Here is a 62,907-nt window from a genome sequence, read left to right as displayed (position 1 = left end):
ATTGCTAAGTTTCTAATAGCCAAGGACCTTATTTAAGGTCTTTGTGATTTTTAAACCCTGCTGTAGTGTGGGGAAATACATTTTTTTAAAAATCATGAAAACACTCCCCATCATGGCTAGGACCGGGCCGTGAGCAGAAGTCTAAGGTGTTAACACATCTGTGCTGATTGTTCACCAGCCCTGAACCCACCTCAGATGCAGGGCTGAAGCTGCAATGTGGATGGGGAAGCCACAGTTTGGCCTCCCTGCTCTCAGCCTGTCTGTGGCAGCAACTCGGTACAATGTGTGTGACAGAGGATTGCAGGAGCCTTCCGATGTCGGGCCCGGCACAGGGCCCTTCAGGGCCGTTCATTCACTATCACGGGATGCACTGTGATTCCCTGCCTCTAGGCCTTTGCTCCGGTCACTTTCTGTGCCTAACGGTAAAAGCTCTGTGATAGAAGCGGGACGCTCACAGTGGGTTTGAAAAGCAGTGTGCTGAGGAGTTTGGATTTACTACGGGCACAGGGAGTCACTGATGGCTTAGAGGGGTGGTTAATTTGTATTTTATGTATATGAGTATTTTACCTGCCTGCACGGATATGCTCCACATGTGTGCCCAGAACCCAGGGAGTCCAGAAGGCGGCTTCAGAGCCCATGGAAATGGAGTTACAGAGGTCATGTGAGTCTGCCAGGCCCTCTGAGAAAGCAGCAAGTGCTCTTAGTGGCTGTGCCTTCCAGCCCCAGGTTGTTGATGGTCTCTGAGCAGAAGACATTGGCATGGCTTGAAATAGACTCTGGCTACTGCCTTCATAGACCTCAGAATGCAGGGAAGGGTCCTACGAAAGCCCTGTCTTACCAACTTCAAAATAAGAACAGCATCGAACTGCGGGGAACACAAAATAATAGGTACTGATTCTCGATATTCTGGGGGAAAACAATTCCGACTGTAAACAAAGGCTTCTCCTTAGCACTCAAGGCTGGGTTGGTCCCCTTTACCGTAGAGTGTCTACCCATAAATCCATAAGGTTTTAATCCATACGGATTTATCAAAATGGTGTGGCCATTGCCCAACCATCAGATAGCATATTCATTTCTGAATAAATCCTCCCGGGTTTTCGATAAGCATGGGCCACGCATGCTGCTGTCTGTCCTAAGGCTCCACCCCACCCCCTAGCTGTCCTGGTGAGGTTTTAAGGGAGCCAGTCTCACGTGTGTGCATTTAGTCTATTAGCGTGCACGCTTGCTGAGTTCAGTGGACAATCCCGAAAGTTGCTTGGAAGCCACACCAACCTTTTCCAGAATTCAATTCCAGCTGAAGCGAGAGGCTGCCAAGCACTGGGCATCACACACGACCTCTTACGTCCTTCATTTTTCTCACCAATTCTAGATTAAAAGTTTTAAAAAAAGAAAAAAAGAATTGACTTTGCAAGGGGCCTCCAGGCCTAAGCTCGTTTTAGCAATTAAATACAGAAAAAAGAGCTGCCTTAAGCAGTCATTGATAAGAAACATAATCAAAAGTAAATCCATAACCCATCTCGATCTGATCTCATTAAGACAGAAATTCGATTCCACGCAAAGGCTCTTTTTCTTCTTGACTGAGCGCTTTCATGAAATACAGCGGCCGCCATGTAGCTGCTTCAAACCCCGTGTTAGACAAAGGGAGGGCGCTGCGTTCTCGTCCGGGGCCTGAACAATCTCAGATACGAGGTACCTGCTCCTCTTCACCGGCGTTGGAAATTAAACCTTTGTCGCTGACAGGAATAAAACTTAGCTGGGCAGAGCAGCAGAATGATCTCTTTCCTCAGACAATAGAATGAGATGACAATGGCAAACGATGTTTCTTTTTGAATCTGCCTTTCCCGATCAGTTCATGCTCCAAGAAAGCCATTTTTAGTTGCTCACCAAGGGGACCACAGTGTCATGTCTCTATTTTTTTTTTCAACTCGGAGGCCTCTGCAGGAAGAAGTCATTTGCCATGCATAGACCAGGGTCAGTACCATAGGAAGGCCTTCACCGTCAGTGCTCCTAGGGGCTACTGTCAGTCAGTGCCAAGCCCCCCCCTGGGTGGCCACACTTGAAGGCTATCAGTGTCCCAGGGGTCGGAATGGAAAGAAGAAAGAACAAACCACTTTGCCCTGAGCAGACAGACTTCTCCGGGTAGCTTCACGCTTTGGCCCCGTGTGCCTTCTGTGGAAAAATACTTGTTGTGGAATTTTATGAAATTATTAAAAGAAAAAAAAAGTGTAAAGAGGGATCTTACCTACCTCACAAGACTGCTGGGAAAATTAAAATTAGATCATTGTGAAATTGCTCCTAAGTGTCCTAGGAAAGGCTAGAGCAAAGCTCTGTGGATAAAAATGTCGTCCTAACCTTAGTTCTACTGACTCCGTCTCAGCCATTAAACGGTCTTGGTTCGACTGACTGGGAAGCTCTTTCCCTGGTCTTTGGATAGTTCTTTAAGACAATCCCATCCACAGCCCAAAAGAATTTAAATGCATGACTGACAGCAAGTGGGGAAGAGGGTCACGCCATCTCTCCAGCCCCTTCCTGGGTTAGTCAGAAGAGCAACTCCAAAAACCTCAGGTTGACTGGGAGGGAATTAGTTCCTTTCACCCCTTCATTCTTATTCTTAAAATTCATGTCCCCTTGTCTCCTCAATTATAAGAACCAGCAAATGCATTGCCCACCATTCACTCATACCCCCTCTCTCCATCGCCTAAGGCTTAGCCAGGGATGGTGTGGCCGACCTTCAGCTAAACCGCTTCCATCCACCTCCATGTTCCAAGCACCATCACCCTTGGCAACAAATGCTTCTAGGTCCAGCAGACGCTCCATACATGTGGGTTTCCCCTTTTACCCTGAAGTCCTTCTCACTGCCAAGTTCACACTTTCAAGGGCAACCACCCTCTGAAACCTGCAACATATTCAGGGGAAGTCGTAAGTGGCCAGTGTCTCTTTCTGGCCACGTCTTCCAAAATATGCTGAGAAGTCAGTCCATGGTGGTAGCGGGGAGTGGGGCGGGGTGCGTTGCATTTCAGTCAAGCTGATTGGAAGGGTGGGACTTCTTCAGGTGAAACTCGAGGACAGTAAAGTCACCAATGGAGAGCATTTCAAGCTTAGAAGTCACTGGACTTGGGTGCTGCCTGGTCTACGGGCAAGCTAGCCCCTGCAACCCGGAACGAGGCCCTGAGAGTTAACTAGGGAAATTGGGTTGATAGATTCTTAAACAACTGGCGTGAGGGGTACCCATTATAGGCAACAGAAGTTGTATTAGATTTCAGTCAATCCAATGATAGTAGTTGTTTAATAGTCCGTGGCTTACTAAATCATAGAAAGATGAATGCCAAGGGCCAAGTCCTTGATGCCTCTGCCCCCGCTGGGAAAGCCCTTTCCGGTCTTAAGGATGCAGCAGAACCAGGAAGCGTCTGACGTTGCGCAGTGGTCCCCGGTCCTCTTCTGCATGAGTGGAAGCAGATGCTTCTAGCTCTGCCTCTCTCCGTACTCACCTAGGTTCCAAATACCAGCTTGGGGCTAAGGCATCAGTCCTACAGAACCTAAGTGGTAAACGGAGTCCCAGTGAAGCTTTAGAGATGATTTCAGTCTTCAGACTCCACAGAAGATGCCCACGATACGGAGTCTGAAATGATCCCTGCACAGTCCGCAGGGTCTCCTATGCGGTATTTCTAATTGGCAAAGTTTCAACGAAATGGAAAGACCAAGCGAAATATTAAACGCTGTAACTGTGAACAGCTTCAAGTTCTGTCACTTCTTCCAGATTCGTTTAAGAAAGCAAAGACGGCATAATGTATTCTTCCTTGATACCCCAATTCATATCCACAAACATCGGTTATTTCCCGGTGCTGTGAAGTTGCCATGCCCTTGATAAACTGAAGTACGGAGGGAAGCAATTCTCCCCCGACCGCCCCTGCAGTGCTGTATTGGTCTCCTCTCTTCCCTCACAGCTTGTTAGCTACCCGGTATTTCCCTAAAGACTGTGGGTCAGCTGTCTATCAAACTCTTCTCATTAAAATGAAACAAAGGTTGGCTGGGGGTGTAGCTAGATCACAGAGCACCTGCCTAGTGTTTGGTCCTCAGCAGGAGGGGGGAGGGGAGCAGAAGGCGCAGTGGTCTAATTGGTTTTCTCTCCCTCCTTCTCTCCATCCCTCCTTCTCTCCCTTTCTCGTCTCCCTCACCCCCACCTTGCTTTCCTACCTCTCCTGATCCCTCTTCTGGGGCTTCCAGATGTCCCTGATATTTACCTCTGAGTGCCAAGCGACTCAGATCTCTCTGTGTTTGTGTTTCCTTGGTGTCGTCGTTTTAATAACCTGTTGTTTTTAGTATCACTAACAGAAAAGTAACGGTGAAAGTAATGTTTTAGTCAGGCCTCTCCAGAGCAGTGGTTCTTAACCTTCCGTGCGCTAAGACCCTTTAATACCGTCCGTCAGGTTGTGGTGACCCTCAACCATAAAATTATTTTCTGTTGCTACTTCATAACTGTAAGTTTACTACTGTCATAAGTTATACTGTAAATGTCTGATAGGCAGGGTATCTGACACTCGACCCCCAAAGGGATTGGGACCCGCAGGTTGAGAACCACTGTTTTAGGTGAGAGAGAGAGAGAGAGAGAGAGAGAGAGAGAGAGAGAGAGAGAGGGAGAGGGCAGAAGAGGAAGGGAGGGAGAGAAAGGGAAGGAGAGGGAGAGGGAGGGAGAGAGAGAGTCATTAGAGTGGCTTACAGGCTGTGGTCCAGCTAGTGCAACAATGGCTGTCTTCCAATTGAAAGTCCGAGAGTCCAGTTCATCCCATGATGCTGGATGTCTCAGGTTGCCTTCAGTGTACGTCAGGATCCTGAAGAAGCAGAAGCAGGCTCTAGTGCCAGTGAAGACTTGTCTGAGCCCCAGGAGGGATGAACTCGCCCATGAGAACGAGGACAAGAAGACAAAAGCCCCTTCCCTCCCTGTCCTTCATGTAGGCTGCCATGAGAAGGTGTAACCCAGAGTTAGTGTGCCTTCTGACCGCAAACGATCCAGTGAACGAAAATTCCTCCACGGGCGTGCCCAGCCGCTTGAGTTTTTAGTTGGTTTCAGATGTACTCGAGCTGACAACCAAGAATGGGCATTGCAAGTAAGATCTTAAAAGCTAAAGACTTTCTCAACCTAGAGAAATCCCAATCTAGTGCCAAGGGATAAACATCTGCCCCCATTTTCCTCCTTCTCTCCCAGCTGAATAGTTCTTCCTCAGTCATTAGTGTGTGGCTACTAGATCATCCCTCACCTGCCAGAAACTGGCACCAGATCTCCTGGCAAACACAGAAGACTTCTCTTGATAAAACAACAAATGATCTCCTCATTCCAAATTCCAGCACACAGATCCCACTTGTATTTTGTTGCACAGTGGCAAGAGCTTGAGCCCCAGGGGGCTCAAGCCACATCAGGTGTCACACAGATAGCTAGCTCCTGCATATGTCCTCCTCGTAAACAGGAAGTAGTGTCCCAAATGCATAGCGGTAAAAGGCTCACAGCGATATGCTCCGGAGTCACACTCTACAACTCTTAGTCACTTACAGTCCTAACAAGTCAGAGAGCTGAGACAGAATGGTCCTGGGTTTAAGGCTGGCCTGACTACACTGAGACCCAGTTCAAGATAAAGAGCAGGCTGGGGAGAGGCTCAGTGGTGGAGCTCCTGCCTAAAATGTGTGGGGTCCTGAGTTCAAATTCCAGTGCTAGTACGAAGAAGGAGGAAGTGAAAAGGAGAAGGAGGGGGAGGAAGAGAAAGAAGTTACGCTTTTGCTCTCTTCATCCATTATCTCTTACTCTCCTGCCTCCCCAACCCCATTTTAGTCAGGCATATTGTATTCCTATCCTTCTGTCTTATCCAGCTCCTGTTCATGAATAATCAAAAATGTCAAAGGGACATCAGATGAGATCTGTAGAAGCTGAGACGAGAGATTGCAAAAACTGGATTCTCGGGGGGCGGAGGGAATCAGAAAACTCTGGGAGATTTTAGTATGTTTAGTATATTTAGATGCTTCCCCTGGAAATGAGATTTTAGTATGTTTAGCATGTCTAGCATGTTTAGTATGTCTTTGTATGTTTAGTATGTTTTGGTTTGTTTAGTATATTTAGCATGTTTTAGTGTGGTTAGTATGTTTGGCATGTTTAGTATGTTTTTCTATGTTTAGTGTGTTCAGAATGTTTAGTGTGTTTAGTATGTTTTAGTATGTCTAGATGTTTCCCCTGGAAGCATCTGTCAATTTGTTGTGTGGGTCAAGACAGGGGGTTAAGTGACATTTCCAGGGATCCTGATGGAAACAATTGATGTAGGCCCCAGGAGGGGCTGGTTTCCACCGCAAGGCACTTGCTGTGTGCTGTAGTTGTGTCCAGGAGGCTGGGCAGAGGGCTACAAAGCAATGTGAACTGTCTGTAATCCTGGCCCCTGGAAGCAAAGGCCTAGAGCTAGACTATAGCTTGAGTGTCCTTTCTTCCTCCCAAGACATTTGCCATGATGTTAACCTGTGGGAGAATGAAGACAAATGTGTAAGGCCCAAACTTCCCAACCCTCCAATACCAACAGCCCCACTCGACAGAATATGGCAGAGGCCACTGGGCCTTGATCCACTAAGTCCCTCAAAACTCCAGGGCTTAATCCCCCATTGTATTCATCCTACGGACCATCAGCCATGAAGTGACCTTGTATCACTCCACATTCTTTATGTCCCCCACTGTCACAGATGGGGTTCTATTGCTGTGAAGAGACACCATGACCAAGGCAACTCTTATAAAGAAAAGACATTTAATTGGGGTCGGCTTACAGTTCCAGAGGTTTAGTCTATTACCATCATGGTGGGGAGCATGGCAGCATGCAGGCAGACATGGTACTGGAGAAAGAGACTGGGTGCCACACTGGGTGTAGGTTAAGTAGAGGAGACCTCAAAGTCCCGCCCCCACAGTGACACACTTCCTCCAACAAGGTCACACTTCCTAATAGTGCCACTGCCTCTGGCCCACGCATTCAAACATAGGAGTGTACGGGGGGTGGGCAAAACTATTCAACCCATACACAACAGCTCACTGGCTCTCTGAGCTTTTCTTCATCTCTGTCCCTGGTCATCATGAAGCCCCTTTAGGACTCGTCTCCCTCTTGGTATTTGTACTTCCTCTCTCCTTGCTGTCTCGTAAGCCCACTCCCGTCAGAGACAGAGTCCTTACCAGTGATTTCCCACCAAAGCCCAAGGCCTCACTTTCCAATGGTGTCCCACACAGGTGACCACATCCTCCTCCTCCACTCAGCTCCTGAGGCCCCACACTGCCAGGTTCTCTTCTTCCATGGAAAAGTTTTATTCTGTTTTCTATTCTGCTACTTCCTTCTCACCCCACCATCTAAGTGCTGCCTGGCCAGGGCTGCTTGTCCAGCATCTTCTTCTCTCTTTTTATTACACTTCCCAGGTGGCCCCATAAAAATCTCATAGCCTCAAATATCCCGACAACTCCAAAATTTATACCTCTATGCTAGCCCTGAGCTCAGAACCATCTGTTGACCCATACGGTCTACATATCCACACAGCTCTCAAATGCCCCAAACTCCAGATTAGCCATTACTCCTGTCTTGCAACTGAATGTTCTCTTCTCTCTCTTCTCTACCTGAGAACACAGTGGTTTCATCAATGCAGCTGTTCAGACAAAACTTTGCTGAGTCAGCATTCTCTCTGTTTTTAAACTACACACCCCAATGTCCAACTCATAGCAAATCCTGTACAACCTTCAAAATGGATGCAGAATGCCTCCACTCCTTACTGGAATCATTGCAATGGGTTTCTTGCCCTGCCTTCCTGTTTGCTTTCTTGCCCCTTCTTCAGTTTACTTTCTATGGTGGTTTGAATATGCTTGGTCCATGGGAACTGGCACTATTAGGAGGTGTGGCCTTGTTGGAATAGGTGTGGCCTGGTTGGAATAGGTGTGGCCTTGTTGGAGGTGTGGCCTTGTTGGAAGTGTGTCACTGTATAGATGGGTTTTGAGGTCTTCTATGTGCAAGTTACACCCAGTGTGGAAGGGAACCTCCTCCTGGTTGTCTGCAGACGACACTCTCTCCTAGCTACCTTCAGATCGAGACAGAAAACTCTCGGTTCCTCCAGCACCATGTCTGCCTGGATGCTGCTGTGGTTCTTGCTGTGATGATCACAGACTGAACCTCTGACACTGTAAGCCAGCCCCAATTAAAGGTTTTCTTTTATAAGAGTTGGTTTGGTCATGGTGTTCCTTCACAGCGATAAAACCCTAAGACAACTCTCCAAATGTAAACCAGATTAACGTAAATCACGCCGTCACGATCTTTAGCTTCCACTGCACTTAACATATGAGGCCCCCACAGCTCCAATCCCACCTGATCTCAACCAGATCTGGATCGCGGCTCAGCCTTCTCCCGCCTCCTTACCCCACTGGCCTCCTTGCTTCTCCTTGTGTGTTCCAAGCACGTTCCACTCTCTCTTGGGGACTCTGCGCTTGTGTTCCTCTCTGCCTGAAATGCCCTCCATTCAGTTCCTCACACGGAGTACTGTTCCCTACTTCAGGCAGCGTCTACTCAAGGACAAACCCAACCTAAGTGCGACAATAGAACGACAGCTCTTTTAAGTGGTGATCCCCCACTTGAAAGAAAATTGGCTTTTCCTCACAGCACAGACTGTATAACATTAGACTGCAGTGGGCTAATGAATCACGTATCCTCCGATTGTGTGTAAGCTCCGATTGTGTGAAGACAGCTTTCTTTCAGCACTCCTTTGTTTGAGACCTCACCAGGTATACTGTTAGAATTTAATGAATGTGGCTCGTTAGTTAATTAATTAATTAGTTTGCAGAGTCAAGGCATTGACTTTAGGATCATTAACCTCCAAGCATCACATGAACAATGGCATGTGCCCATAGTCAGAGTGTGTTGTTTGCTTTAACAAGTTGACACATTCTGGAATCCCCTGGGATGAGAGTCTCAACAGTTGTCTAGATTAGGTTGTCCTGTGGGCGTGTCTGTTGGGGACTGAGTATCTTTGATGGCTTTAGTTGAGGTGGAAAGACCCACCTGCTGTGGGCGGCGCCATTCCCTAGGCCCGAGATGCCGAACTGCTTAAGATCGAAAAGAACTATTTGAGCACAGACATGCAGGCGATCACGGCTCTCTTCTGGCTGTGACCAGCTATTTCAAACTCCTGCCGCTGTGATTTCCCCCACCATGGGACTGTGAGCGAATAAACCTTCCTCTTTTGAGTTGCTTTTTCTCAGACTTTTTTTTTTTCACAGCACCAGAAACAAACTAGAACAGAGCTCTCTGGGGTCTCTCCATACCGATGCTACAATTTCTCACTCATTAACAGCAAAAGATTTGTTTCCCACTGTACAGGGAACAGTCGAAGGCATCAGGTAGTAAGCCCAGCGGACTATTATCCATGCCTGCAGTTGGCTGTCTCAGCACAATACTTCTCTCTACCATTCTCCCCTGCTTCTCAGTTTACCAGAATTGTTAGGGTCGGAACTTGAGCGCCAACAGCAGACCTAACAAGCTGGACTAGGCCACCTGTCCTAAATGGACCAGCTGAACAGACAAGTAATAGTCAAACGCAGAAAGCAGATAGTTACTCAGTGTGGCTGCATTGGGAAGAGGTCCTGGGATCATCCACCTTCATGGTCCTGATGTGAGGCGAAGGTTTCAACAGAGGGTCAGAAGTTCGGAGAGCTACAAAGTCCTGATCAAGATGTGGCCCCACCTGTCATTGTCTGGGCTCATCTCTCCTGCAAGGTGGCTTACAGGTTGTCAGACTGTAGAAACTCTTCCTGAGAGACAAGTGCCACCCCTGGCTAGCACAAGGCTGCAGCTTCCCCTTCTCTCAGCATTAGAATCCGGGGGACATTCCAGTCTCCCAGGGACCAGTTTTCACATTACAACAATCACAAGGAAAGACACAAGCTTCTCTTTAGAACAACTCCATTCTGCCAGGAAGGTTGCATGGGTGACGGGTGATGTGTACACCAGTTAACACTTGGGCTTGGCTTTTCAGAACCCTAAGGACTATTTCCTTCAGCATCTGACCTCTCTCATCCTTAAGTAACGGATGAGCTTCTCTTCCCAGAAGGCTTAAGTTCACCTGCTGTGTTCATGTCCATACAACACTCTCACAGCTCAGTCCTCTGCTTCATGCTTTGCTCATACTAAATCTATCCTAAAATTGCTCTTCATGAAGACCCGCAATGTTGAGGTTTTGCCTTTCACTGTCTATTGTAATGCTAAGCGTGGGCCCCCAAGACCTGAGTCTGCACATAATCCCCTGGGACCCTGCCCCAAAATAATTCTGATTGGTGAATAAAGGTGCCACCAGTCAAATAGCTGGGCAGAAGAGACAGAGGTGGGGTTTAGGTTTCTCAGGATAGTGGTCACAGGAGAACCTTAAGAGGAAGAGGGTGGAGGAGAAGAGGAAAAAAGCTGCCATGGGTTAAGGGTCAAGAGAGCATGGCCCTGAGGGCTGCCCAATTGGAGCTAAGAGCAGCCCAGATGGAACACAGTAAGTAGTAATAACTCGGGGTTATCCATAGGAAAGTAGATTCTAACAGCATGGTGGGGAGGCAGCTGCCTGGCTACTGTGCTGTTTAGGGCTTACTGTACAAATAAAGGCTGTGTGTGTCCTTCATCTGGGAAATAAATGGTCTAAGGCGGGGTAAAAACCTCGGGCCAGGATTTTAAATATTTACTCTAACACTCCAGTGTCCTCTAACTACTCAGAGCAGTTAGTCCTCTTCTTTTCCATGTTACCATTTTTATTTTGAGAAATACGCAGTCAAGATACCTTCACAACGTAAGACGATTGTAGATTTGTCCAGAGGAGAAAACAAGCACGCACCAACTCTCCCCTAATATGATTAAACAGTTCGTGAATATCTCCCCAATGAGAAAACAAACAGGATGGAGAAAGACGTTTCTGAGATTTCCCCAGATTAATAGAGACATTAAAACCTCGTGTGGATGGATCAGGAGGAGGAAACATGAAGCTGTGTGGAGTGCAGTATTCACAACAAGCTGCAACATGAGGAAAACCAGAAAAGACAGTTACCCCAAAATGTCAACACATAGACCTGTATCACATCTCCCTATGCCAACAATTGGGGCCAGAAGATAAGGCGATAGTGTCTTCAAGATACTGAGAGAAGAACCTCAAACCTAGAATTCACCGCAGATCTAATCTGCCGTCAGGAATGGGATGAAGACTATGTCCCCTCTGCCTGTCCTAGCCATGTTCCCAGCCCTGAGGGGGTCATCCAAAAAATCCTTGAGCTCTCGCAGAGACACAGCCCGGTTCCCACACGCTGTGAGAGCTGGAATAGAGTGTAAACATCCATGCATCCATTAAAGCAAACACACCAGTGGTTCTCCCCAGGACTAGAAACCTAGATCTGTGGCTGTCCATCCTCCATGCACATTCAGATCATCTAGAAGTGGAAAATGTTGCTGCCCACCATCACCAATGGAGAGGTTCTAGTCTTGTTGGTTGGGTGGACCAGGAATCTCTTGGTTTTGTTATAGCAACCTGCATGATACTTACACAAACTCAGTGGATGAGTCGGCCTGTGATCAGTGCCCGTGATGGTGCCAAGAGGGCAGCAGGACTCAGGGGTCAGTGCAAAGAAGGGCTGAGCTTAGGCACCAAAGCAGTCTTACCAGGTCAAGGAAGCTTCCTGGCCTAGGTTTGATGTTTCCATATTGTTCATCTTGTGAAAGGAACTCCATCCTTAGCTAAGAGCACAGGCTCGGGGAAAAGACCCAGCCAGAAAGCACCTCATACACCGTAGCCTCAGCTTAGTAGACTCACGCCAGGGATGCATGTAGAAATGACCGAAGCACAGAGATGGTGGGTCTCCTCCCAAGAAGGTCTTTGCTGGCCTAGCCCTAGAAGATGCTTAGCGAATTCAGCTACCCAAGAATTCTGGCCATGATTGTAGTATTCTCTGTAGATTGTTACAGTTCTTAAGGAAAATCAATGAGAAAGCTAACAAGAAATCTTGATAAATGGGTCTTACTACATCCTTCGTTTTAAGTCGGGAAATCGGTCCAGTGATAATTTGCTCAACCAGTCATACAACAAATGTTGCTGTATACCAGGCTTGGTACCTCAGTTAGATGTAAAAGTGTCAAACAAATCAGACGTTTCCCTGGTCCTATGTAACTTAAAGACTGAATTGACAAAACAATATCCTTCAGGCTGATGCTAGACTTCTTCCTGCTTTGCGAATAAAACTTTATTGAAACACAATGTGGCCATATGTTTACACATCATTTACGACCCCTCTCAGGCTACAATGGCAACATTGAAGAATCAAGTAGTTACAATAGAGCCTTTGTAGCCAACATGGCCTTGATCGGCTGCCATCAGGACCTCTATGAAGGCAGTTTGTCAACCCAGTCGTAGGGGATGGTTGAACTATTTCTGTGTCACCGCAATCCACTCACTTTTATAAAACTTTTTATTGATTCTTCATGAATATCACATCATTCACCCCAGTCCCATTCATCTCCCTGCCCCACCCTCTGCCCTTGCAACCTCCCCTCAAAATAAACACACACACACACACACACACACACACACACGAAACAAAAATCTCGCTGCAGTATGTCACAATGTGTCATGCAGCACACCCCTTTGTCCACATAGCTTTATTTGCAAATGTTCATTGCTGTGAGTCATTGGTCTTTTCGAGGCCCTGGCTTTTGAGACACTATACTGCATCCTCACAGGGATTCCTCTCAGATATCTTGTTGTTGCCCTGTGTCATGGAGATCCTGCAGTTTTGACTCTGGCCCCTTCATATGCCCTAGCAGTTCACCGATGAGGTAGACATTGGGGTGGACCACCTCAAAGCCCTGGATCTGGAACTAGATGGTAGCTGAGTAGGTCAGCCTGCCAGCTCTCCCACACCCATGTCACCAGAGCCAGCTCTCCAGCACTGCCCTGGCTAGCTCACCCAGTGTTATGGTCAGCAAGGAGCAGGGCCAACTCTCCTGCTTTCCTGCCTTAAGGGGCAGCTCAACCACTCCCACACCACCTCAAGACGGATGAGGGGCAGGGCTGCCTCACTCCCACTCCCACTAACTGGGCCTACTCTCTTGAGCGCTATGGCCAGTGAGAAGTACAGCCAGCATTGCACAGCCCTGGGACATCAACATAGTCCAAGGCAGCAGCCCAGACCAGGAATGTCCACACAGCCTTTGGTGGTAACACGGGTCACAGGCATTGACACAGACCCTTGCTGCTGCATGGCTTTGGACCCAGACATGGCCGTCAGCAGCAGCACAGACTGGGACATCACCATGGCCTCAGGTGGCAGTGCAGGATGCTCACATCAGGTTGTTTCTCTCCGCCCTCGAGTGTCTAACTCGAGTCACAGTACGCAGACTGTCCTGCTTCTCTTTCTCCCCTATTTCTCCTCCACATGCTGCAGGCAAGCCTCTGGGTGTCTTCCACCTCTAATCCCTCGTTTTTAATAAACCATGTTTACCGCGTTGCTATGTAAAAGAGAGAAAATAACGAGAAGCCAAAACGCAAACCAGGTCCCCTAAACATTTCTGGAATTCTGACCTCCTGGCCAGGACAAATGTCATAAACCAAAGACATTTCCTGCTTCTGGACAAGACAGAACCACTCGCCAAGGACAAGAAGCAGATCTCCTCGTTTTCTAGATCCCAGCCTTACACTGCCTAGCAGGTTTCTTTGATTTTCATCACCTGCAGAGGCTAAGCGAGCCCCCTACCACTGAACTCTATTCCCTGTCCAAGAGCAGAACATGTTCTCAACCACTGAGTTATCCCTCTCCAGCCAGACACTCCTTACAGGATCTGAACATCCTCTCCTCTCCCTCTCCCTCTCCCTCTCCCTCTCCCTCTCCCCTCCCTCCCTCTCCCTCTCCCTCTCCCTCTCCTCTCCCTCTCCCTCTCCTCTCCCTCTCCCTCCCCCTCCCCCCCCTCCCCCTCCCCCCTCCCTCTCCCTCTCCCTCTCCCTCTCCCTCTCCCTCTCCTTCTCCTTCTCCCTCTCCCTCTTCTTCTCCCTCCCCCTCCCCCTCCCCCTCCCCTTCTCTCTTCCTCTCTCTCTGTCTCCCCCTCTCCTTTCCTCTTCTTCCTCCTCATCCTCTCCCTCCTCTTCCTCCTCATCTTCCTCCCTTCCTCCTCTTCTTCCTCCTCTCCCTCCCCTCCTCCTCCCTCTTCCTCCTCCTCCTCCTCTTCCTCCTCCTCCTCTTCCTCCTCCTCTTCCCCCCTCTCCCTTCCTCCTCCTCTTCCCCCCCTCCCCCTTCCTCCTCTTTCTCTCCTCTACCCCTCTTTCCTTTGTTTTCTGAAATGTAAAGTTGCCGAGGAGCGTAGACCTGACTGTGCACGTTCAGACTTCACAAGGGGTCAGGATCTGAAGCCATTCTTGACGCATCCTCAGACCTCCACTGCCCCCTGTCAAGCTTCCTTCTCTGCCGTCTTGGTTTCTTCTCTCTTGTCTGATTTCCCACCACATCAGTCTGAATAATCTGACTGTCAGCTAGAGTCTACGTGTGTCTAGAACTCGAGGTCACTTGGGAATCATTGCAAAATCCCTCGGTGCACATTTTTGTTATTGTTTTATGTGTGTGGATGTTTTGCCTACGTGTGTGTCTGTGCACCACCTATATGCCCGATGTCCATCGGGGCCAGAAGAGGATGTTCGGTTCCCTGTAACTGAGTTGCAGATGGTGAGCACCTTGTGGGTGCTGTGAATCTAACCCTGGGCCTCCAGAAGAGCAGCCAGTGCTCTTAACTTCTGAGCCATCTCTCCAGCCCACTTAGAACAAATTCTTACTCCAGCTGGTGAAACTCGATGTATAGTTTAATATTTTAAGCAGAGGTGAGGACTTGGCCTTTTCTTGCCACCAAGTTGGCAGACTACATTCTCATCATTCGAATCTCCTCAGAATCCTGGGATGAAATCCCACACAAAAACATGGAAGCAAAGTGTCATGTGAGTCTTCTGGGACATTTCCTTGAGGGAAGACAAAATGATTCACCAGCTGGACTTTCTCCTATCATGAGCACAGGGAGCTTGGGAGTCCTCACACCAGCCCTAAACTGCCTACCTCCTGGCTTCCTTTATGCTAATTTATGCAAATATTTAGGGGCTTTCTATTCCTTGCAACTGGTCCTATGTCTAATGTTCTTGTTCTCACTAAAAAGCTCGGGACGCAGGCGAGGAGGCAGAGATGAGTCCCCGCAGGGATCCAGAAGGGGCCTACACAGTCAGAAGATGCACCCGATGGCCAGACGACCCGGGTCTGAGTGAAGAGAAATACTAAGGAAAACTTGGAGAGGATTGATGTCATAGACACATGCCGAGGTAACTTAAATTCCAGGGCTGAGAGAGGTTGTGAGCAGCATGGCTACAGGCTAGGTCATCAGGTGCCCTGAGCTGAGGAAGTCAATTGCTCCACTAACAACTGAGAAAGCCTCTGTTATATTTCGAAGGGATCTGGTTAATGTGTTCCCTTTGGCTACTTGGGGCTGTGATTTATAGACAGCAAAGTCACTTAGGATAATAAAACCCCCAGGCCTGGCGGCAAACTGCTGAGATTTTTCAAGAAGAAAGGTACCATTTAAACATCTCAATCAGCTTTCCTCCGATGAGTGATATCCTGAGGAAACCGGCTTCAAAAGTGTCTCCATCCCTCACCCATTCAAGAAGAAAGATGAGAGGAAATTGAAGGGGGAAAAAAATACTAGGAGGGCTGCGTTCGTTTCAAATACTTGACATTAGTTGAGTCTTGTAGCAGGTTTGTAAGAACTACGACTCCCAGCAGGCAAGCTTGTAGCAGGTTTGTAAGAACTACAACTCCCAGCAGGCAAGGCTCTACCAGTCTGTCTTATTTCTAACAACTACTAACTGACTGAGAAAATTTGACTTAAATATCAATTAATGTTTCAGGCCAGCCTGGACAGTGCAGCAGACCCTGCTTCAAAAAAAGGAAAAGGAAGGGCTGGGTGTGGTGGTCCACGCCTTGAATCCCTGCACTCGGGAGGCAGAGGCAGAGGCAGGACGATCTCTGTGAGTGCAAGGCCAGCTTGGTCTACATGGTGACATCCAGGACAACCAGAACTACATAGTGAGATCCTGTCTCAATAAAAACAAGGTGGTGGTGGTGGTGGTGGTGGTGGTGGTGGAGGAGAAAGGGGAGGGGAAGGAGGGGAGGGGAAGGAGGGGGAAGGAGAGGGAGGGGAAGGAGGGGGAGGAGAGGGAGGAGGGGGAGGAGGGGGAAAGGACAAGGAAAAGAGAGGGAAGAGGAGGAAGAAGAAGAAGAGAAAAGGAGAATGAGGAGAAGGTAAAGGAGAAAGAGAAGGGAGGGGAAGAGGAGAGAAGTTGAGGTCAGGAGAAAAAGAAAAGGGTAGAGGAAAGAAGGAAGAGAGGGAGGAGGAGGAAGGAGAGAAAAGGGGAAGAAGCAAAGAGAAAGGAGAGGGGAAGAGGAGAGAGGGAGAAAAGAGGGCTCATTTGAAAGTGTCTATTCTGTAACAGGAATATGTGCCATTTTAAAAATAGCTTATATTCTATACATTACACCCAGCTGGGCTGTGTCCTTTCTGTTCAACATCTTTTCTTTCCAAGTGAATAAAATCCCAAACTCTGAACATAACCTTTGTCCACAGAAGCGCCACGCTGACAATGACGGTCTCAAAGTAGCCTTGAGCCCCAGGTCACAGCACAGCAGGCGCTCACTCAGCCACAAAGCCACTTGAAAGCAGGGATTTAAGAGAGAAACCAGTTGTCCTCCACATCTACAAAGCACCAAAAAAATCATAAACGAGGGTCTGAAATTGGAAACAAAGAAATAAAACAGGTGGCCCATTCTCAGACGGTAGCACTCCCTAATAAAACATTCTGCTTACATAAACGTGAAATTTTAGCAATCGGGACTAGTTGTAGATGGTTTATTTCCAGTGCTGACTTGCCTGGGTTACGGGTACACATGTGAACATGGGTCTGTGGAAATGGGAATGTCTCCAGGAGAGTTGAGAATCTGAATCAGTTTCCTTTCTTCCGTGGGTTCTGCTATGGATTCTGGGAGATGAACTTAGGTTGTCAGGTGCCCAACGCTGTCTGCTTCTCCTGCTCAGGGTAGCCAGGCCTGTGGTGCACCAGGCTGAACGGGAGGAAGAGGCTCTCAGCAGAATGCGGTGTGTGCAGACAGGATCCTGACCGACCGTGAGTGTGCAGACGAAAAACGCACACTTGGAAACAGCTTCAGAGAACTGATTCTGTTTATTGGGGGAACAAAGACTATTTAAACCTCTGGGGGATTAGAGGTTATACGGGTGAGTATATGTCATTGGCCAGGGCTAGGGTGTTGGGGATACCGACGTGAAGAGGAATTCCAGGTGCTGCTGGACATGACCTTGTAAGGAGACAGGAAGTTTAACCTGGCTGCCCGTCTATGTGGCCTCCTCTGGTGGGGAAAAGATGGACGACACAGGCTTTGACCCCACTCCTGCTCCTGACCTGCTCCTCCCGGGCCCCGGTTCCCTGGCCCACAGTCAGGTTTAAGTGGCAAGTGCTTTTACCCACTGAGCCATCTTGCTGGCTGGAGTTGATGAAATGACTCCGAAGACAGACTTCAGACTGAATTCTGAAATGCGGCATGAGCCAGACAGTGCGGGCCTGAACGGCTGGAAGGAAAGTAAGGAAGGATGAATCTCTTCTCTACCGGAACTGGGCTATCACCTGGCCTCAGACAGCAGCACTCCCGACCCTCGCACCCAGACTGGAGCTGCCCTGGGTCTCAGGCTTCGGGCCTGGACTGGAAGTGGATGGAGGTGGTGCGTTGCGTCATCAGCAGAACAGAGATCTTACAGACATCCTGTACGATCACGTGATCTGACATGCCCCCCCCTTGTGATAAATCTTTTGGCTTTATTTCTTTGAAGAATGCTGACTAACATACCAGCCAAAAGAGAAGTGAGGGCTAGTTCTTTAGTGCGTGTGTGGGAGTCGGCCCGAATCCCTTGCGTTTGGCGGCTGTCTAAGGAGGCAGAGGAGTTAGGAATAGAAAAGAGGGAGGCATCAGTAACGTCATGACCGGAGACCTTCCACGTGGGAAACAGCAAGAGGTTCGTCCACGAAGGCAAGGCATCCACCGTCACTGGATAGCGGCGCAGAGTTTGATTTCTTGGGTTGATCCAAAGTTAGAAGGAGAGACAACATTAAGAAAGATCTTGGTTATCAACCATGCTCTGGGCATTTTGTGTCCGTCCTTACAGACGTGATTGTTCAGGCTTCCGGATTGGAGCCCCGCACGTCTAACCCTCTGCAGGCTGCTTTCTGTGCTGCCTCTTGTAGATAAGGGGGGTGGTTTCCTGCACAGAAGGCTCAGGTCATGTCTCAGAGCTCTGTTGTCTCTCGTCTCTCCGACAGGCAGCTGTCTCTCAGCAGCTAACGTCGAGCCGACGAGGAGATTTCCAGCGTTTCTGGAGAGCCATGCTAATTCTCACCTTGTCCAGAGGGCATGAGGGTGTACTGCTGAAGCCAGCACACTCTCCTAGTTGTGCAATATGGCGGCAAGGGAGAGAGGGAAGGAAAGGATTATAGCCGCAGCAGGAGCTCTAAATGAAAAAGAGACAGTGCCCTGATTCCGCAGCCAAGCCCGGCGGACAGCGCTAAACACACACTAATGCCACACACAGCACCTCCCCCTCCCCCACCCAGCCCCTTGTCTTAAGGATGCTTCTGTAACAGAGCAAGGCGCCCCCACCCCCGTCTCCCCATGTAATCTTAAGATGCAGCCCAGACTGGCAGCTCATGACCAACATGAGTAATACGGTTTGAGAAACGCCAAGGAAGCCTTTAGCAATTAGTGACAATGAAACCGGGGCAGGTAGCCAGGAAGCCTCTGATCTTTCAATCCTAGAGTGTGGAGCTTTAGAGATATAAAAAGGGTGTGCAGCTCTACACCGGAATAGCAAGCAGGGAGAGGTCATGGAGTGTGGGAGACTCGAGATGCAAAACGCGGAAGCTGCGGCCTTGACAAAGCGCAAGGAGCGGTAGAGGACGCTTAAGGCCTGTTCAAGCCACGTGGGGTCCCAGCACTGAGAGGGGCGGTAGCCCCAGGTCCTGAGCCCTTCCCAAGATGCCATTTACAACTGAGACCTGATGGGGAAGGGGAAGTCAGTTTTCTCCGTTGTTGTGGCCCTGGGCGTGTCAGCCCTGCGCCACAGCAGGCCAAAGCAGGCCAAAGCAAAATTAATTCGTGGCTTGGAGTTTTGCTTGGGTCCCTTTAAAAAAAAAACAAAAAACAAAAAACAAAAACTGGGTCTTTTGCTTTTGTCCGTTTCTTTCAGTATTATTATTATTATTTTTTTTTTGTCTTGTTAAGGTTGGGGGGTTACATTTTTTTTCAGTTTTGAGTTCTTGTGTGTGTTTTGTGAGAGAAAACGCAAAGGTGTGTGGGGTAGGGAAGTGAGGAGAGCCTGTGGTTGCCTGGGGGAGGGGAAACATGATCAAATACATTGTATGAGAACAACGTTAATGGCCCCGTGAAGGACAAGACGCCCGCTGTGCCCAGCAGCACCCGTTGGTATTTTTTTAATTTTTTTATTTTTAACCATGAAAAAGGTTACCTTGTCATGTTAAAATGCCGGTTTTCATGCTACATTTCCCACGCAATGCACACGTTCTCCATGTAAACACATGCATTTCTTGCCTACTTTAAATATAATTCAGAATAGTTGAATTTTGGCCATAGAAACTCTGAAGTCTCCACACCAAAAAGCAGGAAGAGGAGGATAGGGAGGAGGAGGAGGAAGAAGACAGGAAGGAGGGAGAGAAGGAGGAGGGCGGAGAGGAGGAAGAGGAGGAAGAAGAGGAGGAGAAGGACTAACGAAAAAACCTCACACACGCCACACACTTTCTTATCCACTTTTTATTGTCATTTCTAAATTTTCAGATGCTCTGGTTTATTTGAGATTGATACAACATCGCCCCCTGGTGGAGATCAGTAGGAATGAGCCTGCTTGGTTAGCGAGAATTTTAGTAGCCCATTAAACAGTGTTTTGTCTGAAGCCCCAGCCCAGTATTCTCTTCAAACAAAATCACACACAAAACCTCAACAACAAAAACAAAAAGCAAAAATAAAATTCTCACCCATACATTTTAAAATACTTTTAAAGACTTGGTGTGTGTGTGTGTGTGTGTGTGTGTGTGTGTGTGTGTGTGTGTCTACAAAGGCCAGAAGAGAGTGTTGGAAACCCTGAAGCTATAGTTATAGGAAACTGTAGCCACCTCATGGGCTCTAGAAAACAAACTGTTGTCCTCTGGGAGAGCAACAAGAAATCTTAACTGTAGAGCCGTCTCTCCAGCCCTGTCCCTGTATTTATGGCCAATCCTATATCTTCTAGGAGGTTCAAAACAGACTTTATTATCCACACACAAAAAGCACCTCTCAGGGTTGGGGATTTAGCTCAGTGGTAGAGCGCTTGCCTATGGCCTGCAAGGCCCTGGGTTCGGTCCTCAGCTCGGAAAAAAAAAAAAGGGAAAAAAAAAAAAAAAAAAAAAAAAAGCGCACCTCTCTCCAAAATGTAATGGCGTCCCTGACCAGGACTGCTTACCTCAATGAATGATACATATTCTCCCAGGCCAAAAACCCTCCCAAAGATCCACGGGGGAGGTTAAAGGCTCTGAATAGATCTAAGTTAGGGAGGAGCTAAGCTAAATTACTCAACTCAGCAATTCTCCCACTTAACATTATCACAAGACACAGTCCCTTCTCCTCAGTACTTTTTGTCAGAAGGAACACTTTGTGCCATTTGTCATTTAAAATGATTGTTCTGTCTCCATTAGCAAATTAGCTCCTTGGTTCCGTAGACGATTCCATCTTCAACAGTGCTCATCCCGTGCGCAGCCAGCCAGCTCTTGATCATTTGTGGTAATGAAGTCCGCAGTCTCCGCGATTGCTACAGTAAACCGCCATTGGCAGCTTGAAAAGACAGGGGCTTGCTGGGGGAGAGTCCTAAAGCACCCCTTTGGGTGGGGCTAAGGTGCTTCTAGATACGGATGACCTAATTGACTTAGTCCACTGACAGATTGGAGAATTAAATGAGCTATTGGGAGAAGGCAGAGGTATGGGAGGAGAGTTGGGGTGAGGAGCAGATATCTGGGAACGAGTGCTTAGACGCCACTTCTCACCCATCTGCCCTGCTACCTCTTCACGCTGCTTTCTTACAGAGGTGGAGTAGAACGGCTCTGTTCTGGCTCTGTTCTACAGGGCCCTCCCTGGCGCGATAGGTCGCAACTAGGAGCAAACTAATTCTTTAGGTTGTTTCTGTTCGGTGTTTGGTCCCAGAGACAACAAAACACACAGGGACAGACGCGAAGCTGCTCCGCCTTTGTCGGCTACCACCATTACCAGCTGACTGCAGGAAGCGGAAGCCACCTACGCTGACGCTGACGCTGACGGTAGCCATGCTCTGCCTGGGGTTAAATACAGGAGGTCTGCGTCTGTGATCCCATCTAGTGAGAGGACAACACTTCCTTGGTTGGCTCTGTGGCCTGAGAGGATCACGCATAGTTCTGACAGGGAGCCAAGTATTCCCCATACATTAATCTCCTCCTGTGTGCTTATGAGCCAAAGACACAAAAATCCCCGTCGCTTACATTATCCTTATAAATTAGCATTCGATCCTCCCCAAATCTTACTCTTTAAAACAGGTATTTTTTAAAAAAAGATTTATTTATTATATATAAGTACACTGTAGCTGTCTTCAGACACACCAGAGGAGGGCATCGGATCTCATTACAGATGGTTGTGAGCTACCATGTGGTTGCTGGGATTTGAACTCAGGACCTCTGGAAGAGCAGTCAGTGCTCTTAACCCCCGAGCCATCTCTCCAGCCCTAGAACAGGTATTTCTAAATAATACGTATTTTGACCAAAAAAAAGGAGCTCTGCGCCCCCACTGTCCTGACTGGCTTTCTATGTCTACTGATATATGTTGCGCAGTTTCTAATTCGGAAACAAAGGTCTGACTTAACTTTCGAGCAGCCGGAAAGCTACGAGGCCGGGTATGGACCTCGAATTGTGCTTCGACCCATATCGCCTGGATTCGCTGCTGTTATCTGGTGTCAGCTACAGCTTTGATAGGGAAGCTGGGGTCCTGAGAGTATGGACGCATTCCATCACCAGCCTGGTGGCTTCCAGAGCAGAGCCCCAGTGCACTGAGATGCCCCCACTCCCATGGCCGTAGTTGTGGACCACAGGCAGCCTCTGCTCGCCCCGGACTAGGATCTCCTTCTGCAGACGCACACCCGGCCGGCTGGGCCTCAGGCCCACTTTCTCTTTTATGTCGCAGGCTCTGTGGAGGGAAGGCTCAAGAGCGCAGCATCGAGAGAAAATCTCTCTGCTAAGTTCTGCATCCGGGGAGAGATTCCAGTCTCCTGTCTGTCTACTCCCTCCCAGGGTTACATAAGAGGTCCCAGGGTAAACGTAAGTCAGCCCGCCCCCGTCGCGGATGAAATGCTTCACCCAAGGGGCCTGTGCCTGGAGCACTTGGCCCCTAACCGGGGAAACCGTGGCGTCTCCCACAAGTCGTCGGCTTCCCAGGCCTGAGCAATTGACCACGATATCAAAAGATGGCTGCAGCTCCCACAGGTCTTCTATTCTCCTGGTGAGTAGCAGACCTCCACTTCCCTTTATCCTGGGAAAGAGAGACTGGGGTGAGCTTTGGCAGACACCGCTCACCCACTTCCCAGAAATGAAGAACGACTGGAACAACAGGCTTCCAGGCACTCTGAGGGTTCTCCTCTTCGCACCGCAGTCTGGCTCTGCGCTTGGCCAGCGGAGACCCCTACGGTTAATCTTTGGAAATCCAAAACAAAGAAAATCAACCGTGTCGTGCTCCTGTAACGTTCCACAGAGTTCCTCTATCTTGATGCAAAACAAGTACCGAATTGGTCTGTGCTTTAAACCCCAAACATTCCCTGTTCAGAGACTGCTTCCCCCCTCTGCTGCCACCCGCTGTTAACTCCTGCACGTGCCTTGGTATTCCTCAGCTCTCTCTAGTAGATGGTTGCACCGTGTTCTCTGTCTCTCTCTGTCTGTCTCTCGGTCTCGGTCTTTCTGTCTCTCGGTCTCGGTGGTCTCGGTCTCGGTCTTTCTGTCTCTCGGTCTCTCGGTCTCTCGGTCTCTCTCTCTCTCTCGGTCTCTCTCTCTCTCTCTCTCTCTCTCTCTCACACACACACACACACACACACATAAACACATGCTTGCTCACAGGGTAGGAGGGATGTTCACGAAAGGAACCGTATAGAAAGCTGACGGAGTAAACAGCAGCTTGTTGTTGGACCAAATGCTTTAATAATGAGAAGGGATGGCTTAGCCAAGTCTTGTAATCGTGGTTGAATCGTAGGATAATACACAGTGTAAAACCTCACCACAGGGGCCATTTTTAAGTATACAGCTCAGTGGCCTAAGCTCACTTGTGTTGCTGTATGACCCTTACCACCACCCATCCCAGCAACTCTTTTCATACTGAATGTAGAAATTCTGTAGCCATTTTATATATAAAAAGTAACCCCGGTAATCTTGTCATCATAATCTTAATCCCTTGTAATCCTGTAATCTTATTCCTAGGTTCCTTATAGGATACAGGGGGATTTAGTATAAGAAATTCTTGGCAGTTTCTGTTCGGCAGATGCAGGTTGGTGATCTAGAAGCAAAACATTGCTAAGAGGGACAAAAATGTTATAAGATGTGGTGCCCTAGACATGGGAGAGAGTGAAAGAGTGAAGTTCTAGCATACAGATATGTGAACACACACACACACACATGTGCATGCACACATGCATACACGCACACACATACACACAAACACACGATCGGTTCCATCTCTGGATAACTCCAACAAATAGACTGGCACCACAGAGACATCTGTCTCCCTGTCTGCTGTCACTCAAGACAGAACGTGGGGACAGCATGACTGGCAGCACAAACAGAGGTTTGGTGGCTGTACCCTGCCTCTGAGAGAGCAGAAGTACACGTGCCAGTTCTCAGCATATCCTTCTGCCATTCCAGATGAACAAAGGTTTCACAAGAAAGAAAACACGAGAAAAGTCAGAACCTCCCGGACATAGCATATAGATGTGGCTAGAAATGGTAGTACAGGTTCATTGCTGATTTTAACTCAACAAGAAAAGACTCTGACTTTCTGTGCCCACCTGCTAACTGGGAAGTTCAAATGGGGTCTACGAGGAACTGGCCTTCTGACACTCGTCCCATTTCTCAAAATCGCCTGCCACAAGTAGAGGAGGGACCCGAGAGCACTGGCGCTCCCCAGTGTCACAGACCGGACAGCTGCCTTCTCCACAGCTCTCCCGAGGGTGGTTGATGATCCCATAAACCGCCACATTCCTCCCACTTCGGGGACCACTTCACCACTGAGCAATTTGAAGGGCAGCTGGAAACCTCTGGATTTGATTCATGTATTATATTCTAAATATTTATAGGAGGCCCAGTTATGCTAAGCCCTGCGTAATTCGAACCTGGAGTGTGCGTTCCATTCAGCCGGAGAGGCCGTTTCAGGCACTAATTTTCACCCTACGCATCCTTGCCTGTTATTCAGAAAATCAGTGGACGGCCTTGGCATTACCTGGGACCCTGGCAAGCATCCATGAATAACCATGAAAAGGCTTAGTGTGGTGCAGTGATTTCAATGAGTGAGAACAGGACATGCATTTCTGCTCTCTCCATGGGACAATTTGGAAGCCGAGATCATGTTCGTTGGGTGTATAAGGTGGGGAGGAGTGCTGTGGGGGAGGCCTTCTGGACATTATCTGGCTGCTGTAACCATGGACTGGCAGCAGCTGTGGTGACCTGCAGGCGACCTGCACACAGGGCCCATCGACGTTTCCTCATGGATGGGGAGGGGGTCATGAAGCCCTGTCCTTCCCCGGTAGTTTCTGGAGGAGGAGGTAATGTTCATTTCAGTGGGGTAGCCACCGATAATTTGCCCATGTTCTAGTAATAACACACACACACACACACACACACACACACACACACACACACACACACACACGTTTTAATTAAACTCAGTAGGTCACAAAAAGGGGGAAAAAATTACACAAAAGTAGGCCAGAAGCTGTCTGGAAGAAAGGTGAACTGCTTGGTCTTGTCTTGTCTTGTCTTGTCTTGTTTTGTTTTGTCAGCTTGATAAAAGTTACTGAAACAAGGAACCTGAGAAAATGCTGCCATCACATTGGCCGGTGAGCAAGCCTGCTGGGCGTTTTCTTGAGTGGAGATTGATGTGGGCGGGGCCATCCCTGGGCAGGTGGTCCTGGGTTATGTAAGAATGCAGACTAAGCATGGTGGCTTGAATAAAACTGTCCCCCTTGGGCTCACAGGGAGCGGCAGGATTAGGGGGCGTGGCCTCACTGGAGTAGGTGTGGCTTTGTGTGTCACTAGGGAGGTGGGATTTGAGGTCTCAGAAGCCCAAGCCTGACCAGTATCTCATTGTCACTTCTTGCCACCTGTAGATTCAGATATAGAGCTCTCCAGCTCCTTCTCCAGCACCAGGCCTACCTGCATGCCATCATGCTTCCCGCCGTCAGGGTGAGGAACTAAACCCCTGGACTGTAAGCCAGCCCTAGTGAAGTGTTTTCCTTTCTAAGAGTTGCTGTGGTCCTGGTGTCCCTTCAAGCCATGCAGAGCAATCCAGTAAGCAGCACCCATCCATGGCGTCTGCATCAGCTCCCTGCTTTGGGTCCTGACTTTCCTTCATGATACAGACTGTGATCAGAACATAAAAGCCAAAGAAACCCTTTCCCACCCGAGTTGCTTTGACCGCGTTTTCTCACAGCAGCAGAAAGCAAACCAGGACAAAGGGTTTCGACAGAGGAGGGAGAGGCACGAGAGAGGGTAATGAGAATCGAAAACAACTAAAAGTCCTTATGTGCATGAAACTGTCGAAAAAGCAGACAAGCACCGAGGAAAGACTTGGGGAGCAAGCATCTACTCCTCACTGTCCCTGTAAGCTTGTTAACCCAGCAGCCTCGCTAAGCTCCTCCGCCATATTGCTGCGCGGCCACCCGAGTCAGCTCATTGTGAAACTGAAAGCAGACATCTGGAGCGGGACTGATGCGGATGCCGTCGACCGAATGCCGTCGACGCACCACAGCTGCTGCAGCTGCTTTCCTAGAAAAACAAGGTTTATCGCCATAAAGCACAAGCGAGGCCCTGTGACCTGTGGGTAGACCTGCTCCACGCCCGCGAGATATGCTCCACACCCACTGGTCGCTTATATTTAATACAACCATGCAGACTCTTTAATGGCCTTACCTGGTTGCTCCTTTTAAATGCTATCTTGGCTTTGTCTTTCTTTCAATAGGCTCTGGGTTCTGTGGGCTAGTCTTTGAACATTCTGCCCTGTGCTCCATCGTTCAAATCTGAGCTCAGGGTTATTTTTCTAATTCGGGGAAATGAGTGGACTTCCCAGCCTTAGGGTTCATGTAATTTTCTGCAATTCACTGAACTCGTTTCCTTAACTGTAGCTCAGGGACATGGGAGTGCTCTGCTCAAACAGTAGTTAGGTCTATGAAAGAATTCAATATATGCAAATGTTCCTTTCCATTTCAACAGCCCTTGCCAGGAGCTAGGATAAGAGTCCAACGTGTCACAGGAGAGGAGCCAAGAGGCAGACAGATGGCTGGGCTTTTGGAAGGCCTGGCCAGGCTTGTTGTGCTGGGTCCCTTTGGGATCTGGTGGAAGAAACTTGCTGTGCACGTCCAGAGACAGGTCAGAATGTGAGTACATGGTGCTGCCCACCCATATGTGTGTGTGTGTGTGTGTGTGTGTGTGTGTGTATGTATGTGTATATGTATATATGTGTATGTATATATGTGTATATCATTATATATATTTATGTATGTATATACATATATATGTAATAGCATATATATATATATATATGCTATTATAGAAGCTGGGGTCCATCACTTTCCTCTGGACGTCTGGCAACTGAGGAGACCCCATCCTGTAGAGGGAGCACAGCACAGCCTGAGAATCCCTAAAGGGAAGGGAGCTGTATTGACTCAGAGCACTGAGGCAGAACGGGGTGCTCTGTTGGAGAAATATTGCAGTGAGAACTGGCAGGAGGGAGCAGAGAGCTTTGGGTGGGAGGGCAGGGCAGGGAGGAGGGGGCAGCTCAGTGCAGAGGCGAGCCCACCCCACGGAGCTGCCCAACCGTGCCCTGGGACCCACCTCACCCAGAGCCGACCTACTGAGACCAGTCTAATTTTTAAATAGGAACTTGGTGAAGAGGAAAGGAAGAACACTAGACATTTTTAAATCGTTTAAATCTTAAGTGGTTTCTAAGCTGACAAACATTCCTTTGAGACAGATTATACCTTATTTTGAGAATGTTACCCAAGTAACCCTCTGCATTGCTAAGCTGTACGGTGAAAGCTCCTTTTGCAGATTTAGTCGATGCTGGGGACAAGGTAAAAGACTTGGGGTTATGTCTCTGCAGACTGCATGGCCGGGAAACTTCTGCAGCTAGAGGAGAGGGAGGAGGCTGGGCTTCTCAGGCATTGGCGCATCCTGCCTCAGAGGGTGAGAGCATCGATTCCAATAGAAGGGAGGAGGCTGGGGGCTGAGCGGGGCTGCCCGGAATTGGGATTCAGAGCTGAATGTGGAATGAATCCTGGCAATCGCAAAGATAGTCTAAAGACACTTGTTCCTCCCACCCACTCACCCTTGCTTCAGCTATCAGACTGTTGAAAATGGACCCCAAGAAACTGACATTTCCCCCCAGCAATCTCATGCTGAAGCCCTGTGTTAGACAGAGGGAGAAGTGTCTCCTGGAAAGAGATTGAGGTAGTCCTTACAACTGGTTAGAACACGAGCAGAAAAGACCGCAGCTGGATACAATGTGATACCCAGACCACACCCTGACCAGAGCTGCTGAGTTGCACAGACCTCTGGCCCTCTCTTTAAACCAGAATCTAATTTTAGCACCCTGCAGGTGGCTCTGGTTGGGGAGGGCGGAGTAGACCTCTGTGTCTTTATTACAATGTGGCTAAACCGAACAATGCTCCTTTTTCTTGTTTTGTTGGTTTCTCTGCCTTGCTTTTCTCTTAACCATTGCTCGTGGGTTTAATTGTCTCATGGAGGATGGAGCGAAACCGGCTGATTAGGGCTGCGAGGAGCTCTGACCCTAACCACTCAGTATCTGAAGGAGGCCATCTCTCTTGGTGTGGAGTCAGGTCTCCTCCCACCGGAGAATGAATAGGGGCGACCCTGGTGCGGGTCTCTAAAGTCAATCAGAATGAGTTTCTAATCACCCACCATGGGGAAACAGGTTCGGAGTGGGGAGGTGAGAAACAGCTAGAGGCTTGGAAGCCTCACTGTTAAGATGAAGTGGGGTCAGGAGGGCCCAGGCTGGGCTCAAGGACCGGAACTTTGAGAGTTGTTTTAGGATTGCATTGTTAGTCGGGTTTCAAAGCTGACTCCCACATCTCAAGCCAAAGGACAGCACCTTCTCATCAGAGATCCAAAAATCCCAAATTTGGTCAATTTGTTCAAAACCAAGAGAAGCCTAGTTTAAAGCTTCAGTTGGCAGGTCTTAAAGGGAAACCTAGTTTCTTCATAGCAACGCGTCCTGTTGCTACGCCTGACCTAGCTCCCAGAGTTAGTGCTTTAAAATGTATTTTAGGTTGACAAGGCCGCCAGGTGCATATGGTTTAATTCTGCCTTGACTGTCACTAACTCCCTCACAATGAACTGCACGCTAAGGCACACTTTTCGGAGTGTCCATCCCAGCCTGGCGGACTCTGTGAATACAGACAGATCACTCCGAGCACACGAGGCATCAGGTATAAAGCAGCTCTCTGTCCCTTGGTCCCTCGGTCCCTCTGGGAGGGTATGTGGACGTCGTGGCCCAGCGGTTTTATAGGCAGATAGGCCTGAAGTGGGAACAGTCGTGTTCCCTTATTCTGTAGAGGTGGTGGTGAGGAAGCTGATGCAGCCAGGAGGATACCTCTGAGCAGGCGCAGGCCCTAATAAACCCACAGAGGCCACCGCACCGGCATCCTGCAGCTCAGCTGTTCCTTATGAAGTGTATACCAGCATCAGGCAAAGCGGGCGCTGTCCTCTCTGCCTTTGACAGTGTCCTCTCAATTCAGCCTTGCTTTTACCCAGGGAAACCAACAGTGAACACATTCAACTGTGTCAGCACTGGTCTCACACTCCCCTGACGGACACTGGAGGACGGGAGGTAGGGTGGGGTGGCAATCCCGAAGGCAGCTTCAGGTGGGCTGTGTTCCAGTAGGCCCAGCGTGCGCTGAGAAAGAGGAGCACAGGGGTCTGCACCACACACAAGAGAAGGCCCTTGCAAGTTGGTCGAGCATAAAGCTGGGACAGCCTGTCCCCTAGGTGATGTGCAGTGTGGGTGTGTATTTCAATATAATCACGGAACTCACGGGTGTCAGGCAGGTGGGAGGAAAACAAACAAAGAATGCGAGGAAAAACTCGGGGATTCCACCCCTGCCCAGAAAAGGCAGCAGAGAAGCCAACAGTGTGGGCAGGGAGGTGAGCGAGGGGATCTGTGTGGGCCATGGCGTCCTGGAAAGGAGTCAGCCTGTCTAAATTACAGGCCTCCAGCACTGAAAGGAAGCACCAAGCCCTCTAGATGCCATCAAATGCAGGGTGGCTCTGCTCCCTTCAGAATAATTTATTTAGGTAGGCTGCCTGGCAGGAGACTTATTGCCTCTGTGATTCATTTCCTGGGGTGGCAAGCAAAAATCCAACCAAGTGTGTGACTTAAATGTCCCGAGATATAAAATATTACCTGCATGGGTGATTAAACCCCTGAGGGCCTTAGCCCGTCAGGTTGTTGTAGGCATTACTGGGCAATGTTTGAGAAGGGGGTGGAAGACCTTTGCTGGTTTTGGAAAAGAATGAACGATCTAAGTTATAATAAAATAATACGCTTTTCCTGGGTTGTAATTTTCTAGCTAGCACGGAGACTGAAGCCGTTGCTCCAACGCTCGCTGAGAGGAATGTTCCCCCTTTGAATCAGGACACAGAAGGCTGAGTGCTCGCGCTGTGGGGGAGAGGCGTAGGAGGCAACAGAACAGGTCCAAGCACAAGGAGCAGCAGGGACTGGCTGTCTACCCATCTGGGTCTGCCCAGCCCACAGAGTGAGCCCCAGATGTCCAATTCCTGCGCTGCCCCACCTCCCAACAGCCTGAAGGTCTCTCCTTGGGCTGCTATGAGGCCCTGCCGTGTTCCACAATGGCTTTTATGAGAGAAAAGGGGGCCAGGTAACCCTTGTCATCCACCATATTGGCCACCTGGCCAGATACCAGGCTTGTAAGTTATATTAAGACACAACACAAAAAGAGAACTCAATATCAAAATGCCTCCAGCCCCTAAACATTTTTAGAAATGGGTTCTTTACACCACACCCAGAGTTGGGGACTGAAGGCGCTTACGTTTTACAACCCCACCCAACCCTGCCCCCCCAGTGACGTGCAACGGCTGAGAAAATCAGCAAGAGTTTTATTGATGTGTCTCGAATGTAAACGCTCTCTCTGTGTGTCCTAAGGGGCTAGACCCAGGATGTCCTGAAACCAAGCCAAAATGAGCAACGGTCGAAGGCTTGAAGTGTGAATTTTAAAGAAGCAAGATACACTTTAGATAAGTTCTTATTCCTCACACGTTAGCAACAATAAAAAAAGCGAAGCTATTTTACGGAAGATGAGAAAAATAAGCAATAATTTATGATTAATATACGATATTTTTTCCCCATCTAAAGAACTAAAGCTCTGTATTCTCAGAAGGGCCTCCATTTTCTGAACTGCGGAAACCAAGGTTTTAGTAACTGGCTTTTCTCTGAGGGAATGGGGACAAACAAGGGCACTAAGTTATCATGAGCGTGCTCCCAGCTCCGTCCCCGCCTGGCAAACGCTCTCCCCATGCTTCCTCAGACCCCTGGGACTTTGTGAGCGCAAGACCAGACAAGAAAGCCCTGGGGCTGTGCAGTGATGTATCACCGTGTCAATCAGGATAAAACGCAGAGACATTTCAACCAACCTTTTCTCCAGCCAGGGGAGGTAGGCAGAAGTCTCACACTTCAGGGTGGTAAAAGCCTGGCCAAACTCATACCGGGGGAATCGCTTCAGCTCAGCCTCGGTCATCTCTCGAAATCCCAGCACGACATCAGCCCAGAAAGGTACTTCTTCAGTGGGGACACTGCGAAATATCTGCCAGCTGAGGCACCGGAAGTAGAAAATGCTCCTTAAATTTTGTGAAGTTGTGTGTTTTTCGTTAACTCCATATACAATTCCCTAAAGCATTTTAAAACCTTTACTTCCTATGAAGGCCAAGAGGAAAGATGAATTCCTCCATGCTCTTGGTTCTGATGAGGAAGTGGCTAGGTGTTCACGACTGAAGGAGTCAGATGTTTGTAAAGTCCTCACAAGGCTGGGTCTTTACTCGGTGAGTAAATTCCACCTAGCTTTCAACAGGTCAGATGTTTAACCCCCAGCAATACAGAAAAAGTAGACAGCATGTCTTCTTAAAAAATGTACTTACAAGACCGGGCAGTGGTGGCCTGAGCCTTGCAGTTGGGAAGAGGAAGGCAGATCCCTGTGAGTTCCAGGCCAGCCTGGTCTACAGAATGAGCTCCAAGAGAGCCAGGAATGCACAGAGAAAACAAAAAACAAAACAAACCAAAAACCTTTATTTTTCCTGAAATATTTTTCCATGATTTCCTTTATTTAAATGTGACTGTGTATTTTAGAGGAAAAGATTTTAATGTTCTGCACAACCCTTCATATGAAGAAGAAAAAAAACTGAAGACGTAAGGAATTCAAAGGTTAGCCTTGATTTTGAACATGATGTCCTAATTAGTAGGATTTTGTTTGTTCGTTCGAGACAGGAACTCAACATGAAACTTTGGCTGGCCTGAAACTCACAGTACAGCTCAGGCTGGCCTTCAGATCATCGTGATCCTCCTGCCTCAGCCTCCTGAGTGTTGGGGTCAAAACCTAGGAGACCAGCCCTAGGAGAGGGCTGCCAAAATCCTCTTGAAGGAATGAATTGAAGATTAAGGTCATATCTGGAGATACATGGGGCATTTGTTAAGCCTCAGTTCTGAAGGGAAAGAGGATTGGAACATGTCTGTTTCTAAAAATTAGTCAGAGGCAATGTTGTTGAATTCCTATTGGTTTGGGAACAAGTTAAGCATGACCACAGCACAGCGAATGCCATGCTTCAGTATGGTTCAGTAACTAAACTTGGAGGGAGGGAGGAGGAGGGAGGGAGGAGAGAGAGAGAGAGAGAGAGAGAGAGAGAGAGAGAGAGAGAGAGAGAGAGAGAGAGAGAATAGGCTCTGTCGTTGATAAAAAGAAGTCCATGCTTCATGTTTAAGTAAAACCTGCCATTTTGGGTAGGGCTTTGGAAAAGTAAGGATTTCACCATCCATGCGGGTCTTTATATGGTGAGGGAAGGCCTGAGAGAAAGAGTAAAAATCCTTCTGATACAAGTACACACTTGATACACACACAGAACCTTGGAGAGCTGTCCTTGGGCCTGGCGTCAGATGGGGAGACGGGTACTTTTTCTTTCTTCTGTTTTTTTCTAATGTTATTTGTTTATTATACATATGTATGTATGTATGTATGTATGTATGTATGTATGTATGCCTGCATGTGTGTTTATGAATACTGTGTACAGGCAGACACAGAGGCCAGAGGGGACCCCAGAGCTGGAACTGGAGCAGCAGGCAGCTGTGAGCAGTGGTGTGGGTGCTGGGAACTGAACCCTGGTCCTCCATGAGAACAGAAAACGCTCCTAACTGCTGAGCCATCTCTCCAGTTCCAAGACTGGGACTTTGTAAATTGTCTTAATGTCACAAAGATAGAATTGTGCAAAGTATAAAACATCCCTCTGCTCTTCGGAAGGCTGTGCTGGCATAATGTGGGTGACAAACGTCTTTTGTCATTTGATGGCACCAAGACCTGAATTAAAGATGCTAGGACATTTAGCAATCTCTGTTAGGAGAATGTGGGATGAGATCATCACATTTTGAGTGCTGTCTGCGTTAGAAATGTTAAATTGAATATGTCATCAAATCTCACTTAAGTGTGCATCAAATCAGATATTAGCAATCAAATAGAAACGTATGGATCATTTCAGAAATACTACTTGTCCAATGACACTTGGAGAGGAAATTTTAGGACTGGAGACAGAGCTCAGTTATAGAGCACGTGCCTAGCATGTACAAGGGCCTGAGCTTCACTGTCCCTCCCCAAAAAGCAACTTTAGTCATGGATGTACAAAACTTACTTTGTACCTGTGTCCCATCTCTTGGCTTTCCGTCAGTTACGCCACCTCCACACCCAAACTTAGGCCCTTTTGCTTGTTTTCTCCATATTTGCAAACAACTTTACATTCCTTCAGGAAAGCGCGTGCGTGCGTGCGTGCGTGCGTGCGTGCGTGCGTGCGTGCGTGTGTGTGTGTAATTTATACTACATATAAAATGTATGCTATTTATAAATATGTAATATGTTATACATATATAATGTGGCAAGGCTCTTCTCCTAATGAATAAAGATTTCAGAGGACCAATCACTGGGTGAGGAGTAGGCGGGACTTCCAGGTCAGAGAGGGGAAGAGAGGAGGAGAAAAGGGACACATGGCTTTTTGGACAGGGTGAACTTGAGGTACAAGATGTAACACACTAGAAGCCCCGCTTAGGCGGCAGATCCATTGGGATCCACTTCCGGAGGATTTCATTTAATATGGCTTACTAATTTGGATGTTAGTTGTCCCACCCAGCGATTGTGTTACCTGTTGATTCTAAACTAAGATTGGTGTGGTGTTTTCCTTCCTGCGGTGACACAACTGAGTTCCAGAGAAAGGTACAGGGCACCCCAGCCAGCCTTGGAATTTGGATGGGTGGCGCTGACATGAGAGTGACCCGCCATGGGAACTTAGTGAGTCAGGTGGAGAGATTACAGAGCAAAGGGTCAGAGAGCCGAGATGAGAACACCCCGCGGGTGCCCGGCATAGTGTGGGATGGTGCGTCCTTTTTTATATAATTTAACGCTACAGGTGGTGATCCAACGTGTTAGGCAAGAATGTACTAGAAATTTAAGATTATCAGCCTGAGGGGTTGGGGATTTAGCTCAGTGGTAGAGCACTTGCCTAGGAAGCGCAAGGCCCTGGGTTCGGTCCCCAGCTCCAAAAAAAGAACCAAAAAAAAAAAAAAAAAAAAAGATTATCAGCCTGAGAGTTAAGAGTTTTATTTTCTAAATAAGAGAAGGTGGTGCGGGGGGTGGGGGTGGGGGTGGGGGATGAGTCACGTGGACTCAAGCGTGGGAACCTTGAAACAAAGAAACCCAGGGGAGTCTCTATTCACAGGCTCTGAGGTCCCCTACTGTGAAAATAAACAAGAAGCTTGCTCTGAGTATGAGAGCTGGAGAGTGGAAGCTGCCTTCTCCCTAAACAGATGTTGATTGGAGTATGATTTAATTCAAAGGCTGGTTTATTTGCTTTTAGGATAGATGTACATACAGAGTTTGTCCAAATCATGTGGGGGAATTTCTCCTACGGTTTGGAACTAGGATAGAGAAAATTAAGTCACTGACTCCAAGTAGAGAGCAGAGAGAATTGCCTGCTGTGGACAGGTATTGATGGATGTCCGTGGCTCCAGGCAGAGAGCATAACAGACAGATAGTATATTATTGTCTACAGGAAACTCATATTCTCTAACGTGAACGCCATGGGAACTTTAGGTTCATATCCTGGCATGACAGATTAGGAAATCCTCAGAATAGGCTCACACAGTATTTTAGTTTACTTCATATGTTTTGGAGTGTTTTAATTTTCAAAATGGGTGAGGTTTTGAGTTTCGTGGTTATATTATTCCTTTAGGAGAGAGGCCAAGCTAAAAGTTTTTCTCGTTACTGGCTCAAGACCATGCTATTTTGGGAGAAAGGTTTTTGTCTTTACGTTTTTAGAAAAGTTGGTTAGGCTCTGGACGTCTTCCAGAGCTATACGGATCAGATTTGATAGAGGGAGACTTCCTGAAGAAGTAGATTCCAGAGAATCAAACAAAACATGTCTTGATGGTACTCAGATTTTGTTTTGAGATTTATATATTACAGAATGCACAGCTTTGGTGAGTCTCATTGTCAGACGTGCTGAACCGACCTGTTTGAACTCCTGATCTCAGGGACTTTCAGCCGGATCCAGTCAGGAAAGACATCAGAGACTACAGCCATCATTGGTGTGACCATCTTAAGGCCAAACGATTCCCCCATTTTCACTCCCCTCCCCTTCAAAGATGTCTCAACGCCCATATAGAGCTGGAAGTACCTTTGAAGAGTCACCACCCTGGTTCCCTGAACTTTGGAGGTCTGGAGATAGTTATGCTAAGGATGTCTCTCTGGGGAATTTAGAAATGGTCATAATTTTACAGGGAGGAATTAGCTAGAATTGATTGTGCAGCCATAATTTCATTTTGTAGAAATCCTTATAATCGTTACTCAATTGAAGCTATAATTTCTCACTTGGGTGCATAATTTGTTTTGATGCAGAATCAGGGTTTTCATTGGCATAAATTTCTAATATTGATACAAAAATTTAAAAAGTACAAGGCTTGGACCCAGACCTTCTAAAATGCCATCACAAACTGTCTTTAGATGATTAAGAAAGATGAGTTAAGGACCAGAGAGCAAATTCTTGGCTCTGAGTTAGCTGCTGGGGTGCTTACTAGACATTTTATTTAGAAATAACTGAGGGTAGTTAATGGGCAACAGTCCAGGTTACTTAACATAGATTGTTTTCAAAGCATCAGAAATCCACAGAACGTTATTTATCATTTGGTGAGACATATCTGCTCCTAACAGCTCCCCTTTTGTGGATTCAAATAAGAAACTGAGCGTCTCCCTCCAGGTGAGGTTGTACATCATGGCAAGGTAGCCATTGGGCAGAAATTGCCTATTTCTTCTACAGACCTGTACTGTTCTCAAGAGGATATAAATTACAGGGTAGGACAGCTTAGTTCTGCTGAGACAGAGTAAGCCAGTCCTCGGTAATTCCTGTCTCATGAGTTCTGTCAGATGATCCTGGGCCAGAAGGCTGAAGCCTGATGCTCCAACGTGTTGCTAACAGGGGACTGTACAGGTAGGCAGCTGTCTCTACAGCTTGTCTCAGTTCTAGAAGCTGTGTTAGGCTTCCTTTAGTTTCAGTTAATATCAGTCGCTCTCAGATTTCTGACGGGGTTAAAGACTAACTACAGTCTCATAGCCTACCCAGGCTATTTAACATTGAGAAAACATATTTAATTAGATAGTTTTCAGATAGTATACAAGCTAGCCATGACATAACATAATAGATTTTGAGATTTTCTTAGGATAGATAATGGAGCGTTCTATTTAATTGACAAAAATGACGGACTGGGTGTTAGGCGTATTTTGTACTTTGTAAATTACAAAACGGTGATAGTTGTGCTCAACTTACATATGAGAGAAAAGTTCTTTTTTAATTGGATAGAAAGGGTGAAATGTGGCAAGGCTCTTCCCCTAATAAATAAAGATTTCAGAGGACCAATCACTAGGTGAGGAGTGGGCGGGACTTCCAGGTCAGAGAGGGGAAGAGAGGAGGAGAAAAGGGACACATGGCTTTTTGGACAGGGTGAGCTTGAGGTACAAGATGTACCACACTAGAAGCCTCCGGTAAGATGGCAGATCCATTGGGATCCACTTCCGGAGGATTTAATTTAATATGGCTTACTAATTTGGATGTTAGTTGTCCCACCCAGCGATTATGTTACCTGTTGATTCCAAACTAAGATTGTGTGGTGTTTTCCTTCGCGTGGTGACTCAACTGAGTTCCAGAGAAAGGTACAGGGCACCCCAGCCAGCCTTGAAATTTGGATGGGTGGGGCTGACATGAGAGTGACCCGCCATGGGAACTTAGTGAGTCAGGTGGAGAGATTACAGAGCAAAGGGTCAGAGAGTCTGCCGAGATGAGAACACCCCGCGGGTGCCATGTGGCCGCCGGTGTCTGGCATAGTGTGGGAAGGTGCCATTTTTTAGTATTTCCCTCAACACATATATAATACAGTATATATAATATATTGTACATAGATGTTATATACACAATATATTATACATATGTATAGTATATGTATATTATACACATACAATGTATTATACATATATATTATGTATATTAAATAATATAAAATGTATTACTATATTTTATGTATGTGTGTGTGACAAGAAATGGCAATGGTTATTTATTATTAAAAACAAAACAAAAATAAACAACCCCCCTAATTCTGTAAGCAGTGTTTCTCGAGGTCTCTGAAGTCTTTTCTAAATCCTCCCTGAGGCTGATAAATGTTCTGCTGACCTCTGCTCTCTCCGTGTTGTTGACGTCTACAACAACTTCAGATTCCTCTCCTTACCCAGACACCAGGTGAATGCCGGCATCCGCAGCCTCTGCAGACCTGGCGATTTCGGAAAGATGCTGGAAGGTCTCTCTAAACCATCGCTTCTGCGTGGGCACGGGCGTATCTGCGAGGTCAGGGAGAAAAGCGAAGGGTGTTGTGAAGGGAATGGCCGCGACTGTGCTTCTGCCACGGGCATAGTCAGGGAGGAGCATTTCGACAGAATTCCCAGCATTTTACGTGTTGATGTGTCCCTCTGACTCACTCTTGTACTGATCTACTGACGGGGTGGGCACAGGCTAGGCCAGGAAAGGAGGTAGGGGCTAGAAGCACGTCTTTGGTACAAGGTAGCGTCCCAAGACACCAGCCTGAGAAGGGACCAGTGTGTCACTGGGAAATCCAGCCAGGCACGTTTCTGGGACAATAGAAAGAGCTGAGAGGCTCCTTATCAGGGGGCTGGAAACACAGTAGGTGACAAGCAGGGACCCTAGATCAGTAAGGATATGGTAGTAGCAAGACTTTTAAATAAAGCACTGGTTATAGAGTCACTAAATATTTCTGTAATATTGACTAAGCATTGACATCAGTAAAAAAGTGTATGCAGGTGAGCGCCATACTCTCTTCCCAAATTGCAGATGGGCTGCTTGTTTAGAGATAAAGGAGAAATAATAGTTGTTCTGCGGAATTACATTAGACCTCAACGGACTGTCCTCCAGTGACCTATGTCAGTGTCGAGAGCTGATTCAAAATGCATCCCCACGTTCCTGCCCCCGAACCTGAAAACGAGACTAATGGCTAAGAGCCACATGAGCAGCCCCAAATAACAGTTCCAATTCGACTGTGCACAGAGCAAACATGGTGACCTAATTCATACTCAAACGCTGGCCAGGCAAAACTGTCGTAGCCAGAGAGGCAGGAGTGATTGCAAACACAGACAGAGGGTTGACTCAGTACAGGCCACTGTTTTGAACTCCATGATGAACTCATTTAATCCTCACAAGAGCCTGCCGCTGGATAGGCATGGAGCAGAAAGTGTTTGGTCTGAATTGTGTCTAAGGAAGACGCCCATCGAACGAAACAAAGGCTTCATCGAGCAATGGCAGAAACTGATCCAGGAGGCCGTGGCCCTCAGCCACAGAGAGAGCGGAGGCCCCTGCGAATTGGAGGGACACTCAGATGAAGTGCCTCCTTTCAAGATGACTGGGGGCCGCCAGGCAATCTTCAGGGTCACTCATGCCTGTTGTAAGCAAAGGAACTCTGGGAAGTGGTCTCCAGAAAGGTGCCTGGTGTGAAATTAGCGTCTTGCAAATACACCCTCTCTCACCTGGATACGTGGGAGGAATGAGCATCCCAGCTGCTACATTACTGGTGGTGTCAGGTGTGAACCTGTCTGAGATGACAGTAACGGAGCATCGGGGGACCAGCTGGGAGACGCAGGTGGCAGTAGACAGTCCTATCACGCCAGCTCCGACGACAGCAATACGTACCGTGTCCATGACCTAAGGAGGAAAACTCGATTGGACCACCTTGCTTGGGGCACTATTCTGCCCGGATGAAGTCTGACCCTATGGTTTTTTCCTTACATCAGGCAGCCTCGCAGGGTAAAACTTCCTTCTGATGCTTCCGTGGGTACAGCCCAGCAACCCTTTAAACTCTCATTCCAGAAATAACAGTGAGAACATTGACGTCTCTCTACAGGCAGTCGCTACCAAAGCAGAAACGGCCTAGATTTGCCTGCCGTGCTCACCAGCAGGTGATCACATGGCATTCGGGGGTAGAATTCTAGTCATGGTGCCTGTACTGGCTGGATTTGCGTGCCAACTTGACACAAGCTGGAGTTATCACAGAGAAAGGAGCCTCCCCTGAGGAAATGCCTCCATGAGACCCAGCTGTAAGGCATTTTCTCAATTAGTGATCAAGAGGGGAGGACCCAGCCCACTGTGGGTGGTGCCGTCCCTGGGCTGGTAGTCCTGGGTTCTATAAGAGAGCAAGCTGAGCAAGCCAGGGGAAGCAAGCCAGTAAGAAACATCCCTCCAAGGCCTCTGCATCAGCTCCTGCTTCCTGACCTGCGTGAGTTCCAGTCCTGACTTCCTTTGGTGATGAACAGCAATGTGGAAGTGTAAGCTGAATAAACCCTTTCCTCCTCAACTTGCTTCTTGGTCATGATGTTTGTGCAGGAACAGAAACCCCGACTAAGACAGTGCCCTTGCCTGAACTTTTCCCCCATGGGCACATCCTAGGGAGTGCTGGGAAGAAGTTGGGCTGTGACCTCTGCTTCAAAGACCCTGAGGAGAAGACACAGAGGTCATCTCTGGCTGCCATGGATGATTGAGTAACACAAAGGAATGGCCTGTGGTCTTTTAGCCTCTGTGCTCTCATATGAAGAGGACACCAAATGAATTCTTATTAGGTCCTTTAAATGATAAGTGACAGGACACCAAGGCTGTCTCCTGAATGGATAGATCCCTTGTGGGAGGGTATAGGGAAAACGCAGGTACCAGGTGCCTGTGTCAGGCACCCCAAGGCTGACATCTTGTGTGGAAAGTAAAGAGTGGCAAAGACTTCAGCGTCCTCCAACCTCTCCCCAGAGGCAGCAGAAATCCGTTACTCCCTTCTGTCCTGTCAGCCTGCCCGCCTTCACTACTCTACCTAACTAGGTGTGCTCCCTGCGCAATTCCCTCTGTCTGGCTCAATTCCTAATTAAGGAGAGTGGAAAAGAATAATAATTGTTTCAGTCACTCATTGCCATTCCTTGGGGATAAAGTTCTAACACCCAGCCAGCCGCTTGGGTTGTCAGCCTAAAAACCCGCCCATGCGTGGCGCAATCCTTTCTTGGAGCGGGCAATGAACAGGGCATCAGGCCAGGTGGAGTCAGCCGTGCAGACATCGCGAGGTCTGGCTAAGGGTGGTTCTCTGCCTCCTCCCTAGCTCCACTCGACTCCCACTCCGGGAGCCTTTGAAGCCTTTCAGGGAGGTTTAAAGTCTGCTTTTTCTGCTACTGAGCCGTGTGCGTTTCTGGGCAGGTGAGCTGAGACGCTAGACTACCAGGGCTTTCCAGCAGGAGCCAGTCCTGTGAGGAAGGCTGGGAAAAGGAGGTCCTGGACGTGTTTCCAGAGGAGGTAACAGAAGGCAGGCAGTTGTGCTCTAACTCGCCGCCATTCCACGGTGGTTTTGCCTTCCCAGCAGCTTTTCTGCACGGCTCTAATAAAGTTGACACTAGGGTGAAAGCAGTCTGTGGCTAAGAATGACCAGCGGCCAGTGGAGCGGAAAGAGGGCCAGAAAGACAACACGTGTCCTGGTGGTGTGACCTGTCATCTCTGGCCCCGGTCCCACCAATATACACCCCTAAAATCCCAGAGTGCATACAGAACGACCCCTGAGCCAAAATTTAGAACTCGAATACCTGTCTCTGAAGAGGCAGTCTGGAATCCACCGGAGGCCCTGGCACCAACACTTGCTTTCCTGTGACCTGTTACCCTGGTCTCCTAAGAGACAGGGAAAACAAACCTCCTTCCCATTGGGGAGATTAAAGACACTCTTTCTAAGCTTACTCTCCATTGGTCCATGCAACTGGGTCTGCCTCTGCCTCCCCAGGAGAGAGGAGCTTGTAGGTTCTGTGGGGCTGCCTCTCTGCCAAGCCTACAGGGGAAGTTTCGTCCTCCACGTCCGGCTTCCAAGTCCTTCAGCTTGCCACCAGCCTGGAGTTTCTCCCGCTTAATTTGCTTGTGTGCTTAACGAACGGGTGGTCTGTCAGACTTGCAAAACGCCCCAGCTACAACCAAACACCTGTTTCCCCGTTGCGCTGTTCAGAGTTGGTGATAGCCAAGATGCCGGTCCGGTGGCAGCGGGACAATTTATTCAGAAAATAAGTTAGGGCGAACCAAATATTTACAGAAGGGAACCAGTATTTGCCGAATGCCAGCTGTGTGCAAAGCACTGATTACTTTAAAGTCGCTTGTTTCTAGAGAAGCAGTTGGACGCATCACAGTAGTGATGATGTATTTTAAAGATTTACGTTTAAATTGCTATGGTCTGTCGGGATATGTATACAGGTGGGTAGTGTCCACAGAGGCCAGAAGAGGGCATCCAATGCCCTGGCACTAGAGTTACCAGTGGCTGTGAGCTACATACGTGCTGGCAACTAAACTCTGGACCACAGGAAGAGGGACGCATGTGAATCGCTGAGCCATTTCTCCAGCCCAGGGAATATTTAATATAATGATATTAACTGTATTAATATATGACTAGGAGATTTGGCTTTAGTCATGCCTGTGTCACTGTGTAACACCGCTGTCCTATAAAACAAGTTTTACCCTCCTTGTTCTATAGAGATGTAAACCAAGGCTCCAAGACACTGAGGACATGGTCTCTTGTGTGATAAAAACCATTCTGAGTAGCAGACTCCAGACTCACGCTCTCAACCAAGCAGAGGTCCTCACTGTCAAAGCAGGGTCCTCACTGTCCTATCTTGAGCCAGTCAGAGGCTGTCTCAGTCTGTGGCTATGAGCCTCCGGCGAGCTCAGCTAGGTAAGATTATATATACAAAGCCATCTAGGTGTCAAAAGGGATTTCCCTCCATGCCCTCAATCCCAAAGTCACAGAAAATGGAACACTTCTGTGACTAGGGGGATGGGCTTTTTTCTCCACACACATCCAGCAACCAATGTAGCAGATTCTCCAGCAGACACATCCAGTTCCGCAGGATTCTCTTTCAATTCAATCCTGGCCCCTTCTGAAGATGGCATCTGATGCCTCAGCTTGAGGGCTCAGTTCTTAAGACTTACCCCTTATCAAAGGTCAGATGCCAGTCTCACATGTCAGGCTGTGCCCTGTGCCTCGGGTCTATCAATAGCACCACAAATCTGGGGTCCTGGGGTGCCCACATTGGGTTCAATTCATTTGCTACAGCTCCTCACAGAACTCAGGAATGCTTAGTCTGATCTAAGGGCTGCAGATGAAGATCCAGAAGGAAACCATGTTGTCTTAGTGAGGGTTTTACTGCTGTGAGCAGACGCCATGACCAAGGCAACTCTCATAAGGGCAACATTTAACTGGGGCTGGATTACAGGTTCAGAGGTTCAGTCCATAATCATCAAGGTGGGAAACATGGCAGCATTCAGGCAGGCATGGTCAGGAGGAGCTGAGAGTTCTACATCTGAAGGCTGCTAGGAGAAGACTGGCTTTCAGGCAGCTAAGATGAGGGTCTTAATGCCCACACCCACAGTGACACACTCCCTCCAACAAGATCACACCTACCCCAACAAGGCCACACCTGATAATGCCACTCCCTCGGCCAAGCATATTCAAACTAACTCACCTGTCCGTTTAGATGTTTATGTAGACTTACATCCACAGATGTGACAGGCCATAGCTTTGAGGAGCGCATCTCACTTCCCTGGAGTCTGAGGGAGGACCATGCTGAACGTCTCTACCTTCTAATCATGCCTGTTCTTTTCCGTGAGAAGGCTCCTTCATGAAAGAGGCCCTAGTCAACAAGTCAATGAGTCTGCATACAAAAGACACTCCTATTCCTCTAGGTGCTAACAGTTTTGGGAGCTATGGGGATTTGAGAATAAAAACCAAATGCAGACTGTAGTATATCCCACGTGATATTCGTATCCATTTTACTGAACGTGGCTATAAAACCAGGAAACGCGTACAGAGTAGTCCCTCTTTCGAGGAACACTTCAAAGGCTTTAAAAGATTTAAGGTTTTCTTTTTGTGTGTGTGTGATCATTTTATTTATTTATTTATTTATTTATTTATATTTCCCATTAATTTACTTAGTTATTCACTTTATACCCTGATCGCAACCCCCGATTTTCTTCCAGTCTCCCCCCTTCACACTGCCCCTTCTCCTGTCCCTCCCCTTCATCTCTGAGAAGGGTGAGGTCCCCACTAGACACCAACCCACCCTGACACCTCAAGTCACTGCAGGACTAGGTGCATCCTCTCCCATTGAAGCCAGCCAAGACAGCCCAGTTAGGGGCCTGGACAGGATCCACAGGCAGGCCACTCACTCAGGGTAAGCCCTTGTTCCAGTTGTTCAGGACCTGCATGAAGATCAAGTTGCACATCTGCTGCTTATGCATGTGGGGGAGGGGTGTCTAGGTCCAGGCCTTGTATGCTCTTTGGTTGGTGGCTCAGTCTCTGGAAGCCCCCTAAGGGTACAGGTTAGTTGACTCTGTTGGTCATCTTGTGGAGTCCCTACCCCCTCCAGGTCCCTCCATCCTTCCCCCAACTCTTCCAAAAGACTTCCGGAGCTCTGTCTAATGTTTGGCTGTGAGTCTCTCTGTCTGTTTTCGTCAGTGGCTGGGTGTAACCTCTCAGAGGACAGTTATGCTAGGATCCTGTCTGCAAGCATTACAGAGCATCATTAATAGTGTCAGAGATGGGTTCTTGCCCACGGGATGGCTATTCCCTCCATATCTGTGACACTTCTTGTAGGCAGGACAATTTCTGCTTCAAAGGTTTTGTAGATGTGTTAGTGTCCTTACCCCTCCACTGGGAGTCCTGCCTGGCTACAAGAGGTGGCCACTTCAGGCTCCAAACCCCATGGCTAGGAGCCTCAGCTAGAGTCACCCCCATAGACTCTCTGGAACCTCCCCCATCCAGGTCTCTGGCATATCCTAGAGATGCTCCCACTTTCTCAAGATAATTTCTATCTACATTTCTGGCCCTCTCTGCTAGGCTCTGCCTACATCTGATTCCCCTCCCACTCCCTGCCCTGTCCACTCCCCATCCTCTCTCTCGTCCAGTTCTCTCCCTCCATCCAACTCTGTTGACAACTCTATTTCTGATTCAGAGTGAGGTTCATAATCCTCCTTTGGGCCCTCCTTATTATTTAGCCTCTTTGGGTTAGTGGATTGTAGCCTGGCTATCCTGTACTTTATGGCCAATGTCCATATATAAGTGAGTATACGCCATGCAAATCCTTTGGGATATAGGTTACCTCACTTAGGATGGTATTCTCAAGTCCATCCATTTGCCTGCAAATTTCACGATGCCCTTTTTATGTAAATGAGCCACATTTTCTTTATCCGTTCTTCACTTGAGGGGCATCTGGGTTGTTTCCAGTTTCTGATTAGTACAAATAAGGCTGCTATGAACATAGTGGAGCAAGTGTCCTTGTGGGATGTTGGAGCATCTTTTGGGTATATGCCTGGTAGTGGTATAGCTGGTTCTTGAGGTAGACCTATTCCCAATTTTCTGCCAAATTGATTTTGAGAATAGTTATGCAAGTTTGTACTCCCACCAGCAATGGAGGAGTGTTCCCCTTACTCCACATCCTCTCCAGCATGTGCTGTCGCTTGAGTTTTTGATCTCAGCCAATCTGACTGGCATGAGGTGGAATCGCAAAGTCATTTTGATTTACATTTTCCTGATGACTAAGGACATTGAACATTTCTTTAAGTGCCTCTCTGCCATTCAAGATTCTCCTGTTGAGAATTCCGTTTAGCTCTGTGCCCCATTTCTACTTGGTTTGTTGGTGTCTAACATCTTGAGTTCTTTATATATTTTGGATATTAGCCCTCTGTCAGATGTAGGGTTGGTGAAGAATCTTTCCCAATCTGCAGACTGCCATTTTGTCCTATTGATGGTATCCTTTGCCTTATAGAAGACTTGCAGTTTCTTGAGGGCCCATTTGTCAATTGTTGATCTTAGAAACTGGTCTGAAATTCTCTTTGTTGAGTCTCTGTTAGTTTAGGTATTAGGGTGACTGCGGCCTCATAGAATGAGTTTGGCAATGTTGCTTCTCTTTCTGTTTTGTAGAATAGTGTGAGGAGTATTGGTATTATCTTTTCTTTGAAAGTCTGGTAAAATTCAGTGCTAAATCCACCTGGCCCTTGGGTTTTGGGGATGAAAGATTTTTAATGGCTGCTTATATTTCCTTAGCAGTTATAGAATTATTTAGACTATTTACCTGATCTTGATTTAACTTTGGTAAGTGGAATCTATCAAGAAAATCATTCATCTTATCTGTATTTTCTCATTTTGAAGGAAGACCTAATGATTTTTTGGATTTCTTCAGTGTCTGTTGTCTTGCCCCCACCCCACTTCTATCTCTGATTTTGTCTTTCTGCATTTTAGTCTGGCTAAGGGTTTGTCTATCTTGTTGATTTTCTCAAAGAACCAGCTCTTGGTTTCGTTGATTGTTCTTTTTGTTTGTAATTGATTGGTTTCAGCCCTGAGTTTGACTTTATCCTGCCATCTTCTCCTCTTGGAAGTGTTTGCTTCTTTTCATTCTAGAGCTTTCCTGTGTACTGCTGAATGGCTAGTATGAGAACTCTCTAATTTCTTTATGAAGTCACTTAGTCCTATGAATCTTCCTCTTAGCACTGTTTTCATTGTGTCGGGTATATTGTACCTTCATTTCCACTGAGTTCTAAAAAGTCGTTAATTTCTTTATTCTTTGACCCAGTGGTCATTAAGTAGAGAATTGTTCAATTTCCACGAGAACATAGGCTTTCTATTGTTGCTGAAGTCCATCTTTAATCCATGATGATCTAATAAGACGCAAGGAGTTATTTCAATCTTCTTGTATCTGTTGAGGCTTGCTTTGTGATGGAGTATATGATAAATTTTGCAAAAGGTTCTGTGGTGCGCTAATAAGAAGGTATATCATTTTGTGTCATAACCTCTGTTAGCTTTATTATTTCTCTGTTTAGTTTCTATCTTAATGACCTGTCCATTGGTGAGAGTGGGGTGTTGATGATGGCCACTGTTCATGCTTGTTTGTTGCTTGATTTAAGCTTTAGTAACTTTTTACGAACATGGGTGCCCTTGCGTTTGGGACATAGATGTTTAGAACTATCATCTTGGTGGAATTTTTCTTTGATGAGTATGAAGTGTCCTTCCTAGTCTCTTTTGATTACTTTTGGTTGAAAGCCTATCTTTTTTAGATATTAGAATGGCTATTCCAGCTTGTTTCTTGCATTCATTTGGTTGGAAAAACTTTTTTCAGCTTTGTACTTTGAGGTGATGTCTATATTGCTAAGGTGTGTTGCATGTACGCAGCGCCATGATGGATCGTGTTTATGCATCCACTCTGTTAGCACGCGTCTTTTTATTGGGGAGTTGAGTCCATTGATATTGAGAGATTTAGTGACGAATGATTGTTAATTCCTGGTATTTTGATGCTGCTGGTGGTTTTTGTGTGTGTGTGTGTGTGTGTGTGTGTGTGTGTGTGTGTGTGTGTGTAGGATTTCTAAGATGATGTTTCTCCTTTCAGTATCAACTAGAGTAAGACTGGTCTCTAATAGCACAAAAGTGAGTGTTGCATAGGTGCAGGAGAGGGGAAAGAAAGTAGCAAGGCCCCAAGGACCACAGGAACTAGAAAAGGAAGGAGAGAGACATCGGGTGGAAGATGGTGTGAACCAGTGGCAGAGACCAAAAAACTTGCATAGTGAACCACAGAGAGAGTATTACCCAATCAAAAAGTGGGGGCTGCCTAAGGAAAGAACTAAAAATTGGAGCTACCTGGGGAGGTATGTGCAGGAGCAGCCTGTGGAAGGCCAGGGACCCAAAGCATTGGGAAGCATGGAGGGTAGGGAGTGGGCTCAGTCCTCCCCTATGCTGGCCAGGGCTCTGCTTTCCTTTAAAACTCAAGAAAAGGAAGGAATGTTTCCTAAGAAATACGGGTCAGAAAGAGACCAGTATAACACAAAAGGGTCCTCATTTTCTTTGTATAGAACAATAGCAGTGTGACTTGAATAATGAATCGTGTGGCAAACTGATTTGGGTATAGCCGAGGGTGACAATCAAAAGGGCTCTGAGGGTCATCAGGTGAGTTCTACCACGAGCGTTTTACAGGTGCACACCTAGCGTACTTAGCGCTTGCTCTCTGGAGTATTTATAACAGGAGAGATGTCGCTGTCCAAGTGTTACAGATTCAGCATGGTTTTAGTGTTCGAGCATAAGATCAAAAGGCTGCAAGAAATCCCCAAGCCATGCATGGGAGCGCATGCCTTTAGTCCCAGTACTCGGGAGGCAGAGGCAGGTGGATTTCCATGAGTGTGAGGCCAGCCTGGTCTACAGAGCTAATTCCAGGACAGCCAGAGCTACACAAAAAAGAAAGAAAGAAAGAAAGAAAGAAAGAAAGAAAGAAAGAAAGAAAGAAAGAAAGGAAGGAAGGAAGGAAGGAAGGAAGGAAGGAAGGAAGGAAGGAAGGAAGGAAAGAAAGAAAGAAAGAAAGAAAGAAAGAAAGAAAGAAAGAAAGAAAGAAAGAAAGAAAGAAAGGCAGGTAAAGGAGAGAGAGAGAAAAAAATAATTTCCCATGCAACAACATAAAAGTATGAAGGCTGAGTATTTGTTAACCTTTATAATCAAAGACCTGGATTTTCTCTAATTAAAGAAAATTATCTTTCCTCTTAATTAAAAACACTGAGGTTGCTAAATATAAGGTCATATGTAAAACTTGACGGAACTCCAATCCTGGCGTGGTGGTATATACCTGTAATCTAGTACGTGGGAGGTGGAGGCAGGCTCATGAGTTCAAGGTTATCCTCAGCGACAAACTGAGTCTGCAGCCAGCATGAGCCACACTAAACTCTGTCTCAAAAGAAGAGATAGATGATAAAATCATTTTCTGTCAACCCTGTGGTTAAAAATATCAATATTTCCTCCCACAATTATTTTGTTCCCCCTTTTAAGTAGGACTGAAGACTCCACACTTTGGTCTTCCTTCTTCTTGAGCTTCATGTGGTCTATGAGTTGTATTGTGGGTATTCCAAGCTTTTGGTCTAATATCCACTTATCAGTGAGTGCATACCACGTGTGCTCTTTTGTGACTGGGTTACCTCACTCAGGATGATATTTTCTAGTTCCCTCCATTTGCCTGTGAATCTCATGAAGTCATTGTTTTTAATAGCTGAGTAGTGCTCCATTGTGTAAATGAACCACATTTTCTATATCCATTCCTTTGTTGAGGGACATCTGGGTTCTTTCCAGCTTCTGGCTATTATAAATAAGGCTGCTATGAACATAGTGGAGCATGTGTCCTTGTTATATGTTGGAGCAACTTTTGGGTATATGCCCAGGAATGGTGTAGCTGGGTCCTCAGGTAGTAAGTACTATGTCCCATTTTCTGAGGAACCATCAGACTGATTTCCAGAGTGGTTGTACCAGCTTGCAATTCCACCAGCAATGGAGGAGTGTTCCTCTTTCTCCACATCCTTGCCAGCATCTGTTGTCACCTGAGTTTTTGACCTTAGCCATTCTGACTGGTGTGAGGTGGAATCTCAGGATTATTTTGGTTTGCATTTCCCTGATGACTAAGGATGTTGAACATTTCTTTAGATGCTTCTCAGTCATTTGAGATTCCTCAGTTGAGAATTCTTTGTTTAACTCTGTACCCCATTTTTAATAGGGTTATTTCATTCTGGAAACTAACTTCTTGAGCTCGTTAGAGACTGAAGGAATGGCCATCCAGAGACTGCCCCACCTAGGGATCCATCCCATCTGCAGATATCAAACCCAGACACTATTGTTGACGTCAAGTAGTGCCTGCTGACAGGAGCCTGATATGGCTGTCCCAAAAGGCTGTGCCAGAGCCTGACGAATACAGTGTGGATGCTCACAGCCAACCATCGGACTGAGCATGAGGACCACAATGGAGGAGTTAGAGAAAGGACTGAAGGAGCTGAAGGGGTTTGCAACCCCATAGGAAGAACAACAATATCAACTAACCAGACATCCCCCAGAGCTCTCAGGGACTAAACCACCAACCAAAGAGTACACATGGAGGGACCCATGGCTCCAGCTGCATGTGTAGCAGAAGATGGCCTTATCTGGCATCAATGAGAGGGGAGGCCTTTGGTCCTGTGAAGAGTTGTTGCCCCAACATAGGGGAATGTTAGGGTAGTGAGGCAGGAGTGGGTGGGTGTGTGGGGGAGCACCCTCATAGAAGCAAGTGGAAAGGGAATGGGATAGGGAGTTTACGGAAGGAAAAACAGGAAAAGGGATGATATTTGCAATGTAAATAAATAAAATAATAAAAAAGAAATATCAATATAAAAAACATGGGCATCTTTAATTGTCACAGAAAGTTACATCTGGGAATAACTATACCCAAATATTACTTCCAGCTCCCTTCCTTTACCTGCAAGTTTCATGCTTTTTACAGATAAATGAAATTCCAATGTGTAAATGTGTGTGGAAACTCTGCTAACTAAGGTCAGAGTCTACCACTGACCCAACAGCCTCTGATCTCCACTCGAGGACTCCCGTGATAGGCAAGGCTTCTACACACACACACACACACACACACACACACACACACACACACACACACACCCCTACCTGTGGACTGTCACATCGCCTTAGTTAGATTATGGGTTCAACTTCCTTTCTCCTGATAAGAATCCGTTCTGCTGACATCTGAGATTCCTGAAGCGCTTCCCCACGCTACTGAGGCCCTTCAGCCAGTGACCTTCACCCATCCTGGATGTTCCTAGCCCCAGTCCCCCAAATGATATAAGCCTTGAAACTCCTTGAAGCTAATCTAGATGTGATCACTGAATGATGTACTCACAGAGCTCCCGAACCCCTTTTGTCCTCTGCCCCCATTGCCCTGTGGACTGTATCAGTCGACAGTCCCTGAGGGCAGGGAGAGCCACACAAATGTGGCAAATCGTCATTATCCGCTAATCAGCTGGTAAACATCCAAGCCTATGGTGACCGGAGCAGAGTGAACATGGGGGAGTAGGTATCTTTACAGGAAGATAAGGGTTCTCTGTGAGCCCAGCGAGGAACAGCTGGATCATATGGTGGATCTAAATCTAGCTTTTTTTTAATAGTGGCTGCACCAGTTTGCACTCCCACCGATGGTGATTAAGGGTCTCCATTTCCCTGAAGCTATGCCAGCACTTGATGCTAATTGGTTTAATTTGTTTTGTTTGGGGTGAGGGTGGGGTGGTGTCGTTTTCCTTTTTTGTTTTAGCCATTATTACTGGGGTAAGATGAAATCTCAAAGTGGTTTTAATTTTGATTTCCCTGTGGCTGTGGATGTTGAACATTTTTTAAAAATAGTTTTTAGCTGACTGTACTTTTGGGAACTCTCATTGTATGCCCTAATTTAAAAATAGAGCCGTTTGCTTTCTTGGTGTTTAAAGTTCTTTTGCATGTTCTAGACTTTCTCAGAATTATAGCTGGTAAAGATCTTTCCCGTTCTTTAGGCTTCCTCCTCACTCAATGGCGGTGCCCCTTCCTCTACAGAAGCTGTTTTTGTCTCCTCAGGTCTCGTGTGTCACTTGTTGGTGTCAATCCCTGAACTGCTACCATCCCATTCAGAAAGTCCTCGCCTAAACGTGAAGTGGGCCCTAGTTTCGAGAATCTTTGCTGCATTTAAACTGGCAGTTCCACGGAGGTTGGAAGAGTGAGGATCCGATGTGGGGTATTTCGAGGGATGGAGGGGTACGGAACGCAGGTGGCATGAAGAGGGAAAGAGGAGTAGCCAGAGTTAGGTGGGGTGGAGGATGGGAGGGCAGGGAACACGAAGGGTTGGGGGATGGAAGGCAAACACTAAAACCCTGGGAAACACTAAGACCTTGGGGAAAGCCATTTGGAAACCAACTATTTTAGACGCTTCATGAAATGCCTAAATGTAATTAATAGTTCAGTTTGTGTTAATGGAGGGAGGATAACACCCCTCTCAGACACCGTAGGCTATTAAACAAAAAGGCTGTACTGGGTACTGGGTACCGTGGTTGTTGTTGTTGCTGTTGTTGTGGTGGTGGTGGTTTTGAATTGTTGATCAATGGGGTCCCACAGGTCACCTCCAACATTATAGGCAATTACCGTTGTTCTTTATTGTGCTTCAGACCTTGAGAGTAAGACTCTATTGCTAAAGACACCACATAACTGAGTCCCAGGAAACAGATTAAGCTGGTCCCAGCCTGGAAGCTTCATCCCTGCCTTCGTGCTGCAATGGGGTTGCTATGTCTACTGCTGTCTAACCCGGCTGAGAGTCCTGCAAGTGACCAATGACAACTGGTCGGGAAATAGATGCCTGTTAGTACAATAGTAGCACGGATGTTATGGGCGTACTTATTGAGTAGATTTCCTCTCGTTACTCATGTCTGGTGCTATTAACTAAACCAAGAACTCATGGCTGTATAGATCCTAGGGGAGAAGCTCCTACTGTTATTCTGGAAATGGTACTAAACTGTTCTGTGTTCTTACCTTTATATCTGTGGATTAGTACATAACTCAACCCTTATCAGACACTTCTTTTCACAGTAGATGGCAATCGATAAAAATATTCACAACTAATGAACATGCGGAAAATAAAGGATCATGGGGTGCTCGGCCCTCACCAGGATGTGTATATTACACAGTCCCACTGAAGGCTTAGGGATCATCTTGAAAGACAGTGAAGATTGTACAAGCCAGGGGTAGTAGTAGATGACCTCTGAGAAACAGTGTTTTCTGGACATGACAACGGGACCATTGCATACATGAACTCAAAATGTTGTAACTACATGCACAAGATTTGCACAAGATCAAGCTGGAAAAAAAAATCACAGAATCAATTGGAGTGAAGCTTTTGAAGTCCCGCCCCTAGCTATTGTCAATCAATAGCTACAGGAGGAGGGAAAGTATCAGAATACAGGCCAAAAGGGGGCCTGTGCTCCAGCAGATGACCTGATCCCCATGCACGTATAGGAACAATTGTGAACTAGGTGCATTTGATAAAAGAAGTGAAATTAAGAAGGGTATAGGGGAAGAGTTAGAGGAGAAGATATAGAGGTGAATCTGACCAAAACATATTCTAAGTGTGTACAAAATTCTTCCGAAATGTATGAATTATATATATAATGTTATATATATGTATGTATATATATGTATGTATCATATAAAATATAACCAAAAAGTTGCAAGGCTGTTCTGAATGAAATTACATTTCATTGAGACATTAGAGGGTAACTCAAGCAAACAGTGTGCTGGCCAGTTTTATGTCCACTGGACACAAGTTAGAATCACCTGGAAGAAGTGAACCTCAATCGAGATCCATAAGATCAGACTATAGGGTATCTTTTTTTTTATTTAGTCATCAATGAGGGAGGGCCCAGCCCTTGCGTTTGGTGCCATCTCAGGGCAGGTGGTTTGGGGTTCTATAAGGAAGCAGGCTGACCTACTCATGGGGAGCAAGCCACTAAGCAGCACCCCTCCATGGCCTTTGCATCAGCTCCTGCCTCCAGGTTCCTGCCTTGTTTGAGTTCCTGTCCTGACTTCTTTGAATGATGGACGATGATGTGGAAGTGTAAGCCAAATAAACCCCTTCCTCCCCGACTTGCTTTTAGTCATGGTGTTTCAGCGCAGCCATAGAAACCCTGACTAAGACACAGAGATGATCATTAACAGGATAGTTAACAGCAGAGCAAAGCCTCAGCTTTCCCTAAATTGATCTGAAACTTCTGTTTAATTCAAGATGAAAGCATGACTGCAGCTTCATTGGCACGGGGTGCGTCTCGGGTCGGCCGCGAAGGTGTCTCTTCCAGCGTTGCAGTAGAAGCAGGGCTAACGCACTCCAGCCCAGCTATGAGCAGCTTCTTGGTCTCCAGGAACCTCTTCCTAGTCCAGTTCAGCTCCCAGTCCTCTCTATGCTTGTGTGACTGATGCCTGCATTCACCCCTTCTCTGCCTAAGATATCTTGAGTGGTTCCTGGGTTGTTTTGCTTTCTTTTGTCTGGATGTTGACTGGTACACACGGCATCTGTGGTCTCAATATTTATGTCCCCTAATAATGTCAGAGCCCTAACTCCCAACAGGGCCAGGAGCATTGAGAGGTTCCTGGGGTTCGTGTGGTCATAAGTAAGGGACACTTTGTAGAAGGAGATACTGGTGGCTCTTAACACTCTCAAGTAGGTACAAAGTAAAACGTCATTCCTCATCAGGATAAGGAAGAAGACCTCAGAATGTAGCGTACTCTGTCAGCATCTCCATCTTGGACTTTATACCTTTCCAGACAGTGATAACCCATTCTTGGTTCGGCAACTAGTTTATATTTTTGTATTGCAACCCAAGCTGGATGGGACATCGGGCAACTGTAATGTCCCAAAAAATGTAAAGAATCCAGACTCCCTAGAACGTAACTACAGTTGGAAATGGGGTCTTTACAGAGATGGTTAACTGAAAAGGAGGCCACTAGGTAGCTGCATTCCTCTGTGGCCTCCGCATCAGCTCCTTCACCGTCTGAGTTTCTGTGATGTCTCTGTGACGGAGACTATAAGCTGAAACAAACCCTTCCTTCCCCAAGCTACTTTTGCCCATGGCATTTTGTCACAGCGGCCCTGAGACACTTTCTTTCTCCATCCTCCTGTTGGTTTTATTTTGCCTTATTTTGAGAGACCAGACCAACTCCATCTTGAGTTCAGATTCCGTCTTAGAGAACATGGCCTAAGGTTGAACTCAAGTTGACCAACAGGCCTGCCCCTAGCACTGGTCTCCAGGTCACTCCCTAACAACCACCAATAAGGAGAAAAGCAGAGGTTACAGTTGTACCTAGACACGTTTACTTATAAAAGTTTAGGATTTGTCTCCCAGCACCAGCCAATCATTCTAAAGGGCAGTAAATTCCATAATAGCTCCCCAGTCGGATGTGTGCCAGGCTGGGCACCTTGCTTATTTGCTTGCCTCTATAAATGCTTGCTTGGAAACGTGCTCAGGGATTCACCCTCTCATCCTGCTGCGTCAGTGACCACAGGACAGCCCAAACTCGAGCTTTAATAAAGATCCCAATGTGACTTCATCTGAATCAGCTCCTTGGTGGTCTTTTGCGGTTCACAAAACAGGCATAACAATTTCACAAGAAGAGAAAAGGTGCTTTTGTTTGTTTTCCAAGGGTAAAGTCCAAATGAAGAACTAAGCAATTACCCTAAGAACTGAATTAATATAAAATGCTTAAATAATTCAGGTCAAGCAACTCCCTTATTTCCCTTAGCGATTCTTTTTAAATTCACACGGTGGGCTCTCAGACTTACCGCTGCGCATATATATATATATATATATATATATATATATATATATATATCAACATGGCTGCTCTGGCAAGAGATCACATCTCACATCCAAAGACCTTCTAGGTCTGTGTAATCCAGCCAGAATATAGATATGCCCTTAATCTCAGGAGACAGAGGCAAGCAGATCTCTGAGTTCAAGGCCAGCCTGGTATAGAGCAGATGTCAAGTAAAGAAAGGCTTAGGTCCAGGTGTGTTGGTGCGTGCATCCAGGAGACAGAGGCAGTTCTGGTTGAGTTTGGTTGAGTCACTCAACTGAGAGGCAGTGGAGTGGAGTTCACAGTATTTGAGTTTGTGGGGATAAGAAGCAGTTGTTACAGGGACAGATTGCTTTGAGAACAAGTTAGACGCAGGTAAAGACAGAACGAGAGAGAAAATGAGAAGGAACCAGAAGACTGGAACAGATTGCCAGAGTTAGCTTGAGGACAAGCAGAGCAGTTCCGTGAGAAGCTGAGAGAAGTCAGATTGAATCGGCCATCTTGGGAAAGTTTGAGCGAGAAGAGCTGAGTTGAACCAGCCAGCCACAGTTCAGAAAGAACTAAAAAAAAAAAAGGTGTGCTGACTCAGCAGTAAGCCTTCAAGACAATCACATCAGGCAAATAAAACATACATTTATATCTGTGCCCAACATAATTGGAGAAGGAGAAAGCCCACCAACATTGCAGAAAGCAGAGGACATTGGACAAGAAGCACCAAAGAGGACAGGAGACATCTGACAGACAGCGGCACAGGAGAACTTCACTTGGGACCGTCTCCAGAGCAAGCATCTGTTGGTTTGGTTTGCTCTGCCTCACGATTCTTTGCTAATGACACACATGTATTGGTTCGCCTTATATAGCACTGATGATCTCTACCAGAGAGAAACTCACCCAAGAACTACTCTGAGGTTCCTGAGGTAGCTTGCAGCTTCTGCGGCCTCACCTCAGGCCGGTTGATGAGCCTTGAGGGGTTTCTTCAGGATTAAATTTACAGCTCCTGGTTCATGTGTGGTGCCTGCCTGCCCAGAGGACTGGACTGAAGCTGCTGAGTTGGATTTGGTGTCTGCTATGGGACTGAACAGCTGCCAAATATTGAGCTCACCCCAAAGAACTATTGCTAGACATGTCCACTTCCCCCATATCCTAATAACTTTTGTCTTCTACTACCTCTGGTGAGTGGTGGACAAGAGGAGAGGTTGAACACTTATTAAAGGTAGGTTGCAAAAAATTTATGCCTACAACACCCCCCCCTTAACAACAAACATCAGTCACCCTGTGAATGACCAAAACCCATTCATCGCCACATTTTGTGGATGGAGGCGTTGTTCTCTTAAAATGGCTTCCTGCTGTCCGGGGCATTGTTTTCTTTTGGAGGTGAAAAGAAAATTGGGATATTGGTCAGTTTAAGAAAGCTAGTTTTAACATTTGTCATCCCGTCTCTGTGTGCTGTAAAAGTGCAGAAGCAGAGCTTAAATGAAGTCCTGCCTGGAACAGTCTGAGAGGCTGGACCAACTGGGATCAGCTTTGAATCTGTCCTGGAAGCAAGTTTTGGTGAAACAGCTGATGAGGTCGTCTGAGGTTGGATGAAGCAGGACGCTGGCATGGGTGTGTCTCAGGGTCTCAGCCTCCTTTCAGCACCTCACGGTGGATCTGGTCAGGGCTGCTTTAACTTATTTGGTGTCTGTAAACATATAAACTTTACAGGTAATATACATTTCTGCAGTAATGTATGTATGGAATGAACAGTGCGCACTATCAGCTAAAGATGTTTTTCTGCTTTCATAGGTAAGGCAACTGTCTTTATAAGTCAGCTGTAATAAATAAACCAAACTGTAACAAATTGTTATCCATGCCATTTGGATAAGTCTTGATGACTCTGTAGCCAACAAGATTTATTGGCTATGCTTAGCTGAAGTCTGACTGGAGACATTTTCATGCCTCAGCCAGTCTCACAGCTGTTCCCAAGTAGAGGGAACAGCAATACAAGTTACCTGCTTTGTTGGTCTTCGTGATTTCTGTCTGTCTGTCTGTCTGTCTGTCTGTCTGCAGTCAGGATCTTCAGGAGGTCTCCATTGGTCAAATCTGATTTTTATTCATTTCAAAAGAATCCATAGTTTTTCTTTTCCTGATGAGACAAGAACATATTCTTTTCCCCGATGCAACACATTCCCTGCCTTCCATTCTGAGATTTGTCACTTATGTTTGCTGATCTAGTTCAGTAGTCCTTTCTAAAATCCAGGCTTTTCACTAGCTGTGTTAACTGTCTCATTGGCATTTTAAAAAATTTAAAGTCAATAAAGCACTATTTAATCTATCTTTGGGACATCCCACATCCCCCTTCTGTTCTGTGAGCGTTTACTTTTGAAGTCCTGTTAGGTCTCTCCATAACTGTTTGACCTGTAGGATTATAAGATCTATCTGTAACATTTGTATGCTGCAATGTCTAAAAAAAATTGTTGTCTCTTAATGGATACACATTTTGACGCATCATCAGCTTCAGTCTGTAAAGAAAACAATCACGTCTAATAAATGTGCGGTCTCGGAATCAGCCTTTACAGAACTCGAAGCAGACACATACTGATATTTTGGGTTTCGACTTTATGATGCCTTAACATATGTCCGTATCTTAATTATCCAATGTGTACAAAATGAGACATATAATCTATTGTATGGCGTTGCTCTAAGGTAGCATTATTAAAGAGACTCTGGATCCTTAACTCAGAAAATTTTGTCTCTGTGAGCTGTCATTCTAATTCCTCAAGCCTGTGTGGATTTTTCTCATCTGGAACTATCTTTTCTGCTGTCACCGTAGGATCTGGATTGAATTCTTCTGCAGATTCGTGACTCTGACTTAAGGAATCCTCTAACCTCTGTTCTATAACATAGCATTCCATATTTCAGTCCTCTCCTTCTCTAAGTCCAAGTTTTGATCTTTCTTTAAAAGGATATATAAAATTGTAATCACTGCTGAACATAAAATTACTTTTATGCTAACAGTCAAAACAAAACCATATGGGGTCCAAATGCCTTCTTCTATGGTGTTTTCCATAGTTTGACATATTTTAACCTAATTTCCTCCTTCCTCTGGAAATTTCAGTTTATTTTTCTTTTCCTTGTTCTGGAGACTTTATCTCCTAGGTGTATTTATTTATTTCTCATTTAATGCATTCTAAAACTTAAGATCTTTTCCTGAGCTTAAGTTTTCTTAAACTCTTTTTCCATCTTTATGTGGCTATTCTTTTTATTTTATTTAATTTTCTCTTTGTGGGCTTCATTTTGTTAATTTCAAACTATTTATCTGCCTATGGTGTTTTATACCTCTTATTTAGCATGTAAGCACAATTTCACTTTCTTCTGTGTGTTCCGTCTCCCTCTGCTGTTTGGGTTAGGACACTGCAGTCATTAGTTCTGCCCCTGTCTCTCCACTCACAGGGAGAGGTAGATCTGCGGTACCACCAACTGCCTCTTTCTGTGTTTTGGGACCTCTCTAGGCTGGCGTGCATCCCGCCACCTGTCTTGGGCTCTCATGGCACCCTGCTGCACTAGGCTGAGTTGGTGTTTGCCAGGTCATGCCAAGACTCTGATCTGAGGCTCCTGGTTGGCAGCGGCTTCTGTTATCCCCAACAGCCTTGCGATCCTCCCAGCTCTGAGCACTACTCACCGCGATGCCCGACCCTTCCCCCTCGGAAGGCTTTTCCCACTTTGGACAGGCGCTTTTTTGGGAAACTCAGTGCAGCTCTGGAACCCACCAGCTGTGTTAGCTCATGGCTAATCTTAGAGCTGCACGTGGATCCGGGATGCTAGGCTTCCGATATCCGAGTAGGTTGTCCCAGAGCGGTTGCTAGGAAACCATTAAAAGTCGATGCCTCCTGGGTGCTAGTGCCAATCTTCGGGCGTAGGAGCTCATCCCTTGGCCAGCAGCTTCTCCATTTCACCAGCCTTTGTGCACAGAAGGGATCCGTTGCACTATATGCTTGCCTCCGAGACCGTGTTGCTAGGAAGCTGAGTTTGAAAATTCATGGCTACTGTATCTATGGCTTTGGTTCCTGTATCTATCTAAAAACCTGCTCTGTTCCTAGGGAATGCTCGTTCTCCTGCCTTTCACCAGGCTTGGATTCTATGCCCCATCTTGGGTGCCAAATAGATACAGTAATTAAGGGTGTAAGGCTTGTCTTTTCTTGTTCTAACCTGTTTAAGCTCCCAAACAATTGACACAAAGACCTATGGTTGACATAACAAGCTTTAAGTGCTATGAATAGCAGGTACTCATCTATTCTAACTCTCTAAGCTATTTCCAGTCACATGGTCTTTTACCTTCTGAGTCTCACCTTAGCTTGTTCTGTTCCATGTGTGCTTTCATGGCAAATCCCTTGGTGACCTGCTCATAACAACTCCTCCTGGACCCTCATCCCTATCTCTCCATGTGGTCTCTCTAGCTCTTTCCCCATAGTCCTCCTACTTCTCTCTTCCTGGGACCCTGGTCCTGGGATTGGAAGTTCTGCCTTCTCTGCACAGTCCTGGGCTGATTAGCTATTTATTAACAAGTCAGAGCTAATTGGGGAGCGTTCTTTACACAACACTGATGCAGGGGGCAGTTCAGTAAACAAAACGATCCCACCATCCATACTGTAACCAAATCTCTGGGCAAAGAAATCAGGATCTGAATACACTACACTCTGCACAAAACCATCCCCCAACACATACTGGTTTTATTTCATTTACTTTTACAAAACAATTGTTTAAAACTTTCTCCCAGCATTTTTCATACAGCTACATAAATAACATAGGGAAAGAAAGAATAACATGTCTAATACAAAGTAACTAATGTCAACATCCCAGGTGCTGGGCACCATATAAGATATTCATTTACCACCAGTGGAATCCCCAGAGTTACTCACTGTTTTCTATCTCATTTTCCACCTCAGTGTTCTCTTCAGGAGGGGCTCTGCCTGAACCCCCACTCTCGGTTTCAGGAGGGGCTCTGCCTGAACCCCCACTCTCAGTTTCAGGAGGGGCTCTGCCTGAACCCCCACTCTCAGTATCAGGAGGGGCTCTGCCTGAACCCCCACTCTCAGTATCAGGAGGGGCTCTGCCTGAACCCCCACTCTCAGCATCAGGAGGGGCTCGGCCTGAACCCCCACTCTCAGTTTCAGGAGGGGCTCGGCCTGAACCCCCACTCTCAGTTTCAGGAGGGGCTCTGCCTGAACCCCCAATCTCATCATCAGGAGGGGCTTTGCCTAAACCCCAACTCTCGGCATCAGGAGGGACTCTGCCTGGACCCCCACTCTCAGTTTCAGGAGGGGCTCGGCCTGAATCCCCACTCTCAGAATCAGGAAGGGCTCTGCCTGAACCCCAACTCTCAGTATCAGGAGGGGCTCTGCCTGAACCCCAACTCTCAATATCAGGAGGGGCTCTGCCTGAACCCCTGCTCTCAGTATTAGGAGGGGCTCTGCCTGAACCCCCAGTCTCAGCATCAGGAGGTGCTCGGCCTAAACCCCACTTCTTGGCATCAGAAGGGACTCTTCCCGAAGAACCCCACCTCTCAGCATCAGGAGGGTCTCTGCCTGAATCCCACCTCTCAGTGTCAGGAGGGTCTCTGCCTAAACCCCACTTCTCAACATCATAAGGGTCTCTGCCTAAACCCCACTTCTCAACAACATAAGGGTCTCTGCTTAAACCCCACCTCTCAGCAAAAGAAAGGGCTCTGCCTGAATTCCACTTCTTGAAAATATCAGGAGAGACTTCGTCTAAGCTATCTTTGTTTTCCGTTTCCGGCACCTGCTCTTCAGTCGTCTCCCAAGTAGATATCATTGGTCTGTTCTGGGTTTCTGGAAGATTCAATGACAACAGTCCACTCAGTATGGCCAGGGTCCCAAATAAAATCTAGACAATATGTAAAATAAATAAATAAATAAATAAATAAATAAATAAATAAATAAATAAATAGTGATAACAGTAACACACAAAAAGAAATGTTCCCTTCAGAGAAGAGGAAGTGAGGAAGTACTGGACCCTATTCAGAGGGCAGCAGAGAGAGTTGGGACTGACATTAGATGCTAATGTCTTTGTTGAGGTCTTTAGATGCTTGTGCTAGGCAGGGAGTTCACTTTATCATCATTGAAGCTTAATCTCAAGTCAGTCCTTCACAAACCACCGAGGAGCATCTGGCCAAGAAGAGCCAGTTCCTGCTGCACTACTCCCCTTGCCAACTCTGCCCTGGAGCTGTGGAATAGTGGGGCGGCAGGGAAGCTTGGCATCTTTTTCCAGATGCCAGGATTACAGAAGCCAGGTAACTGGGCCTGAGTTAGTCAACCTGTCCATTCCTCAGGAACTTGTACACTGCATCATCCAGTGTTAGGGGATTTCTGACCCCTGGGAAAAGATCACAGACTCCACCCAACTATAATTAAAGGATCGATTGATTACTGCTAACAGGACAACAATCCCTGGGACAAGCTGGAGACTGCCGTGCGAAGGGGAGAGAGGGAAGGATTTTTAAAGCCGAAAACTGTAAGACCTTAAACATCTGCTCAAGGAAGCCAAGAGATATTTTGCTCTGCCAAAATTAGGAAGTCAAGGTGACCTGAATGCCTGCATAGACAGGTTACAGAGCCAAAATGCAGTCAGTCGTAACGTACCAACCAGATGGTCATGCTGTACATTTCTGGGCGGAGAGTAGATGAGGGGGGTGGGGAGACACTGAGAACTTATCTTCCAGGGACTGAGTCAGAGACAAATGACTGGTGGGTGACAAAATGGATGCCTGTCATAAGATGGAATCTTTGTAGACATCATATCAGTAAATGATAAGGGAGAAGGGCAAGTAAATAAATGAAACTTCCAATGAGTTGGAACCTACAGAAATTAAGGGAGACAAAGGCAGTGTGAGTTAATGGCGTGGCAAGGACCTGTGGATCTCATTTCCCATAAAAGCTCATAGGCTCTCACTGTACAGCTTAGGCTAACCACAAATTCACAATCTTCCTGCCTTACCCTCCAGAATGCTGAGATCCTTACCATGCCATGCAGCTGGGTAGTGGACCAGTCCCCAATTCTTTCTCCATTCTACCACCAGCTCTCCTCAACCCACAACCTCAAAAACACCGCAGCAGGCTTCTGCCCTGCTGGTCAGGCAAATCCCTCCAATCTGGGAAGATTCTGTGATCCCACCTACCCCTCAGCCATCTTTGCCACTGTCCCCAGTAGTTGTTCCTCCTTCCCACAGCTCACTTTTTCCTTCCTGGTGACTGTCTCCCTCAATAAAAACCAGTCTTGAGCCATCATAATCCACATACCCACTCTGCCTGAGTTCTGGCCACGTGGCACCTCTGGGATCTTGTATGAGTTACTTCATGTCCTGGCTGCTCACTTTTCTAGTCTATGAGATAGAACTAAGAATGGCGCCCACTGTTGCTGGGGGAAACGGCTCAATCAGTAAGGTGCTGTGTTCACTGCACAAGCATGAGGACTTGAGTTTGGACCCCCAGCTCCTACATAAAGGGCCAGGTAGAGCAGCAGGCACCCATTGCCACAGCACTGGGGAACTGGAGGCAGCTGGATCCAGGAGCACTGTCCAGTAGCCTAGACAAGTCAGCAAGCTCCATTTCAGGGAGAGACCCTGCCTCAAAATATCATGTGGAGGGCCAGAAAGATGGATCCACAGGTAAAGGTGTTTGCCAAGCAAGTCTGAAACCATGAGCCCAGTCCCCAGAATGCACAGAAAGATGGAATGCACACAAAGAAAGATGATGGAATGCACACAAAGATGATGGAATACACACAAAGATGATGGAACACACACAAAGATGGAACGCACAGAAAGATGATGGAATGCACAGAAAGATGATGGAATGCACAGAAAGATGATGGAATGCACACAAAGATGATGGAATGCACACAAAGATGATGGGATGCACACAAAGATGATGGGATGCACACAAAGATGATGGGATGCACACAAAGATGATGGAATGCACACAGAGATGATGAAATGCACACAGAGATGATGGAATGCACACAAAGATGATGGAATGCACACAAAGATGATGGAATGCACACAAAGATGATGGAGTGCACACAAAGGTGATGAAATGCACACAAAGGTGATGAAATGCACACAAAGATGGAATGCACACAAAGGCGCCACAGTGCTGTCCTTTGACCTCTGCACGCAAGCTGTGGTGCTCATACCCATATGCACACAACACGCACAAACGAAGTCTTTAAAGTGTGGAGAATAGTTGAGGACAGACCCTGGTACCAATCTCTGGCCTCCACACATCCAACCACATTAGATACACTCATGGCACACGCACGAAGGGTATTCAATACCTGCCTTCAGGGGCTCCTGAGGTGGTGGTGTAGCTGGGGCTGAGAACGGTGCCTGGCTGATGAGGAACAGTCAGTGCACACTAGCTGTCATTACGGTCCCCAGACGAATGTGCTCTCCAGGT

At 47.0% G+C, this 62,907-nt stretch overlaps 2 protein-coding genes and 1 long non-coding RNA gene across 3 annotated transcripts in view; 1 reads left to right on the top strand and 2 right to left on the bottom strand.

The window, feature by feature from the left end:
- Positions 1–21,960: 21,960 nt before the first annotated feature.
- Ddo (D-aspartate oxidase) lies at positions 21,961–39,184 on the bottom strand. Its single transcript, XM_032888988.1, has 4 exons — positions 38,784–39,184; positions 37,478–37,586; positions 31,090–31,266; positions 21,961–22,696 (listed from the first exon to the last, which is right to left on the bottom strand). The coding sequence occupies exons 1-4, from the start codon at positions 38,953–38,955 to the stop codon at positions 22,129–22,131; spliced, it is 1,026 nt and encodes a 341-aa protein (XP_032744879.1). The 5' UTR covers positions 38,956–39,184; the 3' UTR covers positions 21,961–22,128.
- LOC116887395 lies at positions 22,582–26,325 on the top strand. The gene is made up of 2 exons (XR_004386210.1): positions 22,582–22,666; positions 25,533–26,325. It is a non-coding gene; the product is annotated as an uncharacterized LOC116887395 (long non-coding RNA).
- A 20,160-nt stretch (positions 39,185–59,344) lies between the features above and the next one.
- Positions 59,345–62,907, bottom strand: part of Slc22a16 (solute carrier family 22 member 16) — a 34,380-nt gene continuing 30,817 nt past the window's right edge. The window contains exons 8-10 of the mRNA XM_032888466.1: positions 60,127–60,337; positions 59,800–59,871; positions 59,345–59,475 (exon numbers count right to left, since the gene is read on the bottom strand). Of these exons, the coding sequence (XP_032744357.1) occupies positions 59,345–59,475; positions 59,800–59,871; positions 60,127–60,337 (414 nt within the window). The remainder of the gene's footprint in view (positions 59,476–59,799; positions 59,872–60,126; positions 60,338–62,907) is intronic.

The sequence above is a fragment of the Rattus rattus genome, chromosome 18, assembly GCF_011064425.1.
Source record: "Rattus rattus isolate New Zealand chromosome 18, Rrattus_CSIRO_v1, whole genome shotgun sequence".
NCBI classification, from domain to species: Eukaryota; Metazoa; Chordata; class Mammalia; order Rodentia; family Muridae; genus Rattus; species Rattus rattus.
This window is presented reverse-complemented; position numbering and strand designations above follow the sequence as displayed.

What these genes read in the sequence shown, in the direction of transcription:
- Ddo (XM_032888988.1), bottom strand. Translation starts at nt 38,955, where the DNA reads ATGGACACGGTACGTATTGCTGTCGTCGGAGCTGGCGTGATAGGACTG. An exon ending in CATTCCTCCCACGTATCCAG is followed by an intron (nt 37,587 to 38,783) that starts GTGAGAGAGGGT and finishes CTGACCTCGCAG; the next exon opens with ATACGCCCGTGCCCACGCAG. An exon ending in CTCCCCTGGCTGGAGAAAAG is followed by an intron (nt 22,697 to 31,089) that starts GTTGGTTGAAAT and finishes TCTCTTTCCCAG; the next exon opens with GATAAAGGGAAGTGGAGGTC.